The sequence below is a fragment of the Coregonus lavaretus genome (assembly GCF_964263955.1).
Source record: "Coregonus lavaretus genome assembly, chromosome: 8".
Lineage (NCBI taxonomy): Eukaryota > Metazoa > Chordata > Actinopteri > Salmoniformes > Salmonidae > Coregonus > Coregonus lavaretus.
Genome location: NC_139995.1, coordinates 18,914,217 through 18,986,305, shown reverse-complemented (window position 1 = coordinate 18,986,305; position 72,089 = coordinate 18,914,217). Strand labels below are relative to the sequence as shown.

General features: G+C 44.2%; 3 protein-coding genes across 3 annotated transcripts; all 3 read right to left on the bottom strand.

Moving 5' to 3' along the window:
- Window positions 1-2,594: 2,594 nt before the first annotated feature.
- LOC311133736 (G-protein coupled receptor 22-like) lies at window positions 2,595-17,470 on the bottom strand. Its single transcript, XM_084167285.1, has 3 exons — window positions 15,269-17,470; window positions 14,874-15,010; window positions 2,595-5,134 (listed from the first exon to the last, which is right to left on the bottom strand). The coding sequence occupies exon 3, from the start codon at window positions 5,050-5,052 to the stop codon at window positions 3,580-3,582; it is 1,473 nt and encodes a 490-aa protein (XP_084023411.1). The 5' UTR covers window positions 5,053-5,134; window positions 14,874-15,010; window positions 15,269-17,470; the 3' UTR covers window positions 2,595-3,579.
- An 89-nt stretch (window positions 17,471-17,559) lies between these two features.
- Window positions 17,560-24,426, bottom strand: LOC311133745 (lipid transferase CIDEC-like). The gene is made up of 6 exons (XM_084167296.1): window positions 24,281-24,426; window positions 23,687-23,764; window positions 23,347-23,485; window positions 21,542-21,691; window positions 20,501-20,688; window positions 17,560-18,337 (listed from the first exon to the last, which is right to left on the bottom strand). Exons 2-6 carry the CDS (start codon window positions 23,737-23,739, stop codon window positions 18,118-18,120), a joined length of 750 nt encoding a protein of 249 aa, XP_084023422.1. The 5' UTR covers window positions 23,740-23,764; window positions 24,281-24,426; the 3' UTR covers window positions 17,560-18,117.
- Window positions 24,427-39,858: 15,432 nt separating this feature from the next.
- Window positions 39,859-50,051, bottom strand: LOC311133737 (cytochrome b-c1 complex subunit 1, mitochondrial-like). The gene is made up of 12 exons (XM_084167286.1): window positions 49,929-50,051; window positions 48,809-48,949; window positions 48,571-48,657; window positions 48,299-48,428; window positions 47,016-47,214; window positions 46,773-46,852; window positions 46,521-46,636; window positions 45,666-45,970; window positions 45,444-45,529; window positions 41,554-41,642; window positions 41,319-41,394; window positions 39,859-40,434 (listed from the first exon to the last, which is right to left on the bottom strand). The coding sequence occupies exons 1-12, from the start codon at window positions 49,989-49,991 to the stop codon at window positions 40,370-40,372; spliced, it is 1,437 nt and encodes a 478-aa protein (XP_084023412.1). The 5' UTR covers window positions 49,992-50,051; the 3' UTR covers window positions 39,859-40,369.
- Window positions 50,052-72,089: the final 22,038 nt, after the last annotated feature.

Sequence of the window (72,089 nt, the reverse complement as noted above, 5' to 3'; positions counted from 1 at the left end):
ACCCACCACTGTGACCTGTACGCTCTTGTTGGCTGGTCCTCACTACATGTTCGTTGTCAAACCCACTGGCTCCAGGCCATCTATAAATCACTGCTAGGCAAATCCCCGCCTTATCTTAGCTCATTGGTCACCATAGCAGCACCCACCCGTAGTCTACGCTCCAGCAGGTATATCTCACTGGTCATTCCCAAAGCCAACACCTCCTTTGGCCGCCATTCCTTCCAGTTCTCTGCTGCCAATGACTGGAACGAATTGCAAAAATCTCTGAAGCTGGAGACTCTTATCTCCCTTAATAACTTTAAGCATCAGTTGTCAGAGCACCTTACCGATCACTGCACCTGTACACAGCCCATCCGAAATTAGCCCACCCAACTACCTCATCCCTATATTATTTATTTTGCTCTTTTGCACCCCAGTATCTCTATTTGCACATAATCTCTTGCACATCTAGCATTCCAGTGTTAATACTATTGTAATTATTCTGCACTATAGCCTATTTATTGCCTTACCTCCATAACTTGCTACATTTGCACACACTGTATATATATTTTCTGTTGTATTTTCTGACTTTATGTTTTTTTACCCCATATGTAACTCTGTTGTTTTTATTGCACTACTTTGCTTTATCTTGGCCAGGTCGCAGTTGTAAATGAGAACTTGTTCTCAACTGGCGTACCTGGTTAAATAAAGGTGAAATAAAATAAAATAAAATAAAAAGATGTCTTGTGATAGATTACATAAAATACTTGAAAGATACCAAAATTCTGATAGTTTGCTCGTGAACTTGGTTTCCAGTAATATACCCTCCCTTTGCAACCCTAATCAGAATCAACCAATTGGAAGCTCTACGCAAATAACTTAAGTTAATTTTAACTTGGGGGGTTTCGAGTTTGACTTGTCATGAATGCACCATTGGTCTCTAACCAAGCTTGTGTCCGAAGTCCACGGACAAGCTCTCGTTTCAAACGCATGGAAGCCAATGAGGGCAGTGGCAAAAACAGATAGATTTGATCACAAAATGAATTGTTTAAATGGCTAAATAATTTAACAGTGCGCTAGGAATACTTGTGACTGTGATTCCTGAAATGCAGAGCCTGTTGGAGTATTTTTCGAATCCAAAATTATACTTTTGTTGTATTGTTTGCTATCTTCGTAGCTAGCGCTCAGTCTCATTGGCCACCATTGAAAACGTTGCTAACACTAGCTAGCTAGACAGTTAATATTAACTTGTTTTCTCCAAATGCATGTCAGCTAGCTAAGTTAGCTATAGGCCTATTATGAATACAATTCTCATCTGCTGTTGACATCAGGTTACGATCGGGAGCAGTGGTGTAAAGTACTTAAGTAAAAATACTTAGAAATACTACTTAACAGTGGCGGCTCCTGAAAAAATTCTCAGGAGGGGCAATTTTTCTGATGATTTAGGTGACCTACACACATTTTAAAAAAGATATGTCCAGCAACAACATGAAGACAGGGGCAGCATATAAGTCAATACCAGAAGCATTTATTGACTGATCTGGGGAGATGGATTCCAGTTTCTGTGACAGATTATAAATAATCTCTGATGCCTTTGTTATATTAGCTTTTGGTTGAATGTACTGTCGTAGTAAATATATAATGTTATAGCTTGGTCTGACTAAAATCTTGTGCATGACCCATTTTGTGCACACAATGTTTTCGGGGCTCTCTTCAGATAGCTCCCTAAGAGTTTGACGAACGAGTCCGTGCACGCGATTCCAGATATCTTTACCTCTGAATAAACTGCCTTTATTATACCATATCCACCCTGTCCAAAGTCTCTACTTGGTCTCAGTTCTCCAGTAAACTTGTGATTATCAACAGTACACAACGGTAACAAACAATTGGGGGAACTCACGGGGCAGATAGTAAGGTCACAGTGACACAGAAAGCAGTTCAATGTCGGGGCTCGGGGGTACAGAGTCGCTCTCTTACCAGGATCGATTTTCCCTGTGACTGTCAGATCGAGGTCCGCTCCGACCAGGGTGAAGCCGGCCGGCTCCACTTCTCTGTCCGGGACTCTGTCATCCAGCCAAGTCTCCCAGCTGTATTGGATTCCGCTGCCAGCAACGTTTTCATTATTTAGTCAGTTCGTAGCGGGTATGTACACGATCAACAAGATCAGTCCAAAACCCACCACTCGAAATCCATGGTTGGCAGAATGTTTGTAAACTAAGTGTACAAATTAAAAACATAAAATAACGCCACTAAGTGTACAAATTAAAAACATAAAATAACGCCACACTGCAGGTCGCAAAGAGACGCTGCTAGCCGCTATTTGCTTAGTTACGTTCATGGTTACGTCACGTATGACGAAAGCGCGTAAGTGCAAGCCCACAGACACCCATAGAGAATGTATTGAAAGCTTTGAAATTTGAAAAAAATAGATTTTACATGACAGGCTATGAGAGACTTCTGGGCGATTTTCAACCTGACTGAAATCGCCCAAAAACGGGCGGGGCCATTTGAAGCACGACTTTAGCCTGATTTGACATTTAGTGGCAGTCAGATCAGATTACAACACTGATAACTACTGTTGCCGTGATATAATTGATTAGAAAAAAAATCCCTTCCTTTTCCCGTTTGGCAGTGCGTCGCCCATATCGCCCTATTGAACAGGCCGTCCCTGCTACTTAAGTAGTTTTTTTGGGGTATCTATACTTTACTATTTATATTTTTGACAACTTTTACTTTTACTACATTACATTCATAAAGAAAATAATGTACTTTTTACTGCATACATTTTCCCTGACACCCAAAAGTACTCGTTACATTTCGAATGCTTAACAGGACAGGAAAATGGTCCAATTCACGCACTTATCAAGAGAACATCCCATATTGCCTCTGATCTGACGGACTCACTAAACACAAATGCTTCGTTTGTAACGTATGTCTGCGTGTTGGAGTGTGCCCCTGGTTATCTGTAAATAAAATAAAAAAGAAAATTGTGCCGTCTGGTTTGCTTAATAAAAGGAATGTGAAATGATTTATACTTTTACTTTTGATACTTAAGTATATTTTAGGAATAACATTTACTTTTGATACTTAAGTATATTTAAAACCACATACTTTTGGACTTTTACTCAAGCAGTATTTTACTGGGTGAATTTCACTTGAGTCATTTTCTATTAAAGTATCTTTACTTTTACTCAAGTATGACAATTGGGTACTTTTTCCACCACTGTCCAAAAGTGGTAGCTGACTGCATGCTGAGTCATGGCAGTGGCTAGCCACGCTACAAGCTTCATTTTATCAGGTTTCCGTGAAGCGATTGTAGTCCACCATAACGTACCAGAGAGTCTCCTAATCAGCAAGGGGTAGTCTGTTTAATTTAATTGTATATTAAAAACACAGTTTGATATCATTGTGAGGGGTTTTCTCCAATTGAATGAGGAATTGGGCATCCTGGGAAAATCTTGACCGAGGTAGCAACAATAACTAAGGGGACGGGGCTTAGTGAAGGTTCAATTACCTTCACACAGACTTGTATAATGAGCAGGTGAATACACATGTTGTCTGGCTGTTAGTATTGTTATACACACTCAGTCTGTGCTGTTTTCACAGGGGCTCTGCCAGGCAACATCCAGTGGCGTCGCTGCCCTCCAGTCGTAACTGACATCCCTTCCTTGGCTTCACCCAGGAGTTGTGTATGACTGTCCCTCCTGGCGAGGGGTCCAACTGCAGCAGGGACACCACTCGCTTCTTTACCTTGGCCCTGAGGACACGCCGCAGCTTCTGCCTTGTGAAGGCATAGAGCAGTGGATGGGAGACGGTGGTGCCGTAGGCCAGGGCCAGGAACCACAGGCGCATGCTGACCAGGGTGTCGCTGGGGCCCAGGCCCAGGATCAGCACGTTGGCCATGGACAGAGGAGCCCAGCAGCCCAGGAAGGTGGAGATGATGAGGAGGGACATCCTGAAGACGCGCCGCTGGCGCTTCCGCCGGTCCCGGTGACGCCTCACGGCCCGCCGCAGTGCGATGATGGCCGACACAGATGCCTGGACAGTGGGACCGGGGACAGGGGCAGCAGTGGCAGGGCCTTCTAAGCTGACCAGAGGGGCTGAGGACAGGGCTGGGGGGGAGGTGGCTGTGGGCATGGGGGGGATGCGGGTAGGGTGAGAGAGGTGCTTGCTTGTGTCTGTACACTGCTCTCCTCCCTCTATCACTCCAAGCCCTGCCTTCTGCTTCTGTCTCTTACGGCGCCCCCTGCAGGGGGGGCGCCTGAAGCGCTGGCTGTTCTTAATATGGGAGCCGATGCGAATGTTCAAGGCCCGCAGGATCCGTGAGTATGTGAACAGCATGACTGCCACCGTGGTAAAGAAGATGGGCACCTGCAGCAGGAGGTGGTAGTAGAAGGCCAAGCTTGTGTGATAGCCCTGCCCGCCCACACACAGCAGCGTCCGGTTATGCCAGGCGGCGGAGGAGGAAGAGGCGGGGATGTGCTTCCCATTCTCCTCCCCTCCGGTCAGAAACTCCACCTCCAGGAAAGGGATGAAGAAGACGGCCAGAGACGTGGCCCAGACTGCAGTCAGCAGCAGCCCTGCCCTCCGTGGGGTGAGCAACCGGTTGGCAGGTCGGACGGAGATGTCGTAGCGGTCCACACTGATGACCAGCACATTGATGGCAGTAGCGATGGAGGCAAAGGTGACACAGGCCTCGTGGAAGCAGCAGAGCAGGGCCAGGTTGGGCCCTGGGGGTAGCAGCACCACCACCAGGGTCAAAGGCAGACACAGCACGCACAACACCACGTCCAGCACATGCAGGTTGACCGTGACCATGTTGCTGACCGAGTCGACCAGTTTGGACTGAGAGTAGTAGAGCACCAGTACCGTCATGTTGCTGCTGAAGCCCAGCACCAGCTCCAGCATAAGGAAGGCAGTCAGGGACACCTGGAATCCCAGGGAGTAGGGCATGTACCAGGCTGTGCTGGAGGAGACACTCCCCCCCGAGATCGCCTCCAGGGCCCCCACGCTCACCACCATCCCAGCCCAGTCGCTGGGGACCGGGGTCGGGGTGTAGCTGTCCGTCTCCATGGTGGTGACCTCTCAGCCGTGATGTGTTCTCATGCTGCAACTTGGCTCCCTGATGGTGATGGAGAACAGTTCAGTGACAGTCCTGCAGAGAAAGGGAGACGGGGGATGAATAGTGTCTGGCGGGGGTCTGGAAATTAAATGGTTAATTAAAGCTATAAAGTAATCAAACATAAATATCACAATCAGCAACTTGGTTATGATCTTTGGCCCGTTAGCTATAAACTCAGATCGCCTGCTATATTTTGCATAGACGTTATGTAATTTGTCAGAAGGAATTGCTCTTCAAATTAATTTCACAATATTAAAATCAATGTCAAATCATCTGAACCATGAATTCAGAGAAATGGCATTCGGTGGTCTAGAAGTGTCTGTATAATCCACTGGAGGTGAAACTACATCATGGCATTCTGACAGATACGGCCTCTCCTCAAGGAGATTTAACTAAATGTCAGCATCAGTCATGGTGGCTTTGGTTTAGAATGCAGAGATGATTTACAGTGCTACATCAGGACACGCATCAAAACAGACTAAACATGCATGAACTGCATGACACATGAGAATGTTTCATAATAAGATATAATTTGATATTTTGGGTCACAATAATTTCCTGACATTCACATGTGAAACTGATAAATGAACATGTTTGTGTGTAACAGGTGGTAGGAGGTATTAAATTTACATTAAATAAATGCAGTAAGAAATTGCTAGCTCTAAGATGGAGCCAACGCACCAATCCACTGCATAGTTAAGCATGGCCATGATGAATCACCACTATGCTGCAAAGCTGTAGTTCCATATACGCTGTGTATAATACACAATCAAAAACACAGTCAGCCAAACAAAGTACTGTGCTAAGCCTTGCGTGTCAGTGGAATGAAGACCTCAGAGAGAAAATGTATAATCGGTTTTCTAAACTGAGGTGCTCTGGGGTAATCAGATTAGTGTCTACAGGCCAGACTATAACCTACTGCTGTATTGACAACATACCAGTGGTGATGTCCTATGACACAATTCCTGAACAGTGATTAGAGTCCAGCTGCTGAGGGCAATCAATTAATCAAAATCACAATGTGTGCTCTAAAACAGGAAATGGAACCGATCAGTAAATTGTGCCAATGCCCGACACCTTCTGCACTACTTTAGAAATAACACATTTTGTTGAATGATGGACCAAATTTATTGTGTTGTCGTTGCCATAGCAACTGGGCTGTGAGGGTCTAGAATGGTTAATGAGGGCACACAGATGCTGTAGTACTACGGAGCTACTGTGTGACACCATGTTGGTGACAGTGAAAGTGTTAACCGACACTCGACACTTCCTTGTTGAGGTTTTAGAAAACAAGTTTATTCCAGCACTGGAAAATGCATGAGAACATTAAAACATTTCATGGATGATGAGACAAATGAATGCAGAGGAAGATACATTTGCCAGTTTATTCTAAGAGACAGAAAACAGTGGGCCTATAATGAAAATAGGTAAGGAAGGACCCTTAAGGAAGGAGAAAGAGGGGGAAAATGAGGTGAGAATTAACTGGGTAGGACAAGGGAGGGATGTGGACAGAGCATTGCAGTCCTACGCTCCACTTATCATAGAGATTTTCAGCTGGCTCGTTTCGTGATCAGACTGCCTGATCACCACTACGCTACGAGATGATAGAGAGATAAGAGGAGAGGAACAGAGTCCCTGAACACACATACAGTAAGAGGATAGAGTTGGTGGTAGATGTTGAACGAGACCCTCTTCAAACATGGGACCTACTGTAGACATCTCGGATCTCTCTATGTTTTTGTCTTCCTGCCTCTCTTTCTGATGGGAAAGGAGGGAAGGAGAAAGGAAGGGAAGTAGGGAGGGGAAAATTGCAATCTTGCTGCAAGGGTAAACAAGATGCCCCAGGGAGAGAGGATGGGATTGTGTTTTTTTCCACTCCAATCTCTCCCATCAGCCTAACCCTGTTCCTGCCTGGTCTCCTGCTCCCTCTACTCTGTGTTTTCCTCAAAGGGCTTACACACACATCATCCACCTTACACACACACACATCATCCACCTTACACACACACACACACACACACATCATCCACCTTACACAAATATCATCCACCTTACACACACACACACATCATCCACCCTGTGCGGAGAACTGCATGATATCTACAGGTGGGACACTTACAGTCTACTCTTGATAGGGGGAGACAACTTCATTCCTACCTGGGAACTGCACTCTCTGTGATGAGGCTGCTGTGCTGGTGGATCGATGTAGAGCGGAATCCTGTTGTACTCTATTAATCCTGGTCTCTATCTTGTTGCCCACCCCTACGTTGCGCAACAGACACTTGAATAAAACTAGGTTATGTCCCCCTAGGCTGTCCTTGTAAATAATAGGTTCAGGACCAAAAGCAATGAGGCTGGAGACACTCAAGAATGTGTTTGGATTTCTAAGGCTGCATTTAGACAGGCTGTCCAATTCAGAGGTGTGTTCAGTTCACTTGAACGTTAGCTACCTTGCGGAAACGTTTGTACTGAACAACACGTTTCTAAAAAAAGTTTTTGAACAGACAGGTACGTTTGCGCCCGTTTGGTTGGTGTGGCTTGAAGCAATGAGTGACGTATTTAAAGGCAGCCCTCCCCGTTTTTCAACTGGTCGTTCAGTACCGTTTCCGTTCAATTGAACGTTCCAGAACGTATAAATGTACTGAACGCAGCCCTGATCTTTTTTCCACTAATTGGTCTTTTGACCAACCACATCAGATCTTTTCACATTGAAAAAAAAAAAAAATGCAGAATTGGGCTGCCTATCTAAACGCAGCCCAAGATACAATCCATATGATCTTGGTTTGACCACGGACACATGGTTTTTGCTAAATGGTATGCTTGGGACGACCCAACTCTGACGTCACCCCATCAGAATATGTGAGCAGAGCGGAGCTGAAGCGGAGCATGCCCAATTTGACTGGAGCGAGATTCCCAAAGGCTGGAGCGTCTGCCTTCTCACCCGCTCCAATTTCGCTCCAGTAGCGCTCAGTTCACGAGCTCACGGCATGCCCGGCCCAGCATGTATTTGTAGTCTACTTGTGTGCTGCAATAGCCCCTCGCTTTAGATACTGTCATGGAGTTCGCTAAATATTTTCATAAAGAAACTGATAAAACCCACAGGTGCTAAATCAAGGTGACTTACAAAGATGAGGACCAAGAGCAAGAGAGGGAGTGTGGTGATGTAGTGTCCACAACTAAAGAATCATTGTGGAATCTGAAAAATGACATGTATCCCGAAAGCATGATGGTGTACTTACTACGTGCACAAAAAAAGGAATGAGGTGGGTAGATAACTAAGTGTGTCATTGTAGCAAAGTATTTATAAACTAAAAATCTGATCTCTTAAAAGTTTCATTCAGTTTGTTCTATTATATATACACACACACACACACACACACACACAATAGGCCATAATTGATTTTGGCCCAATAGGCCTGGCATATTCCCACGTTCAATGAGCTTTCCGTTTTGATTGGGTTATTTTGCCTAAAAAACTTTAGGCCTACTTATAGAAAAATAAAAAAACAATTTTGCATCTTTTCCCAGCCTGGCAAGAGTGGCCAAAAGGGTGTTTAGCATCCCCAGTGGCTCTGCAAGTGTGGAGAGGATATTCTCCGCTGCTGGTCTGCTCTCCCTGCACCATCACATGAGCCTGAAGCCACAAAAATTGGCCAAACTCGTAATTTTTCGTTTAATTTCTATTTAACTCTAAGTAAGTCACAGCCTATATGCACAATTTATAGACTATAATGATATATCAAATTTTTTTGTACTTTTACCCCTTTTCTCCCAAATTGGTAGTTACAGTCTTGTCCCATCGCTGCAACTCCCCTACGGACTCGGGAGAGGCGAAGGTTGAGAGCCATGCGTCCTCCAAAACACGACCCTGCCAAGCCACACCGCTCGCTTAATCCGGAAGCCAGCCGCTGTCGACAGAAGTCAGCTTGCAGGCACCCGGCCAGCCACAAGGAGTCGCTAGAGCACGATGGGACAAGGAAATCCCGGCAGGCCAAACCCTCCCCTAACCCGGACGACACTGGGCCAATTGTGTGCCGCCTCATGGGTCTCCCGGTCACGGCCGGCTGTGACACAGCCTGGGATCGAACCCGGGGCTGTAGTGACACCTAAAGCACTATGATGCAGTCCCTTAGACCGCTGCGCCACTCGGGAGGCTGACTATAATTATTTAATTAAATGAAATGTTGTTTAAATGCTGAGCGTTTTATGTCCCTACCAGCCTATTGTGTTGCACTCGCAAACGTTTCACAATGTATTTCTTTGTAGGCTATAGCCTTGAAATAATTGAAACAATAGCCTAAATAATTCATTTTCGTCCTTTAGGCCCCCTTGTCTGTCTCCTGACCTATTTATAGTGTTATAATGCTGTTTAATATGACATGTAGCCTATTTGAAATGATGTGCGCTTCTTACATTCACCTTTTCATGTTTATTCAAATACTTTTCATTCAAATCCATATGGCTTGGTTTCAATACTTCAAAACCAAATGGTAGGTCCAGGTAGTCACAAAAATAGATGGGTTTATTGTGATTTTAATGAATGGAGTGAAGGCAGTTTCTTTCCCTGTGAGTGCGGAGCGGTTTACCCCATTGAAGTTGAAATGTAAAATGTTTAAGGTAAAGTAAAGCTTAAGGTTAGGGTTTAGGGTAGGGACGTCCCAAGGATCCCAGATAGCACTAACCCAGGGTCACAGGGCCTTACAGCTGCATGTTTGATCACTAAACACAGCGAAGCCTCACCTCCTGCCTGTGGAAGACCTTGGTTACCATAGTGTCAAAGTGTTTTTCCCATCACAAGGGAAAGAGCTCAAGTCTGGCAGCGCAGAAGCGTGTTAACATAGTTCCCCTTGTTAGTTCAGTATCTAGACAGTCAGTGATAAAAGCACTGCGGTGAGCGCAACAAGAGCTCTAACAGCACCAGTTCAGCTACGAGCTGTCGATCCTGATCACGCAACAGTGAATCATCAGCATGCTCTGCAGAGTCTGTACCCTCAGTCAGCCCCAGGCAGGCCCTGATGATCAGCTCTGGATAGTGTGAAACCCAGGTGCAGCAGCTCTAAAGCTAACTTCCTAATTAAGTCCTTTGCTGCTTGCTATAGGAGGCCCACAGAGGAGCTCTGGGGCTCCAGGTAATTGTGTTTTCCACCTCCTACCAGCAGAAAGAGCAATGACTTCACTCCACGAAGGACAATTGAATTCATATGTAGCACTATCAGAGGAAGAGGTGAAGCAAGACAGTCCACTCCCATCAAACTCTGTCCACGTGGGAATACAGTGATTCTGCTTAATAAGCAGACCGATAAGCAGAACGCCTGCCTTCCCGCCTTTGGGACAATAACTCCCATTGTTAGGGGGAGACAAGACCATCACGTCATTATATACAGTATCTCTGGCACCATTCACATTTACAGGTATGGCATGGAGGTAATTTCCAGGTATAGCAGGATCTAATTAACACCCAACAGGGCACCTGTTGAGTCACCAGCCTGGATACAATAACTACTCCTTGCACTGCTGAGTTTTAATGAAGACTACTTACTAAGAGTATATGGAAGAGAGGGGGGATGGAAAAGAAAGTGTATGATATGGCCAGGGATGGAAAATTGCTGACCTAAGGGACAGAGGGAGATGGTGTTTGAATCATAAGGCCTGCGGTAGTCATGAAAGTGGGGTCTGTTTGGTGGAGAAAGCGGATTCTGCTCCATTGCTGTTTGGTGGAATGTATGTGTTCTTTACATATCTTTATCAACATGTACCTACAACATCTTTATATAGACCCATTTACCTGATTTAAATGCAGTTGAGCACATTATCTTGACACCTGTGTAAAATGATTTGATATTCATTGAATTTGCAGCATAATAGAAACTGTCTCCACAGAGCACCCTTGAGAGAGTGGCACTAAAAGCACTCACAACAAACACTGCAGATGATCAGGTAAAGTGCAAGCAGCTCAGTCTTGGAACAGTGTCTGGACCAAGTAATGTACCCCCGTCACTGCGGTAGGAAGTGTGAACAGTCATGCATCATTTTCTGCTTATTCTACTGTTCCCCCCACAGCACCTCCGCCTGGTCCTCCCCTACATCTATCTGCTGCCAGGTGGCAGACCCATCATCCTGATGTGACGCTGGCCTTTAGTGAGTTAAAGAGAAGGCTGGGCCAGCTCCCTAAGACAGACATGGAGGGAGATGGAGAGAGAGGAGGAAGGACACACACAGATCCCACACAGAGAATAGATGTTTCCTATAGAGAGGAGGAAGGACACACACAGATCCCACACAGAGAATAGACGTTTCCTATAGAGAGGAGGAAGGACACACAGAGATCCCACACAGAGAAGACATTTCCTATAAGGTTCTTAGTGATATTCTTTATCCTCTTATCATGCCAAAAAACAGTCACTAAAGATTGATGTAAACAATCTCATTCATCATACTGTTGTACTATTATCATATTACTATATATTTTCACACATACATGTGTGCCCTGCTGCACAAGCTGGTTAAGACAGAGTTAAAGATGAATTGCAGTGGAGCAGAATTATCATATTCCTTTGAGACTGCCTGATCTAACAGGTTGTTAAGATGAAAAAGTGAAAAGATGAGAGTGAAGGGAGGGAAACAGAGAGAGTGCATTGTGATGGTGTTAATATACGCCTGCACTGCTGTATGTATTGTGCAATATCTATAATTGTCCACTAAATCATAGTAATAACACTGCATCTTTCCTGTGGTTTATTGTTTTGTTTTTCTGCAAACACTGTCAACATTCTCTTGGCTCTTTGTCACAATCCACAGAGTTTGAATGTACTGAATAGGAATAATAAAGCAGGAGATAGAATGGGAAAACAAATGGAAGAAGAGATGATGGTCTGGGTAGGAAGAGCAGCACTAACAACCTCTGGCCCCTGTTCCTCCATCCATCCATCCATCCATCCATCCATCCCACATGTCAATCGCTTTCTCAATCATGTGCCATAAACAAACCAACCAATTACAATGTCACAGTAAAACACAGGACAACCCTCTATCTACTGTATCACTCACTCCAAGACAATATAATAGAACACATTACTAATAACGCAGCGAACCACAAAAATCCTGCTTTATGATCAAATATAATGACAACTTTCCAATATGAAGCCTCACAACATGACGAGGTGAATAACAACAACTAAATGGTGCTTTACTGCATGCAGTCCAGCCTCACAGAAATAAGTACATGGACTGGACACAACACAGAACAGCATGGGTTCAGATGGTGGGAGAGACTAACTGGCTAAACCTCCATTTGTGTGAGCACCCCACTGACAGCAGACCCCTATTTGAGTTCTCGCGCTGTATTCATCACCACATCCCGATTCGGGTGGGTTAAATATCACATTTACGAAAGCAAAACACAGGCCCCATCTTCAGCACAGTTCTTTGGGAGTGCAATACAAACACAGCATCGGTACCACACACACACACACACACAGTAAGCAGCACTGCAGGGCAATGGCTGAGGGTAAGTGGTCTTGTTGGTAAACGTGGAGAGGGAAATAGCTTTATCCCCAGCAGTGTTCCATTAGGGGAGATGGCAGAGAGAGATTGTTTGTTTCCAGAATGTATACATGCACAGTTAATGTACACAATGTGTTATATAAAGTGCCATATTGTGACGAGGTGTGAATGAAGAAGTCAGGCGCAGGAGGTAAAACACCAAAGTCAAGAGTTTATTCCGTTTACATAAATAAAACACACCCAGCATCAAAACTAAACTATCACAAGGGAAATATTCCACCTTGGCAATAACAAATGGAAGAGTAGCTCAACCGAGCTACATGCTCTCACAAGGAAACAAATCACTCACAAAGACAAGGGGAACAGAGGGAACACTTACACACATACTAATTAGGGGAATGAGCACCAGGAGTGTGTGATTGACAAGACAAGACATGACAAGTGGAGTGATGAGAATGGGATCGGCAGTAGCTAGTAAGCCGGTGACGACGAAACCTGCCTGAACAAGGAGGGGAGGCAGCCTCGGCGGAAGTCGTGACACATATAGCCCCTTGCACTTGTTTCAGCTTTCTTGGTCCCTACCAGTGCTTCCTTTTGGTACAAAATATTTCCATCCTGCAAACATAAGGATGTGGCTGAATATACAATATATAGTGAGGGACTGGTAAAGGTCTCTCCTAATTATAAAGAGCCATATTCTCAACTCATTATTTCCACGACTTGAAATTAGAATTATCTGTCCAATCCAGTGATCTGACCTTCACCAATAGCATAACACAACAGAGCCAATCGAGGGCCACGGGCCTGTTCAACTGTGATTGGCTTATTAACCATGTCTGGAATTTTAACAGCCACTGATTCTGTGTTACGGCCTCATCCTTTCTTTCCAGGTCCAAAATATTTTTGCTCATTTCTTAACAGCTCTAAAGAGCAGCAAGAGACGCAGCTATTCTGGTTGAGAGTGTGGTTGCATGAAATATGGAGAGAACACAGGGAGAGTCAAATGCAAGAGGATGAAAGCAGGAAAAGGGGAAGATGTTGGACTGTTGGTGTGACAGATGTGGAAGATAAGGCCTTCTGTGAGTCTAATTTAATATAGCTAGCTCCAAACAATCCATTAAAAGTTGTTGTATTTAGAGGCCTTATGGGGGTGTTATGTGAGGGCTATTTAAGGATGGAGAAAGTGAGTAGAATTATATTGACATAATATATTTTTGATATGTGATTTATCTTCATCAGATTCTTCTAGTTTAGGTTAATATTGTGAAGCTCCTTTATTTTGCAGGAAAACTGGCCAAACAGCAGAGACACTTGGCAACTATGGGGGTTTGTGTTGTCCTACTACATTAATAATTTATGGTTGGGCTTTTACATTAATATGGACCTGAAATAGCCAGACTGTGAAAACTTGAACAAGAAAAAGAGAAAGAAGAGAGAGAGAGAGAGAAAGAAGAGAAAGAGAGAGAGAAAGAAGAGAGAGAGAGAGAGAGAGAGAGAGAAGAGAGAGAAAGAAGAGGAGAGAGAGAGAGAAAGAAGAGAGAGAGCGAGAGAGAGAGAAGATAGAGAGAAAATGCAGAGGAAGAGGTTGAAGAGCCTTTTGATAGTATGTGTGCGTGCACTGTCTGTGTTTGTGCACGTGTGTACATGTGTCCTTGTGTGTGTAACTTTTGTGTGTAAATGTCTGTGTGTATTTGACTGTGACTGTGTGTTGATTGGATGGGAGGGGCAGAGGATCAGGGATGTGGACACAAGGCCGCTTTGCTAAAATTATGAGTTTACTTCCTGGCAATTCGCCTCCTGGCTGCAAGGTTGCCCTCTGTTCTCTGTCAAGTACTTCACTAGAGTACACACACACACACACACACACGGCAGGAGGTAGAGGAGAGTTCACATCCAAATCCTTTCATCAAGATCATACCCCTCTCTAATTACCTCCTTCCTCCCACCTTTCCCTCTACACCACCCCCCCCCCCCCCCCCCCCCCCCCATAGACACTATCTCCATTTCTCCTATCTCAATTTTTAATTTCATCCGCTGAAGCGGTCTGCTTTTAGTACCACTTTTCACTCCCTGTCAATAGTATCACTCTTTCTCTCTTAGTATCTTTATTATTTATCATGTAGTTACTTAAATTAGACTGCATAGATGTTTATTCTATTTATTCTGCCAGTTTGAATGAATCTGACGTTAATTAATGAAGACAACTTTCTGGCTAACCTTCTTTCCTTGGTCTTTGCTATTGGCTAACACCACACATACAGACACACACCTGGATAGACTGTATGTAGAGAGATGTTTTCCTAGTCAGACCTCTGAAGACTGCAGTGGAGGTGTTCCCAGAGGAGTGTGGGAGAAACACAGTCTCAAAGCCTGTATAGTGTCAAGCAGTTTCTCCCACAATAAAGCCTGGGGGGATGAAAACAGCTTTTGTATTTATTTTTTATTACAATGTTATCATACGGCAGATACAATTGTAAAGCAAAAGGTGTTATTGGACTACAAGAAAGTAGCCTGCCCTGTATGTAGGCTGTTATACTGAAAACTTTGCCAAATAATGTAGACACATATGTGGGCCACATACTTTTTAAAATGTATTAATTCATGCACTGTGCATTTTAGATACCATTTGAAGTTGTTCAGGTAAAATAGGGAAACAGGACTTACCTCGCCTCGTGCCAGTCCCGGAGATTCCCAGCTACATTCTTTAGCAGGTCTGTTTGTCGCTCTCGGTGTTCTGTTTCTTTGACAAATAATCAAAATATTGCAATGTATTTCATGTCATGTTTTATGGTTATATAATATGATTCTAATGATGCTGTTGTAGCCTTTAATCTCTGCATGTAAAAGCTGTGCTATTGCCTCTGTCGGAGATGATCATCCATCAGTTTTAGGTAGCCGACCGCGAAGAATCCCTACTCATCTCTCACGGTCATGTTGAGAATGTCTTCAGAGACCACATGCTCAGCGGAGAGTAAACTACGTTACCTCTGGTCAGATCAGAGGGAGAGCTGCTTTCCCTCCATCCAATACTGGGCTTGCACATACTGCACGGTGGCGGTGTAAAATTCAGTAATGACTATTTCGTGCCCTGGGTGACAGGAGGGAGGTGCTACATTTTACAAGCAAGGTCATCAGCATATGGCAAATCCTGGCTAGACAAGATTTCAGTGATTTCCAATAGTCTATAACGAAAGAAAAAAGCACCACCACGAACGCATGCACGTTGAAAGAGAAAAAGCAGGCTATCGGCTACTGTGACTAAACTAGATGTAGGCTAAAACAGGTGGGATTTTTACCCTCTCTGCCCTCTCCAATGTCAAGAAAGCATCATACAGAGGGCATGGTTCTGTTACAGGATAGGTTCTTCTGTTGACTGCTGCAGAATACACAGACAAAACATAGGTGCTCTTGGTTCCTCATATGGTGTGAAAACAGGGGCACCTTACCCCTTCCCAAGAGCGACATAACACACTACACAGCTATGTAAGGGCATCAAGTCAACCTGCTTGAAATAGCTATCCAACAACCCACTCACTTTAATGTTCTGCATATGAGCTGATAAATAGGCATACAGAAACCATCCATGTGGCCACATTATTGCATGGTTTATATTAAAACACACTCAAATGTTTCCATTAACCAAATCATATTAAAGACATGCCAGCTGGATGGAGATGGGGAAAGGTACTCTACATGTTATTTACTGCCTCATTTACATTTGTACATTTTTAGTCATTTAGCAGACGCTCTTATCCAGAGCGACTTACAGTTAGTGAGTGCGTAAAACATTTTCATACTGGCCCCCCGCGGGAAACGAACCCACAACCCTGGCGTTGCAAGCGCCATGTTCTACCAACTGAGCTACACGGGGCATTAGGTAAATGCTCAAGTGAAGGGGCCACATTCTAACAGCAGCAATCGTGTCCGTGTCTAGTGGTGTGAGATGAGGCTTTATCAATAGAACAAATAGTAAAAGGGTTATGAAAACGGAACTATAGTTGTGAGGAAGATAATCTATGCAGAGCAAACAAAATGATAAAGTAAATGTGATGACACTGAAGTGTGTGGGTGTGTAGTATTCGCTCCTGAGTCCCAATTGCCTTGCACTGCTGTCCTACAGTAATTTAAAGGGAAGTAGCTATATAGTGTAGCATCAGGCCAGGGTTACAGCTAAATCACATTTATTGCTTTTGTAGTCCGATAAAAACGGAATGATTCTGAACACTCCCAAGTCCCAACTTCAGCAGACAAGTTTCAAATTCTCACTGAAGTTTCTAACCACAAGCATAAACTATTGTAGCTAACTGGTGAGGGCACATTAGGACAACTGACTGAATTAACTGGACCGAATCCGTTCCTCCCCACTCAACTCTCGCTGCACGACATACGTCATCAATTTTGAGCACCAGGCATGTCTGTATACCCTCTCCCTTATTGACCACTATTCAATATTGTAGACAGGACAGCTGAAACATCCCAACATTTTTTGAGTAAATTACCAACATTTTCTCCGGACGCCATTTCACTTGAGATGAAAGGGAGAGTGAATCTATTGTTGATGCTGCTGCCAAAAGCGTCATCCTCTCTCCGGTCTGTCTGTATAATGGCTCATTTCCTTGGCCCTCCACTTCAGCCCCCTGCAGCTGTGTGCCATTCCCTGGCCCTGGCTTTCTCCCACCCCCTAGCAGGCCAAGGGAAGCTGGGCTCCAGCTGGCAGGACAGGACAGGGGGCAATTAGAGGAGTGTGGGAGAGACATCCAGACCTGCTGCCAATTACTGTGCACATGAGCCAGACTGACATGTCACCCATAATGACATCCAACACTGTGAAGCACAGCCCTGCCATGTGACAATGGTTGGACAACAAATGTACACTGGTCTCTGCTTTCAGGTGTGACTTCAAGTGTGTGCATGCGCGGATGTCTATGTTGCGGGGAAATAAAGTCTCTCAAAAGTTAATATTCTTGTGATTTATTCTTGCTTAATAATATGAAAAAAGCCAAGTGCCTTCTATCAGTTTAAGATACAGTCCAGCAGCAGTCACTGCAATAGAAAAGTGCATTTTCTTGTGGAGTGTTGCAAGCCACATAGACAGACAAAATGTAACAAAGTGCAAGTGATCGCAGCCAAAATGTAGGACAACACTGCATTTCCTGTCCCAAACGTCAACCGAGAGGAGTGACCTAACCAAAAGGTGTGTACCTGCCACAGTAACCATGACATCAGAGTGATGCAGCACTGTGCCATGGTATTGGTCATGCAGTTTGCCTGTACCCATTCCTTATAGCAAACAGTAAATTCCCTCTTTTAGAGTGTCTCTCTGAGCAGAGCCCTGTTCGAATATCCTGACAATCCATTCTTCCTTTCCATGAAGTGATCACTAATCAGCCATGACTGGATAGGTGCAAGCTATGTAGTGTAGCATTCCCTTTCACCTTTAAAATCGATTTAGATGGGTGATTACTTCAAGGAAGGGAGAAGGGAAGGATGTATGTTCATAGTATTGGGATAGGTCACACAACAGTTTTGCCCATCACAGCCATCTTGCCCATCACAGCAGTCTTGCCCATCAGGATGCTCTGTAGTTGTTTGATCTTGCCGTCCTGCGGCAGTGGGGGCAGGCTCCGGTCTGCCCGGTCATCCTCATCCAGGAGCTGCTCGATGTAGCAGGAGGAGCCCAGGAGGACGTGGCCTGTTGCCTGCATGGAGAACAGGGTCCATCTCAGAGCCTCCCTACAAGAACAGGGAAACAGATGTCAGACGAGAGTTGTAAAGGGAGGTTATGTATATATGAATACATTTTTCAAGTATAAATTACCAAAATTACCATAGATTATCTGTTAATCACCAAAATTACTGAAGATTCCGGTAACGTTTGTCAATTACCGGTACCTTTGCAACCCTATGTCAGACAGATACCTGTACTGTAGATAGTGATCAGACAGATGAGGCACAGAGACAAACAGATAGACATTATATAAACATATAGTCAGGAAGATAGGGAAACGCTGACAGTACAGGGCTGGAACCTGCATCTCCCTAATCTCTCTCTCCTAGTTGAGATACAGGTTTCATTCTCTCCAGTGACTTTTCAAAGAGCCTAGAAACCTGTTATTTGTTGATTCTGCACAATTTAATCCTCGTTGTCACAACCACTCAGCTAAAGCCGAAAATCAGCAGCTCTCAGCACGTATGCCATAACCTTCCTAAATTTATCTGAACATACAGTGCCTTCAGAAAGTATTCACACCCCTCAACTTTTTGCCACATTGTTGTTTTACAGCCTAAATTTAAGATTGATTAAATTGAGATTTTGTGTCACTTATCTACACACAATATCCCATAATGTCAAAGTGGAATTATGTTTTAGAAATGTTTACAAATTAAATACAAATGAAAAGCTAAAATGTCTTGGGTCAATAAGTATTCAACCCTTTTGAAATGTGCTTAACAAGTCACTTAAGTTGCATGGACACACTGTGTGTGCAATAATAGTGTTTAACATGATTTTTGAATGACTACCCCAACTCTGTACCCAACGCATTCAATTATCTGTAAGGTCCCTCAGTCGAACAGGGAATTTCAAGCATAGAGTCAACCACAAAGACTTGGGATGTTTTCCAATTGTTTGCAAAGAAGACTGAATATCCCTTTGAGCATGGTGAAGTTGTATCAATACACCCAGTCACTACAAAGATACAGGCGCCCTTTCTAACTCAGTTGCCAGAGAGGAAGGAAACCGCTCAGGGATTTCACCATGAGGCCAATGGTGATTTTAAAACAGAGTTTAATGGCTGTGACAGGAGAAAACTGAGGCTGTAGTTACTCCACAATACTAACATAAATGAAAGAGTGAAAAGAAGGAAGCCTGTACAGAATATAAATATTCCAAAACATGCATCCTGTTTGCAATAAGGCACTAAAGTAATACTGCAAAAAATGTGACAAAGAACATCACTTTTTGTTCTGAATACAAAGCGTTATGTTTGGGGCAAATCCAACAACAAATCACTGAGTACCACTCTTCATATTTTCAAGCATGGTGGTGGCTGCATCATGTTATGGGTATCCTTGTCATCGGCAAAGACTAGGGAGTCTTTTAGGATAAAAATTTACTGAATGAAGTTAAGCACAGGCAAAATCCTAGAGAAAAACTTGGTTCAGACACTGGGAGACAAATTCACCTTTCAGCAGGACAATTACCTAAAACACAAAGGCCAAATATACACTGGAGTTGCTTACCAGGATGACATTGACTTTTCCCGAGTGGCCTAGTTACAGTTTGGAATCAATCGGCTTGAAAATCTATGGTGAGACTTGAAAATGGCTGTCTAGCAATGATCAACATCCAACAGCACAGCACTTGAATAATTGTTTAAGGAATAATGGGCAAATATTGTATAATCCAGGTGTGCAAAGCACTTAGAGATTTAACCAAAAAGACTCACAGCTGTAATCGTTGCCAAAGGTGATTCTAACATGTATTGACTCCACAGGTTGTTGGTGGCACCTTAAGAACAGGCTCGTGGTAATGGCTGGAGCGGAATGGTATCAAATACATCAAACACATGGTTTACAGGTGTTTGATGCTATTCCATTTGCTCTGTTCCGGACATTATTATGAGCTGTTCTCCCCTCAGCAGCCTCCTGTGATTGACTCAGGGGGTTGAATACTTATCTAATTAAGCTATATTAGTGTTTTATTTTCCATACATTGTTGAAAAATAGTTGGGAAAAAAACGACAATTAAATCCAACAAAATGTGGTAAAGGTCAAGGGGTGTGAATACTTTCTGAAGGCACTGATTCAACTCAACCTCTTCCTAGACCTTACCTCCTCACCTTCAACTACCCACATAAACAGACAGTGACACACACACACACACAGATCACTCACTTCAGCATCTTCTTGGCAGCGTAGCAGCGCACATTGTAGGACACAGAGTAGGTGCCATACAGGGTGGCCTTCACATTCAGACAGCCAATGAAATCCTGAGGGTTGTTCTTGTATAGGTCAAAGGTTATTCTAGCCACATCTTTCCTGCACTGGTGTTTGAGCTCATTTTGCATTCGGGGATGAGTGTTCTGGGAGTAGAAAGGTGGAGACAGAGGGAGGGAGGGATATGAGATAGAGGAGAAACAAGAGCAAATCAATTTTCCCCAGTTAACACAAATTAAGTCTAGTCTCCAACAGCTTATTTGAGGGAAACGCAAATTGAGTGTGAAGGAAAACTGCATAGATAACCTCTGCCACTTAGTGTCTGTCAAACTAAGATGGATGAACGCAAGACTAGCTAGTTCCCCCCCACACAAACATTTTTCCTCCCCTCCACCCAAGAGCTCCAGTCATCTGCAAAGGAACGTAACAAACATTGGAATACAGATTAATTCATTCTGAACAGCAGAAGGACAACAGGTGAGGAAATTGTATTATGTTAATGTAACACGCTCAGCATGACATGACAGGAGCCAAGTAAACACACAGGGTGATGCCATTCAGGTGGCAGCACATCATTTAATGAAAATGGAAATTACCTACTTTGGAAAAGCAAACACCACTCAACTCTGACTCAAATGGTGCTTTAATTATGCCCAAAATTGTGAGGTAACTAATTAAGGGGTTATGATTTGCCATATATGTCACACATACTTTCACTCAACTCTTCACCCAGAATAAGAATGGTTTTGCATTTATCGGAATGGAATCATTTCTGAATAGGCATACTGTATATTAAATCCCAAAAGTTCAGGTCATTTATATACAATACGGGAGTAGTAGATTTTCTAGTTTGTCCCATTTTATCTAAACACATCGGCAATGATGATGATAATACACAGAAGTGAGTCCTCTTCACAATTCTATCAGAGTGACCCTGTGTAATGGCGCCACCTGGTGGACTCTGTGGTAAGATGGTCATGCATATGTCGCCCTACCAACCTGTGGAAGTGTCCACTTCTGCCCCTTCTCCAGGACCATGAGGACAGCGTTGTCTGGCAGGGTCAGGAAGAACTCCTCCGTATCTACCCCCGTCCCGTCTTCATCCAGCACCAGGGCACTGACGCAGGACACGTGCAGAGAGTCCATGGCCTGAGAGGGAACAAACTACCCCATTAGCCTGGAAGAGATATAGAACGAGTCCAGTCATACTACTGAATCATTCCCCCTCTCAAAAGTAGTTACAGTTGAAGTCGGAAGTTTACATACACCTTGGCCATATACATTTAAACTCAGTTTTTCACAATTCCTGACATTTAATCCAAGTGAAAATGCCCTGTCTTAGGTCAGTTAGGATCACCACTTTATTTTAAGAATGTGAAATGTCAGAATAATAGTAGAGAGAATTATTTATTTCAGCTTTTATTTCTTTCATCACATTCCCAGTGGGTCAGAAGTTTACATACACTCAATTAGTATTTGGTAACATTGCCTTTAAATTGTTTAACTTGGGTCAAACGTTTCGGGTAGACTTCCACAAGCTTCCCACAATAAGTTGGGTGAATTTTGGCCCATTCCCCCTGACAGAGCTGGTGTAACTGAGTCAGGTTTGTAGGCCTCCTTGCTCACACATGCTTTTTCAGTTCTGCCTACAAATGTTCTATAGGATTGAGGTCAGGGCTTTGTGATGGCCACTCCAGTACCTTGACTTTGTTGTCCTTAAGCCATTTGGCCACAACTTTGGAAGTATGCTTGGGGTCATTGTCCATTTGGAAGACGTGGTTCCACGGTGTTTATACTCGCATACTATTATTTGTACAGATGAATGTGGTACCTTCAGGCATTTGGAAATTGCTCCGAAGGATGAACCAGACATGTGGAGGTAATGCTAATATCTTTTGATTTTCCCATGATGTCAAGCAAAGAAGCACTGAGTTTGAAGGTAGGCCTTGAAATACATCCACAGGTACACCTCCAATAGGCTAATTGACATAATTTGAGTCTATCAGAAGCTTCTAAAGCCATGACATCATTTTCTGGAACTTTCCAAGCTGTTTAAAGGCACAGTCAACTTAGTGTATGTAAACTTCTGACCCACTGGAATTGTGATACAGTGAATTATAAGTGAAATAATATGTCTGTAAACAATTGTTGGAAAAATTACTTGTGTCATGCCGACTAACCGACTTGCCAAAACTATAGTTTGTAACAAGAAATTTGTGGAGTGGTTGAAAAACGAGTTTTAACGACTCCAACCTAAGTGTATGTAAACTTCCGACTTCAACTGTACTTAGCCACTCCATTCTCTTGCGCGTCATAGATTTATACAGTGAATAATGCAAATACCGAGTGTATGAATACATTTGCATGTCTCTGCTGAGTAGGTAGTTCCTGAAAAGCTTAATTAACATTTATTATCATTATCCGGATTAAGTTAAAGTTTTCAAAGATGTGCGTAAGACAGCAGTAGTGTCACAGTTGGAGACCAGAACAACAGAGACAATTGTCAGTATGTGCATGTGAGCACGTACTCCAGCATACAAGCCTTTGAGGAAAACCGTTAGTTCTTTCTGCTTCCCTTTGAAAGCCTCTGACTCACCCATCCTTTCATTCCTTTATCCATCTCTGAGTCACATTGCTCACTGGATTGAAATGATGATGCCATGACTAAGTAAAGAATAGGTAACCAGACTCCCTCTCCTCCCTCACTCATAAACTACTCTTCTCTCATTCAAACTTGTAGTCCTCACTCAAACACCCTCTTCCTTCTCCTTCATCCCTCCCTTTTCCTCCACCGTTCTCCTCACCTTGTTGAGTAGGTCTCGTAGCCCATCAGCCATGATTCCCTTCTTAACGCTGCGGTCAGCACTGGTGACCCGGAAGGGCTTAGGCCGAGGAGTCCCGACGAGGAGCTGCTGGGTCATGGAGGCACTGGCTGTCACACACCTGATGGAGACACATATGCAAGCACACAGAGTCAAATGATGTAAAATCTATTGGAAAACGATGCTAATTTTGACTATGACTTATGTCCTACAATGTCAAAATCAACAAACATTAAACATTACTGAACGCAGTCTTATAATGACCAATAGTAGTGCTACCAATAGGGCACATCCCCTTAGTGGTGTGGCATCAGGCTCTTACTTGGAGAGTGAGGCAGGGGACAGGAGACTGAGGGACTTCATGGCATAATCCATCCTTTGGGTCCTCGGCTAACAGCACCTGGGGATTCACCAATGTAGTCTTTACACTGCAGTTACAACATATCACCAGCAGGTGAGGCTATCACCACACTGACTGAACACAGCACTGGTGGAAATCTTTTTACCCAAAAGTAATTCGAATGAGAGAAACATGACCTACATAAACACATAAGCAAGCCATGAATACAGCTCCAAACAGTAATATTGCTGGAGAGAAAAGGCAACCCTTGACAGCCCACTAACAGACAGAATATGTTGTGTCACATGTGTAGGCTACAACAGACACTCGAGATGTCAACTACCATAATGTAGCTTACCACAGCTAGCACTTCATAATACTGTAATGGTCTCTTGTGACTATTACCTATCTGTCCAAAATGAAGACAGTTTTACAAAAATAAAGTAATTCTACAAAAGAAAAACACTTTGCTAATGAAATCATCTTGAAACATTCCTTCCTTCCTGGCTAAAGTAATATAAAACAGAGAGGACAATTGTGTCACTAAATCTCTGGTCTGTATTGAGTTTTGGTTACCTTCTTTGGCTTGCTCTCCCGTCTCTGTGAAACAAAGGTCCAATTTCTAAATCGAAGGATCCTTGAATTCTCACTGTCGTCTCTTTTTGCTCCCTCTCTTACTTGCATCACTTGTTCTTTCACCTTTGTTCTAATTTGTCGACTGTATGCAGTCAGTTATATTGAGCAACTCTCTGCACCCTCCCACTATTCCGCCCCTTGCCCCTATACTGTAATGCCCTGCAATCTGATGTGTGTCACTCCTATTCTTTATTCTGTCTTTCTAATTTATGTTTGATGTGAATGAGTGAATTTCCATGTAGTTAAGCCCAGGGCAGATATGGCTGGCCTTGCCAGTAAAAAGAGCAGAAGCCACTTCTTAAATTGACACACTGTGGGTCTGTCCTCTGATATAGCCCCAAGGCATAGTGTCTGACCAAACTTGATTACCACAGTCTAAGACACACAGTTACACTATAGAGTTTCAAAAAATAGAAACGTGACAAATCCCAGTGCTGTAAATCAAGATGGCAATATTAGTGGGCCTACTGATGTGAGTCCATCAGTAGGACCACAACCTTGTTGTTGTTGTTATCTGACCAATGTATCTCACACGTCACTCATTGTCTCACGTCAGATGGCCGTCTGCACGGACTCCTGGCAACGGCGTGTCACCTTAGAATGACGCCATCTGACGGAACACAATGACATCACTTTAATTATACATCATAGGGAGTGCCCTGCACTTTCAACTTTATCACACCATCCACATTGCAAAACAAAGGTCAGATTTAGCTTTAGATGGTAGTGTGTAGATTCTATGGCTTACATAATGTGGGTCATAATTCAACTGTGGTAAATCAAAAAGATGCAAAGTATCAAAATACAAAACTGCTGGTGTAGACAGGATTCATCTGACTAAAACCGAGGTGTGACAAAAAAATAACATCAATTCAATCACAGATTATATGCAAAACGCTCATCATTGAGTCTGATCAGATCTGAGCTAAAAATGGGTAATCTCCAACCGAGAATAGCAGCACACACCAGCAGTGGCATTTTTTGGGCAGCAAAACCACTGATGTACACACTTGTCCTTTGACCTCATGTCTGGTGTGGTCCAATGAAACCTCAGGCTCACTGGGGATGGAGCGACCGCCTTGGCTTTCACGTGTTGAGGGACTGAAAGGACATTTTACAGAACACAGTGTCAAGACCTCCTGCAGTCCTTTAGTTTGGTGAGAAATTACTGGACTCTTTCACAATTTACTCTCTGTTGCCAGTTATTTCACACACTGTCTGTGACCCTCTAGCTTTTACACACAGACATTCCCCACAACAATACAGAGCATTCACAAGCTCACTGGACCACAGGAACATTTAGAACAAACATACACACTCAAATGAAAACAATTCAACTGCATCTCAAATCTAAAAAAACAAGCACACACATACACCTGGCTGTGTTCGCTCAGCCAAAAAATGAAAGTACACAAACGGATTAGGGACAGAGAGAAGTGCAGGAGAGTGTGATAAAATGCTTAAGTTTATTGAGATGACAATGTCCTGCTGTTTATGCTGATGTGCTGTTACAACACACACCTCGTTACACAAGCCAGAGGCACATTTTTAAACACAGTGGCATTACAGGATCATCTTCACTATAAACCCTGACTCAGTAATACAGCTAGGGTAACTCGGGTCACAACCGCACAGTACCAAGTTACCACTTACCACCTCAGCCTTCTTGCACTGGGTCAAAATAGGTGCCAGAGTCAGGACTAGCCCTTGATCATGACTCTTAGTTACATTACATTACACATAAGAGTCATTGGACGAAAACGTGTTGTCACTGAAAAATACTGTCGGCTGCAACTGTTTTAAAGCCGGTTAAAACAGTGTACAGTAAGTGTGTATTCTGCATTTGTGAAATTATTTAGATGTGATATGAAAGTAAAGGGCTTTATGTTTCTAGAACCGTATTGCAATTGAGATTCAATTCACGTTTAGATGGAGTATTTGGTTGCCAGAGCCAGTCTACCTCTGAAAAGAACACAAGGTCCTTGGACCTTAAGGAGTAACGGTAACCTTGGGCTCCTTAAGAGTACATCTTGGGCTAGGTTAGGAATAGTCAGAGCTCAACAACCTAGGCTACAGTACATTAGAATGTGTGCAATGTGCATTATGGTTGTGTGCATATTTAATCTGCACAATAAGACACATTTAATGATATACAATGTCAAACTCAGGACCATGTCCATTCTAGTCATGTTTCAACACATCAGTGCACACAGAGTCCCTGCTACATTAGGCCTACTATTGAGAAGTCTTCAATGAATTCCTTGAATGTCAGGGGAAGATGTAAATCAAACTTACTTTTTGGTATTCCTTTAAGTCAAAAAGCATCTCCTTATGGCTGTCTGCAGAGTGTCATCAACCTGGCCATTATTGGCAGCACCTGTTTTAATCACATGATAAAACATAATTAGGCCTACTGTGCTGAACATAGGCTATAAACACTGAAATACATTAAATGTGTTCTTAATAAGTTTGACAGGACCAGAGGGAGTAACCCTAAAAATGAACGTGAAAATAATTATGGCATTTTAATGCATGGTTTATAAATTGCTTCGTCCAACTTTGTGTGAATAACGACATCATGTGGACAAATGACAAATTACCTTCCAACACCTGTGAGGCTGCTGTCGGTCGAGGCACTGAATGGCATCTCGTCTGCAAATGATTCCCGAGTCCGTCGACGCTATCAGAAAGGTATGTACTTAATTCACTACCGCTGTAACCACTCTGATGCATCTCAGACCGCTTGGGGGTAGTAAACAATGGGCCACAATAAACTGTCAACTGCGGTCTCGGTTACGCAGGAAAGTGACCAAAAATTAGGCCCCAGGGTTCAGTGACTCATCTGTATTTTCTTTTCGAATATCCGTTTCTATTTCTAAAAATAGCTCTAAACTTATTTTGTCAATGTTGGTAGTGTAGTAGTAGACTACACATGACAACAGAAACCAAAAGGGGAGTGATAGCCTACATTTGGGCTAGGACAGTTGGCTCATTATAGGCATTTATTTTATTTTTCAAAAATGTATGGTAGAATATAGAAATCATACAGATTGTGCCTTTTAATTGATGATAAAATGCTGCTCATAATGAACATCCTATATGGAAAGAAAACATTACACATAGGCTATACAGAAGTAGGGTATAGTACAATGGTAGGCTATATATATATATATACAGTACCAGTCAAAAGTTTGGACACACCTACTCATTCCAGGGTTTTCTTTATTTTTACTATTCTCTAAATTGTAGAATAATAGTGAAGACATCAAAACTATGAAATAACACATATGGAATCATGTAGTAACCAAAAAGTGTAAAACAAATCAAAATATATTTTATATTTGAGATTCTTCAAAGTAGCCTTGACAGCTTTGCACACTCTTGGCATTCTCTAAACCAGCTTCATGAGGTAGTCACCTGGAATGCATTTCAATTAACAGGTGTGCCTTCTTAAAAGTTAATTTGTGGAATTTATTTCCTTCTTAATGCGTTTGAGCCAATCAGTTGTGTTGTGACAAGGTAGGGGTGGTATACAGAAGATAGCCCTATTTGGTAAAAGACCAAGTCCATATTATGGCAAGAACAGCTCAAATAAGCAAAGAGAAAAGACAGTTCATCATTACTTTAAGAATTGAAGGTCAGTCAATCCAGAAAATTTCAAGAACTTTGAACGTTTCTTCAAGTGCAGTCGCAAAAACCATCAAGCGCTGTGATGAAACTGTCTCTCATGAGGACCTCCACAGGAATGGAAGACCCAGAGTTACCTCTGCTGCAGAGGATAAGTTCATTAGAGTTACCAGCCTCAGAAATTGCAGCCCAAATAAATGCTTCACAGAGTTCAAGTAACAGACACATCTCAACATCAACTGTTCAGAGGAGACTGCGTGAATCAGGCCTTCATGGTCGAATTGCTGCAAAGAAACCACTACTAAAGGACACCAATAATAAGAAGAGAATTGCTTGGGCCAAGAAACACGAGCAATGGACATTAGACCATTGGGAATCTGTCCTTGGTCTGATGAGTCCAAATTTGAGATTTTTGGTTCCAACCGTCGTGTCTTTGTGAGACGTGGTGTGGGTGAACGGATGATCTCTGCATGTGTGGTTCCCACCGTGAAGCATGGAGGAGGTGTGATGGTGTGGGGGTGCTTTGCTTGTGACACTGTCAGTGATTTATTTAGAATTCAAGGCACACTTAACCAGCATGGTTTGCACTTAGTAGGACTATAATTAGTTTTTCAACAGGACAATGACCCAACACACCTCCAGGCTGTGTAAGGGCTATTTGACCAAGAAGGAGAGTGATGGAGTGCTGCATCAGATGACCTGGCCTCCACAATCACCCGACCTCAACCCAATTGAGATGGTTTGGGATGAGTTGGACCGCAGAGTGAAGGAAAAGCAGCCAACAATTGCTCAGCATATGTGGGAACTCCTTCAAGATTCTAATAATATCCACAACATTTTAAGAAGTTATAAGCTCATTTACTGCATTTCTATACAATTAAAAAACGAAGAAATGCTATTTTGAGAACAGCAAAAACAAGCAAAAATGAACCCAGCCATTATCACATTGCTATACAATTAGCCGCTACACATTAACTTTCATTAACTCAGCACCGGGATTAAAGACTATAATTGAATACTTACAGAGGGATCTGTTAGCAGAAAAATTATTTTATGAACAAAAGGTTAACAAATACGTTTGCTTTACATTACTTTTTGTGGTTGTTACAGTTTTACTGCTAATTTCCTGCATTCTACACATTTTGCCATGACTTATGCCATGTTAATATATCGGAGTGAGGGTGACTAACAAAGTCAATGGGGGCTGCCTGGAGGTCGGGGCCCCTGGGCACGTGCCCTGCGTGCCCGGTCGGTAATTTAGCCACTGAGTTCCTAATTATTTATTTTTTACATTAGAATAAATGACAGAGGTCCCGACCTCAGTGTTCTCATATGTAGCTACTGCCCTGCTTGGGATCAAGTATAAATCAACTAGATGGATGATCTCTAAAACAGGGGCCTCTGCTTGTCTCTGAGGTCAATTTCCTCCCGATGCCATTGTCCTGTTATCAAAGACCCGTTGGGAATGACGCAGGGTGATATTGCTTATTCCTTAGTGCTTTATTGGTTACTGATGCTTGAAATTAAGAAACACCTCTGACGTCAGTGCAGAGTAAGCAAGCAGGACACAGACACTAGGTTATATTATCTGATTTTATTTTGCAACCTTTCCTTACATTGTTACACATACAAACACAATAAACAGACTCCAAATGGTTCCCTATCTATTACAATTTCTGCCTATAAATTATTATTTATGCTCACTGTAGCGGAGACAAAAGACCAGCTTCATCTTATATTTGATCAGTGACATTTAACTGGCAAAATGTGTCATTCTTTTTACATAATGTTTTTGTACAGACAGTCAGTGGAACTTTTTGGCATAAAATGAGGTAAGAATTATGCAATAGAAATATAAAACAGATAAAGGAATAAACTTATTCAAGACTTCAAGATGTCTTTTCCTCTAATAACAACCCTTCCTTCCTCCCCATAACCTATCCATCCCTCAACCTGGTTTTGAAAAGCCACACCCCCGGTGAGGTGAGAATTGCCCCCCAAGCCTTTGCCCATGTGACCCCAGCTCTTATTTCCTTTTGCCGATGCGTGCCATCAGCTCTGCATTGGCAGCAGCCTTGGCTCTCATGTCGTGGTTCTTGGCCAGGTCTATGAGGACACTGAGGATGCTGGTGGGCACATCCAGGGACAGGGCAAAGCGGGACCCTTGCTGAGCTCTCTTGGGGACCTGGGAGGCCGGACGTGGGGCTCTGGTGTGCCGGATGGTTGGGTGGAACTCTGGGGGGAGCAGGGAGCCCAGGATGCTACTGCGGTTTACGATGTTGACAGCCAACAGGTCACTTTCTGTGTCTTCTTCTCCTAGCTTGGCACTGGCAGAGCCCATCCTTTGGCACTGGCTGCACAATGGCAGCAACAGAGCCAGGCTCAGACACAGACGCATTCCTCGCATGGTAAGCACAGTTGATCTGAAGTAGGAAAGGTGGAGAGAAAGGCAGTCAATAACTCAAAATCTCAAGCTTTAGAGTGAGAATCGTACTACAATTTTGAGGCATTCGTTAATTTGTTCTAAATATAGCATGGTCCTTGTAATGATGGTATCGCACACCATGAATGTTTTTTCCATGGTGTGTAATTATCACGAATAATGGTTACCCACTGTGATGTATTTACATATCAGTGATTCTAACGGACGTGTAAACTTCCAAACATGGTTGACTTAGTACATCAGTGTAGACATGTAGCTTTGGTCTTCAAACTCTATTTCTGAGTACATCAGACCATTCAACACTTGTCCAATTGATAATTAAAGACATTTTGGTTCCTTAGAGTTAGTTTTACCATCACATTTACTATGAAAGTTGTGGCTCTTCCATGGAAAGTATAAAACACAATGTAAGCATCATTAATAGGGACTTACCCAATGTCCCGGTTTAGGAGTAGTAAGGTCCCCAAAAGCCACTTCTTAGATGCAGGATGGTGGCAAAGTATTGTTCTTCTGTTTCTCTCTGTCCTCTTCTGGTTCTGTCTATCTCTGTCCTCTTCTGGTTCTGTCTATCTCTGTCAGTCTTTGCCCAGCAAGTAGAGGAGTGACCACTGTAATGCAAGCACAGATGTTCAACTGGACTTTTCTCTTGTTACCCAAGACTCTATCTTCCTCCCTCTCTATCGTCCACGTGTTACTTCACCGTCACATCCAGCTCTCCCCCTACTCTCTGTTTATCTTGTACATCTCTCCGTCCCTTGCCCTCCCTTCTCATCTTGTCTCATTTCCTTTTCTGCCACTGTTTGCTATCACCATCTTAGTCTAACAATAACGTGATGGTAAAAGCTTTTTTTTTTTGCTCTGTCTTGATTGGATATCACCCCCACCACCACTCTAAAAATACTGTATATTCATCTCTCACAAAGAGATAGTAAACACGTTTTCTTATGCTTCAGACAGATGCTAGATTATTAATAATAATAATAATTTGGTGGGTGCTTATATTTGTCCTATTTCACACATGTACAGATGTGTATTATATGCATGTTAAAATACCATCATCATTTTCGTGTTCATTTTTAGGGTTACTCCCTCTGGTCCTGTAAAAACTACTAAGAACACAAATGCGTTTTTTGCTTTTCCCAACTCCCTCTGAGACACCCTCAGAGAGTGGGGTCAGCCATCAACGGCGACCCTGGAGCAATTAGAGTCTTGCTCAATGGCACATCCACATACTTTTCACCTTGTCGGTTCAGGGATTCAAACTAGTGACCTTTCAGTTACTGATCCAACGCTCTAACCACTAGACTACCTGCCACCCACATATATATTTGGAGTTTTCTTTATCAGTATGACAAAATAAAAAGTGTATGCTTTTAAATTTTTTGCAAAGCCTTTTTGAAGACTCTGGATATGTTACCCAAGAATAGACTGGAAAAAATGCTTTGTACACTTTTAGGGGGACAGTGTTTTTTCTTTACGATACAACATTTCACCATCCTCAAACATTAGGTCCACGGCTATCAAGTAAAAACACTATGGAACCCTGACCTGTTCACCGGACGTGCTACCTTGTCCCGGACCTGCTGTTTTCGACTCTCTCTCTCTCTCACTCCTGTCTCTCTCTCTCTCCCTGCTGTCTCGGCCTCTGAATGCTAGGTTATGAAAAGTCAACTGACATTTACTCCTGAGGTGCTGACTTGTTGCACCCTCTACAACCACTGTGATTATTATTTGACTCTGCCGGTCATCTGTGAACATTTGAACATCTTGAAGAACGATCTGGCCTTAATGGCCATGTACTTTTATAATCTCCACCCAGCAAAGCCAGAAGAAGCCTGGCCAACCCTCAGAGCCTGGTTCCTGTCTAGGTTTCTTCCTAGGTTCCTGCCTTTCTAGGGAGTTTTTCCTAGCCACGTGCTTCTACATCTGCATTTCTTGCTCTTTGGGGTTTTAGGCTGGGTTTCTGTATAAGCACTTTGTGACATCTGCTGATGTAAATAGGGCTTTATAAATACATTTGATTGATTTAACTATGGTATTTGAAAAGAGAATTAAACACTGAAAGAAGTATGCAGATCTCTATCTCTGTTATATATATCTATTTTGAAGTTATCGTGATTAACTTTTTACATATGTGATGATCTTCTTTTCAGAGTGGAAGAAGTGAAAGTGTAAGTTCCACTACTCAGATCAGATTGACTTCACATAAAGGGCCATTCGACTGTCACAGCACTCAAGATCATCGTATCCTTGAGTACTGTGACAGCAAAGCCATTCTACTGTCAGATTCCTTCTGTCAATCCTGCCAACAGTAAACTGGTTGGTGTATGCAACTAGGGTTTCACGGTAGCTGAGTTAATCAATCCAACAATAAGATCAACTGATCAAGGCTGTAATGTAACAAAATCTGGAAAAAGGGAAGGGGTCTGAATACTTTCCGAATGTACTGTATAGTCACATCCGAAATGATTGGCATCCTTGTTAAAGATGAGCAAAAATGACTATAAATGATACAAATACAGGTAGATATATTGTATGCAATAGTATTTTATACTACAATAATGGCTCAGATAAATACTTTTTGTTTAACATGTAAAAAAACAAACTCAAAGATAGGTGTCATAATTAATGTCACCCGTAATAATTATTATGAGTGAAATCAAACACAATTTTATCTGCATTAATATTCTACTTTTTAAGTTAATCTCAGTTTAAGGAACTGTATTGTGAACATTCATGGCTTCCTGTTTCACTGAGGTATAAAAATGAGGTAACACGCATGTAAAATCCATCTACCATCCATCACTATGGAGAAAGGCAAAGAACTCACAGATGAAAAGAGGTAATGGCTGTTGACTTTCAGAAATCAGGTAATGGGTACAAAAACTTAAAATACAACTAATACCACTTACCACTATTAGGGCAACAATTTAAGAAGTTTAAAACCACTGATACAGTGAGAAAGAAGCTTCAGGGGGCTAATAAAAGTCCAAGGGCCACAGTTAGAGAATTACAGAACTTAGGGGTCTCCAAATTTACAATTAGCCTATTGGCATGGAGGTGGCGTCTATTTGGAAGGGTTGCCATAAAAAGCCTTTATTGAGCAACCAACAAATTAAATGCCTGGACTTTGTTAAACAGCATTGGCACCATTGCTATGGTCAGATGAGAAGAAAAAATAGCTCTTTGGCCACACAAACCAGTGGTGGGTTTGGCGTCGAAAGAAGGATGAATGCAGAAAATAACCTAATACTGTACCTACTGTAAAACATGGTGGTGGATATTTGATGTTATGGGGCTGTTTTGCTTCCACTGGTCTTGCGGCCCTTGTTAAGGTCAATGGCATCATGAACACCACCAAGTACCAGGATATTTTTGACAAAAACCTGGTTGCCTCTGCTAAGAGGCTGAAACTTGGCCGCAAGTGAATCTTTCAGCAAGACAATGACCCCAAGCACACTCAAAATCCACAAAGAAATTGTTAATTGACAACTAAATCAATCTTTTGCAATGGCCATCTCTTTGAATTAATTAGAGGGCAGTCCATATGCTCAGACCGAAGGATATCAAGGATCTGGAAAGATTCTGTATGGAGAAATGGTCTGAGATCCCTCCCAATGTGTTGTCCAATATCATAAAACATTATAGAGTCTAAGTGCCGTTATCCTCCCACAAAGTATCAAAACCGGGATGTACATTTTTTTGACCACTATCTGAGACTTAAATATTTTTCTCTGAACAATTGTATTAGTATACAATAATATTATTATTTGGAGCATACAATATATGTATTTTTTTAGCATACAATATACACTGAGTACACGGAACATTAGGAACATCTTCCTAATACTGAGTTACACAAAAAAGCATTCCACAGGGATGCTGGCCCATGCTGACTCCAATGCTTCTCACAGTTGTGTCAAGTTGGCTGGATGTCCTTTGGGTGGTGGACCATTCTTGATACACACAGGAAAATGTTGAGCGTGAACCCAGCAGCGTTGCAATTCTTGACACAAACCAGTGCGCATGGCACCTACTACCATACCCTGTTCGAGGCACTTAAATCTTGCCCATTCACCCTCTGAATGGCACACATACACAATTGTCTCTATACTTAAAAATCCTTCTTTAACCTGTCTCATCCCCTTCATCTACACTGATTGAACTGGATCTAACCAGATCAGTCTATGCCATCGAAAGTGTTCTTAATGTTTTCTATACTCAGTGTAGCTCTGTATTTGTATTATTTATTTATTTGATAGTCTTTTTTGTTTATCTTTATCAAGGGTGCCAACCATTTTGGATGTGACTGTATGTCTTGGGTGTGTGTTCAGTACGCATTGACCCATTTATCATTGTTGTCTTGAACTGCACCATTGCCGATAGCCAGGGCCTTAGCTACATAGCATACTTTCTGAATGCACTGTAAGTCACTCAATTAACCCATGTCATTATCAGTAAATTAGTCTAGTTAATCTAGCCAGCTATCTAAAAATGTGGTAATCATGTCCGAATTACCAACCGGACACGCAGGGCACGTGCCCAGGGGCCCTGACCTCCAGGGGAACACCATTGACTTTGTTAGTCACCCTCACTCAGATATCATATTAACATGGCATAAGTCATGGCAAAATGTGTAGAATTGTAGGAAATGTGCTTTAAAACTCCAAAAATGTATCCCTAAACCATGGCAAAATGTGTAGAATTGCAGGAAATGTGCTTTAAAACTCCAAAAATGTATCCCTAAACCATGGCAAAATGTGTAGAATTACAAGAAATTAGCTGTAAAACTGGCCCCAAGAAGATCTGTAAGTCAAACTTATTTGTTCACCTATTGTTAATAAAATAGTGTTTCTGCTAACAGATCCCTCTGTGTATTAAATTATAGTTTTTAATCCCGATGCTGAGTTAACGTGTAGTGGCTAATTGTATAGCTAATAGGCTTTTTGTTTGTAGATTGATAATGGCTGGGTTCATTTCAGCTTATTTTGCTTTTTTTTGAGTTTTTCAATTGCATAGAAATGCAGTAAATGAGCTTCAACTTTCTTAAAATGTATTGGATGGGGCTGTCAACCTCGAAAGGAGGAGAAAGGAAGATGAGCCTCTTTCGTTTCCTGTGTCACATCTAGCCCATCAAGACATTATCTTCATCTGACTAATGATAACCATGGTCTTACTTACACAGCCTGAGCCAAGGGACTGGACCCTGAGGGCCACAGAGAGAAGTGACCCTGTATGTAAACACAGAGTTGGGGGTCATGTACACATCATTCACCGTAGTCAGATCAGTGGGGGTGGGGGCGATACATAAGCTATCCTCTCTGTACCTACAGAAAGGAACAGCTTGAAATAGAGACAGCTTGAATGGCTGAAGGAATATCCAGTCTCACCAGCAGACCCAGAATCATAGATAGAGCATAGATGATTAAGATCACTTTATTCATCAATTGTACACAAGGTCTAACTGAAATTTGACTTCCGCTTTATCCCAACCCCTCTGAAAGACACGCGTCCTGGTTGGAGAGGTTGGAGCAGGGGGCTGCCACACCGGGGTCCCGTGGAGCAGTTGTTTTGGGGGTCACCTTGCTCAAGGGCACAACGGCAGTCAATGGCATTTAGGATTTGATACCAGCAACCTCCAGTTGCCAGCTCACCTATTCATAGATATGCCAAACAAGATAACCCCAATGAGCTGTCTCTCTGCCATTTGTCCATAACTCATCTGTAATTAATTCATATTTTTCTGACTAAGCATTGAGACATGAATTAAACTGTGTTCTGTTCCTGGAGATGACTGATTGGAAGAACATATTCACAGATTACATGTTGATATTGGTTGTTTCAGGCATGGAATGGTTAGGTTGAGGGAAGGGTTCAGGTTTGGTTTAGCCATACAGCCAGTCATGTCTGGACAGTGAGAACAGGCAGATCAGTGACGTAACACACGCGCCCACAAGTAGGGTGGGGTCCACAGGCTCCAGTTGAATCCAGGTGAAAGCTATGATCCCTTATTGATGTCACATGTTAAATCCACTTCAATCAGTTTAGATAAAGAGGAGACAGGTTAAAGAAGGATTTTTAGGCCTTGAGAAAATTGAGACATGGATTGTGTAAATTGCAGGCAATTTGCTTTTAAACAGCAACATTTCTTCTCAGCCTAATGGCAAAATGTGTAGAATAGCATTGAGATTAGCTTTAAAACTGCATATTTTTCTCTTTCCCCTATGGCAAAATGTGTAGAATTGTAGGAAGTTAGCCGTTTCCCTGCCCTTGTTCAGACCGCGAAACTGCAGTACACCATTGAGGCAGATAGTAGATTTACTATCTTGAGAACAGGAAAATAGTCAAATATTATTATTATTACTATTATTGGTATGTTTAAGGGAAGGGGGGATAAGGGAGATGCATTTAGAGGGGGGGGAGTTGAAGCACAAATAAAGGGAGAGGAGATGTGGTTTGTGCCGTCAGTAAAAAAAAAAACATTTTTTACTGCATCGGGACATACAGTATCAAGGGACGTAGGCATAGTCAACTCTGGTATCATCATAAAATAACATCTGGACCAAACATTCATTAGTGAGTCAGTCCTTCACTGAAGTGTAAATGAGGGGGACCTAGTGAATGACCTGCAGAGAGCTGGGACCAAAGTAACAAAGCCTACCATCAGTAACACACTACGCCGCCAGGGACTCAAATCCTGCAGTGCCAGACGTGTCCCCCTGCTTAAGCCAGTACATGTCCAGGCCCGTCTGAAGTTTGCTACAGTGCATTTGGATGATCCAGAAGAGGATTGGGAGAATGTCAGATGAAACCATAATATAACTTTTTGGTAAAAACTCAACTCGTCGTGTTTGGAGGACAAAGAATGCTGAGTTGCATCCAAAGAACACCATACCTACTGTGAAGCATGGGGGTGGAAACATCATGCTTTGGGGCTGTTTTTCTGCAAAGGGACCAGGACGACTGATCTGTGTAAAGGAAAAAATGAATGGGGCCATGTATCGTGAGATTTTGAGTGAAAACCTCCTTCCATCAGCAAGGGCATTGAAGATGAAACGTGGCTGGGTCTTTCAGCATGACAATGATCCCAAACACACCGCCCGGGCAACGAAGGAGTGGCTTCGTAAGAAGCATTTCAAGGTCCTGGAGTGGCCTAGCCAGTCTCCAGATCTCAACCCCATAGAAAATCTTTGGAGGGAGTTAAGTCTGTGTTGCCCAGCGACAGCCCCAAAACATCACTGCTCTAGAGGAGATCTGCATGGAGGAATGGGCCAAAATACCAGCAACAGTGTGAAAACCTTGTGAAGACTTACAGAAAACGTTTGACCTGTGTCATTGCCAACAAAGGGTATATAACAAAGTATTGAGAAACTTTTGTTGACCAAATACTTATTTTCCACCATAATTTGCAAATAAATTCATTACAAATCCTACAATGTGATTTTCTGGATTTTTTTCCCCTCATTTTGTCTGTCATAGTTGACGTGTACCTATGATGAAAATTACAGGCCTCTCTCATATTTTTAAGTGGGAGAACTTGCACAATTGGTGGCTGACTAAATACTTTTCCCCCCCACTGTATATATATATATATTTACATAACGCAACATGTAAAGTGTTGGTCCATTGTTTCATTTCGCTATTTTTTTTTGCAAAAATGTCTTTACATCCCTGTTAGTGATAATTTCTCCTTTGCCAAGATAATCCACCCACCTGACAGGTGTGGCATATCAAGAAGCTGATTAAACAGCATGATCATTACACAGGTGCACCTTGTGCTGGGGACAATAAAAGGTCACTAAAATGAGAAGTTTTGTCACACAATGCCAGAGATTTGAGGGAGCGTGCAATTGGCACACTAACTGCAGGAATGTCCACGAGCTGTTGCCAGAGAATGTAATGCCACCTCCAATGTCGTTTTAGAGAATTTGTCAGTACGTCCAACCGGCCCCACAACCGCAGCCCAGGACCTCCACATCCGGCTCGTATCCTGCGGGATCGTCTGAGACAGCTGATGAAACTGTGGGTTTGCACAACCGAATAATTTCTGCACAAACTGTCAGAAACCATCTCAGGGAAGCTCATCTGTGTGCTCGTCGTCCTCACTAGGGTCTTGACCTGACTGCAGTTCGGCGTCGTAACCGACTTCAGTGGGCAAATGCTCACCTTCGATGGCCACTGGCACGCTCGAGAAGTGTGCTCTTCACAGATGAATCCCGGGTTTCAACTGTAACTGGCAGACGTGTATGGCGTCGTGTGGGCGAGCTATTTGCTGAAGTCAATGTTGTGAACAGACTGCCCCATGGAGACGGTGGGGTTATGGTATGGGCAGGCATAAGCTAGACAACGAACACAATTGCATTTTATCGCTGGCAATTTTGAATGCACAGAGATACCGTGACGAGATCCTGAGGCCGGCCCATTGTCGTGCCATTCATCCGCCGCCATCCCCCTCATGTTTCAGCATGATAATGCACGGCCCCATGTCGCAAGAATCTATACACAATTCCTGGAAGCTGAACATTTCCCACTTCTTCCATGGCCTGCATACTCACCAGACATGTCACCCCATTGAGCATGTTTGGGATGCTCTGGATCGACGTCCCGCCAATATCCAGCAACTTCGCACAGCCAGTGAAGAGGAGTGGGACAACATTGCACAGGCCACAATCAACAGCCTTCTATGCGAAGGAGATGTCGAGCTGCATGAGGCAAATGGTCACACCAGATACTGTTTTTTTTATCCACGCCCCAACTTTCTTTTAAGGCATCTGTATTCCCAGTCATGTGAAATCCATAGATTAGGGACTAATGCATTCATTTTAATTGACTCATTTCCTTATGAACTGTAACTCAGTAAAATCTTTTACATTGTTGCATTTATATTTTTGTTCAGTGTAGTTACTTATCGCTTGGGTTTACTCTTCCTCAGTGATAGATGGGGTGTCACGTCACTCGTGCCTCAGTCATAGCAATGTTATCATTTTATCTAACTGATCATGCGTAATCTGTGGGAAGGAGCGGTAATGCTCGTGGGTGGGCATCCAGGCAATTACAGATATTCTATCAGCCACAATGGGAGATCTGTAATCTACTTTACATTTGATATTCATAGGTCAAAGATTTCATACATTGGAAGATGTCACATTAGCATATTTCATATCATGACTGGTAATCTCCTCCCTCTTCAATAAAGCATGTTCATACCATTGACAGTATTAGAATATCAGTTCATACTGGAGTCATCTTGTCCCTCTGGTGGATAGAAGTGGTCCCTGCAGCTCAACTCTTAGAGGAACATGAGTTTTAACCCAACTATTGTGGCTGAAGTTGAACAAAGACTAACTAAATACTGGAATTATGGCCAGCCTTTCATAGATGGCTATTGATCCCAAAACAAGGATAGATCATAAAATGTTAATTCTTACTAATCTAATTCTGTATGGGACACTGTTACAATGTTTTATTTTAATATGTCAGAATGAGCTTCTGTTATGTACAATAGGACATAAACAAAACATTACATCAATTCATAAATACTTCTCCACAACTGATTGTACAGTGCCATGATTTTACAGTATATGCATCACTGGATGTGTTCAGGTGTCCCCCTCTCTCCCCTCCCCAGAACAGAACCAAGTGCATGAAAAGGCTCAGTGATATTAACAAGAATCTTCTGTATTACAATCTTTCTCAAGATCATCAGTGAAAATTACAAGGAAATTGAACACTCAACTTATGCACACCCTCAACACCGCGGTTCTCTCATAACCAACTAGAACTAATGTAGTGAGAGGAGAGAGATGGGGAGGAGGCCTGGAGTCGATACCGGTCTGTGCTAATGAGCTGAGGCAGTCCTTGGTTCTTTACTCTTGCAGTGATGGGAGGAGTATGGGAATGGAGGAGCATGGAAGGAAGAGAAGACGTCGGACACTCAGAGAGCAACACTATGGGGAACCTTAGAAGCGGAGCCAGTACATGGCACTGCGCATTCTGTTGTAGTCAGGCAGCTGCTCAATGGGGCCTGTAGAACAGAGAGAAAGACAGAGAGAGAGATGAGAGAAGGGTTGAGGAATAAGAACATTACAAAGCTAGGTTGCCACTAGCTGGACTTCCAGACTATCCTGGACAAGAGGATTAAGGTGCAAAGGCTGCTTGGAAGGAATAATGATGATGTGTGGTAACTAGGGATGCAAATTTCGGTCAATTTTGCTGGGTTACCGTATGACCAAAAAACTATTATGCATGCATAAAAGGAAGTGCCATTTTTCATTAAGCGCTTAATGGAAACATGCAACAATAGCAAGCCTATCGTCTTACAGTCAAAAGGCTATTATTTAACATGCAAAGTTGATATGAAAACCAATAGAACAGGAGAGAAATGCTGGTTAATGTCAAGAGAAAGTCTTTATAAAATAATTGCCTCCACGTTTCTATGGTTGGATTTTGGCAAGGCTACTTTGAAGCAAGGTAAGAATTGCCTCTATTTGAAGTAAAGTAAAACGTTCAGGTTTCAAACAATTATACTGCAAGGTCACATTGCAAAGTGGTGGGTGACTCGCTGATAGCCTACCGTTGACTAGTGTCTATGCACGCTAATGGGAGGTGCGCTTTAATTATGTGTTGAAAAATAAAGAAGTAGCTCTTTAAATCATGGCCATCAACTGTTATACACGCAATTGCACTTAGAATTGTTATTTGTTGCGCAACGACTGGGCTTACAAAAGCACGTTTCACACCAGTACCAGCTTTTTCAGGAGCTGCTCTTGCGCTGTCTGACATGTGATAGGCTATTCAGTTTCTCAAACTAGGCTCTGTATGCTGAGCGCATGTGATAAGATACATGACGACTACGAAAAAACACGGCAGCTAACCGATTAACCGTCAAAATCCCTAGTGGTAACTTACCAACAGCAGACACAGCGGGACACTTGTCATAGATGTATTTGGAGCAGACGTCACGCACCATCCTGGGAGTCACAGCCTGCGGGGGGGGACAAAGGTGGTAGGAAGAACGTGGGTGAATGCAGTGGGGGTTGGGGGAAGAATTCAGAGGGAAAGAAAGACAGAGAAATAGCACCCTCTAGGTGGTAGGAGGGTGTAACAGCTGTATGTATGGCGCAGGGAAGGGGGTTGTACTCACGTCGATGCGGGCGTCCCACTCAGCCAGAGGGACACGGCGGCCATAGTTCAGGACATGCCTGCCGATGTCATCACATATCGGTGTCGTTCCTACAGGAGAGCAGTAAGGCAGTGTTAGTGGTGACCAGGGAGTAGTACAATTTTTTCATCATCTCCAGCACCATCAACATATGTGAAAAAGGCACGTTTCTTTGTTTTGTAGTAAAAGAGGAAGATGAGTGTTTCCCATGACATCAACCAATTAGTAGGCAACAAACCAAATTGTATTTGTCACACGCGCCGAATACAACAGGTGCAGACCTTAGTGAAACACTTACTTACAAGCCCTTTAACTCATCCAGAATGCCGCAGCCCGTCTGGTGTTCAACCTTCCCAAGTTCTCTCACGTCACCCCGCTCCTCCGCACACTCCACTGGCTTCCAGTTGAAGCTCGCATCTGCTACAAGACCATGGTGCTTGCCTACGGAGCTGTGAGGGGAACGGCACCTCCGTACCTCCAGGCACTGATCAGTCCCTACACCCAAACGAGGGCACTGCGTTCATCCACCTCTGGCCTGCTGGCTCCCCTACCTCTGCGGAAGCATAGTTCCCGCTCAGCCCAGTCAAAACTGTTCGCTGCCCTGGCACCCCAATGGTGGAACAAGCTCCCTCACGACGCCAGGACAGCGGAGTCACTCACCACCTTCCGGAGACATTTGAAACCCCACCTCTTTAAGGAATACCTGGGATAGGATAAAGTAATCCTTCTACCCCCCCTTACCCCACCCCCAAAAAATAAAAAAATAAAAATATATATATTGTAAAGTGGTTGTTCCTCATAAGGTGAATGCACCAATTTGTAAGTCGCTCTGGATAAGAGCGTCTGCTAAATGACGAAAATGTAAATGTAAAAAATTTATAATACAGTATTAGCACACAAAGAGATAGAAATGCAAATAGTCCGGGTAGCCATGATTAGCTGTTCAGGAGTCTTATGGCTTGGGGTTTAGAAGCTGTTAAGAAGCCTTTTGGACCTAGACTTGGCACTCCGGTACCGCTTGCCATGCGGTAGCAGAGAGAAAAGTCTATGACTAGGGTGGCTGGAGTCTTTGATAATTTTTAGGGCCTTCCTCTGACACCGCCTGGTATAGAGGTCCTGGATGGCAGGAAGCTTGGCCCCAGTGATGTACTGGGCTGTACGCACTACCCTCTGTAGTGCCTTGCGGTCGGAGGCAGAGCAGTTGCCATACCAGGCGGTGATGCAACCAGTCAGGATGCAGCTGTATAATTCTTTGAGGATCTGAGGACCTATGCCAAATCTTTTCAGTTTCCTGAAGGGGAATAGGCTTTGTCGTGCCCTCTTCACGACTGTCTTGGTGTGTTTGGACCATGACAGTTTGTTGGTGATGCCTGGCCATGCAGTCATGAGTGAACAGGGAGTACAGGAGGGGACTGAGCACGCACCCCAGAGGGGCCCCCGTGTTGAGGATCAGCGTGGCAGATGTGTTGTTACCTACCCTTACCACCTGGGGGCGGCCCGTCAGGAAGTCCAGGATCCAGTTGCAGAGAGAGGTGTTTAGTCCCAGGGCCCTTAGCTTAGTGATGAGCTTTGAGGGCACTATGGTGTTGAACGCTGAGCTGTAGTTAATGAATAGCATTCTCACATAGGTGTTCCTTTTGTCCAGGTGGGAAAGGTACAGTGTGGAGAGCAATAGAGATTGCATCATCTGTGGATCTGTTGGGGCGGTATGCAAATTGGAGTGGGTCTAGGGTTTCTGGGATAATGGTATTGATGTGAGCCATGACCAGCCGTTCAAAGCACTTCATGGCTACAGACGTGAGTGCTATGGGTCGGTAAGTCATTTAGGCAGGTTACCTTAGTGTTCTTGGGCACAGGGACTATGGTGGTCTGCTTGAAACTTGTTGGTATTACAGACTCAGACAGGGAGAGGTTGAAAATGTCAGTGAAGACACTTGCCAGTTGGTCAGCGCATGCTCGGAGTACACGTCCTGGTAATCCGTCTGGCACTGCGGCCTTGTGAACGTTGACCTGTTTAAAAGGTCTTACTCACATCGGCTACGGAGAGCGTGATCACACAGTCTTCCGGAACAGCTGATGCTCTCATGCATGTTTCAGTGTTACTTGCCTCGAAGCAAGCATAGAAGTAATTTAGCTCGTCTGGTAGGCTTGTGTCACTGGGCAGCTTGCAGCTGTGCTTCCCTTTGTAGTCTGTAATAGTTTGCAAGCCCTGCCACATCAGACGAGCGTCGGAGCTGGTGTAATACGATTCGATCTTAGTCCTGTATTGACGCTTTGCCTGTTTGATGGTTCGTCGGAGGGCATAGCGGGATTTCTTATAAACTCCTTGAAAGCGGCAGCTCTACCCTTTAGCTCAGTGCGGATGTTGCCTGTAATCCATGGCTTCTGGTTGGGGTATGTACGTACAGTCACTGTGGGGATGACGTCATCGATGCACTTAATGATGAAGCCAGTAACTGATGTGGTGTACTCCTCAATGCAATCGGAAGAATCCCGGAACATATTCCAGTCTGTGCTAGCAAAACAGTAGCTTAGCATATGCTTCACCTGACCACTTTTTTTATTGACAGAGTCACTGGTGCTTCCTGCTTTAGTTTTTGCTTGTAAGCGGGAATCAGGAGGATAGAATTATGGTCAGATTTGCCAAATGGAGGGCGAGGGAGAGCTTTGTACGCGTCTCTGTGTGTGGAGTAAAGGTGGTCTAGAGTTGTTTTTTTACCCCTCTGGTTGCACATTTAACATGCTGTTAGAAATGAGGTAAAACGGATGTAAGTTTCCCTGCATTAAAGTCCCCGGCTACTAGGAGCGCCGCCTCTGGATGAGCGTTTTCCTGTTTACTTATGGCCGTATACAGTTCATTGAGTGCGGTCTTAGTGCCAGCATCGGTTTGTGGTGGTAAATAGACAGCTACGAAGAATATAGATCAACTCTGTTGGTAGATGGTGTGGTCTACAGCTTATCATGAGAAACTCTACCTCAGGCGAGCAAAACCTTGAGACTTCCTTAGATATCGTGCACCAGCTGTTGTTTACAAATATACATATTTGTATATAATATACTGTAAGTCGCTCTGGATAAGAGCGTCTGCTAAATGACCAATTTATTTATTTATTTATTTTACATAGACCGCCACCCCTTGTCTTACCAGAGGCTGCTGTTCTATCCTGCCGATACAGTGTATAACCCGCCAGCTGTATGTTATTCATGTCGTCGTTCAGCCACGACTTGTTGAAACATAAGATATTACCGTTTTTAATGTCCCGTTGGTAGAATATACATGCTTGTAGTTTGTCCACTTTATTATCAAGCGATTGTATGTTGGCCAATGGTATCGATGGCAAAGGCAGATTAACCACTCGTCGCCGGCTCCTTACCAGGCACCCCGATCTCCTTCCGCGATGTCTCTTTCTACTGTGAATGACGGGGATGAGGGCCCTGTCGGGTGTCTGCAGCAAATTCCTCTCGTCCGACTCATTAAAGAAAAATTATTTGTCCAGTTCAAGGTGAGTAATCACTGTTCTGATGTCCAGAAGCTATTTTTCGGTCATAAGAGACGGTAGCAGCAACATTATATACAAAATAAGTTACAAACAATGCAAAAAAACTAACAAAATTGCAGAGTTGGTTAAGAGCCCATAAAATTGAAGCCATCCCCTAAGGCGCCACACCTACTCATAATTGGTTAAAATCACATCATGCATACCGATGTCATTGGAAACACTTATCTTCCTCTTTTACTACAAAACATAGAAAAGTGCCATTTTCACATGTTGATGTTGGGGTGGTGCTGGAGATGATGAATATGAAGTAGACATTTTTTGACATTTCCATTTAAGTTTCTGATAGGCTACATGAGTAGGTAGAGATCTTACCGTTGAGCTGTCCCACCAGGCTGGCCTTGAGGACATTCTTGGCTCTGGCAATGTCACTCTCAGTCACTGTGGTGCACATGTTCATCCTTCAGGGAGAGCGAAAGAAAAAGGAGGGTCAATACCATCAAATTGAATATGTAAAAGTACACAGGCTGAGGACAAGTGTTGGACCAGGAGTGTATCCATGTATAGCGTTTGAGTGTATGTAAAATCACAACTAACCATGCGTTCTGTGACCAGTGCATCATGTCATCGATGTGGTGTTTGTCGGTGACAAAATAGATGCCCAGCAGACCAGTGTCGCTGTAGGAGGAGTGGAAGGCCTGGAAGCTGTGGCACAGACTCTCCTCTGAGGCTAGACGAGCCAGGCGGCTGCTCAGGTGCTTTCCACCACCGAAAGTGATGTCATAACTGCCAATGATAGAGTTGGCCACCATGAGGGGCACTATGTCTGGGCTGGCAGCACTGGCACCCTCCACAGCGATGGCAATGTGTGCCAGGGGCATATCGTCATCGCGCATGCGGATCTACAAAGAGGGAGACAACGCAGGGTTAACAATATGAACATTCCAAATAGAACAAAGAAGAAAAGCTCTGGGCCTCCCGAGTAGCGTAGCGGTCGAAGGCACTGCATCGCAGTGTTGCGGTGTCACTACAGGCTGTGTCATTACCGGCTGTGACCGGGAGTCCCATAGGGCAGCGCACAATTGGCCCAGCGTCGTCCGGGTTAGGGGAGGCTTTACTTTGCTCATCGCGCTCTAGCGACTCCTTGTGGCAGGCCGGGCGCCTGCAGGCTGACTTCGGTCGTCAGCTGAACAGTGTTTCCTCAGACACATTGGTGCAGCTGGCTTCCGGGTTAAGCGAGTGGGTGTTAAGAAGCACGGTTTGGCAGGTCATGTTTCGGAGGACGCATGACTCAACCTTCGCCTCTCCCGAGCCCATTGGGGAGTTGCAGCGATGAGACAAGATCGTAATCACGAAATTGGGGAGAAAAAGGGGGGGGGGGGGAAAGCTCTGATGGGATACTTGCTCCCTGTTCAGACATCTGTCAATTCAGACACACACAGGAGCGCTCACCTCGCTGCCAGAGAAGCGGCAGGGGGACAGAACAGGAACAGCATCATCCTCGTACTCAAAGGAAACGCCACTGAAGTGCTGCTTGGCCAACCCAACCAGCTCCTCGTGAGTCACACCTATACAGGAGGCAGGCAGTGAGCCATTACAAACAAGGACGACATTACACACAATCAATCAGGGCCGGTTTGTATTGGCATTTAATACCTCTCTAAACAGCCTTAAGATGGCAGTGTTAATGTATGGGAGACATACCTCCAGCAGCTGCCAGCACCATGCGGGGGGCCTTGTAGTGGCTGCTGATGAAATCTACCAGATCCTGTCGACTCAAAGTCCTGAAGGGAAGAGACAGATCGATACTACTAAACTAACTGGGAGTGCTGTGAAATGTAACAGGATGCTGTAAAGTGTATGTGGGAGTTTCCCTAGTGTTCTGGCTTGGCCCTAGCATGCTCTGACCCAATAAGATTCCCTGGTAGGCTCTGTGTGTGTGTGTACCTGGCATTTTGGGATGGCCCCAGAACACTGTGTCCAAGGGGGGTGCCCTGGAAAGCTGTAGCGTGCAGCAGGTCCAGACACACGTCCTGCAGACTGCCCTCCACCTCCTCCAGCTCTCTCAGCACCACACTCCTCTGCTGCTCAATGTCAGCCTCGCTCAGGGCATTGCTCTGCAGCACCTCGGATAACAGCGCCACCGCTGGGGAGAGAGGACTACTTCAGTACACACATACATAGCCACGAAAAGAACTACTAGAGGACATGCACGGTAAACTATCCTGAACCAAAATAAACACAACATGTAAAGTGTTGGTCCCATGTTTCATCAGCTGAAATAAGTCCCAGAAATTTTCCATATGCACAAAAAGCTTATTTCTCTCATATTTTGCACAAATTTGTTTACATCCCTATTAGTGAGCATTTCCCTTTTGCCAATATAATCCATCCACCTGACAGGTGTGACATATCAAGCCGATTAAACAGTATGATCATTACTCAGGTGCACCTTGTGCTGGCGACAATAAAAGGCCACTTTAAAATGTGCAGTTTTGTCACACAACACAATGCCACAAACGTCTCAAGTTTTGTTGGAGCGTGAAATTTGCATGCTGACTGCAGGAATGTCCACTAGAGCTGTTGCCAGATAAATTAATTTCTCTACCATAAGCTGCCTCCAACGTAGTTTTAGAGAATTTGGAAGTACGGCCAACCGGCCTCACAACCGCAGACCATGTGTAACCACGTCAGACCAGGACCTCCACATCCAGCTTCTTCACATGCGGGATTGTCTGAGGTGGGGTGGGGAGTATTTCTGTCTGTAATAATGCCCTTTTGTGGAGAAAAATCATTCTAATTGGCTGGGCCTGGCTCCCCAGTGGATGGGCCTGGCTGCTAAGTGGGTGGGCCTATGCCCTCCCAGGCCCACCCATGGCTGCACCCCTGCCCAGTCATGTGTAATCCATATATTAGGGCCTAATGAATTTATTTCAATTAACTGATTTCCTTATATGAACTAACTCAGTCAAATCTTTGAAATTGTTGTATGTTGCGTTTATTTTTGTTCAGTATAATTTACCAAAAGGCAACAGTAGCTTTACAACTATATAAACAAACACACTCAATCTCTATGACTAGAGGGGCTTATAAGAACCCCACCCCACATACACACAATTGAATTCTCACATCTTATAAAACGGTCTCCATTCCTTATTCCTGTCTCATTGAAGTGTCTGCTATGCAGGGTAGTAGGTATGTCTGTAGTGTAGGGTATCTGGTTGGCTCACCTTTGGGCAGGTCTTTGGCCAGGGTCTTCATGTAGTAGGCAGTGTGCTCCCGGGAAGTGTATGCACTAAGGTGAGCGCCCATGGACTCCACCTGCTGCTCCAGGGCCATCTGGGGGTGCTTCTTTGTCCCCTGGGGAAAATAAACAAAGGGAAAAGGGGGGAGAACAGAAAAGTGTAAGAAACCGTTTTGGGCCAGTCTGGTGCAGTAGTTGAGTATGAAATCCCTTATGAGACTCAAGGTAGATTGCACAGATGTCACAGCGGTTGTGTACCTTGAAAGCCATATGCTCCAGGAAGAACCCAGCTCCATTGTTCTTCTCAGTCTCATAGCGACTTCCACAGCTGATCCACAGCCCAACCTGAGAGAGAGTAGAGGTGGAACTTATGCCATGCCACGCCAACAAATAGACAGTCAGGTTAATCTGAAATGTGATTATTATGCAATGTTTCCCAAAACCATCAAGAACAGTACTTAGATTGTATGATCAATGACACAGCGGAGGTCCTTACAGTGCATGTGCCGTGTCCAGTCTCCTCAGATGCAATCCTCAGGCCATTGTCCAGGGCACTGAGGCGGGTCTCCGGAGCTCCTAGAAGGCTCTGGGCATAGGTCACAGTCGCCTGGCCACGCCGTAGAGACAGCAGGATGGGCTAGAGGGAGAGGATAGTTAGCCTACAACACCGTGTGGCTGTGACAAGATTTTTCAGCAAATAGTACGTTGATTTGGTTGTGTTGATAAAGACTACAGCTGGTGTACGAATAACATGTATGAAATTGCTGAAATCATCAGTAGTAATGGGATGAAGAGACAGCAAAATGATGCATTTTTTACCAACTCCCTATCACCTCAATGTCATCATGGCCAATAAAAAGGTTAAAAGGACAAGAGAAAGTGCTTGTGGGGTGATCTGCTGACTTGATCCCACAATAACAGTGAGTCACCAATTTACACGTACAGCCTGTCGACCTTAGCTAGCTAAATTGGAGGTAACGTTAAGGAGGGGCTATTTTAATCTTGAGTGAGGGTCCTTCAAGAAAACACTTAACCAGTTAGCGAGCCTAGCAGCACTCTACAGTTTGAAGTCAAAAGAAACAAACTTCCTAGTTAGCTAAGATCACATAATGACCATCTTGCGAGTTCAATTTAACATATGGCCAGTGGAATTTGATTACCAGTCAGCAACCCAACTGGTCGACTACTGTCAGCATTTAGCTGGACGAGAGGTAGTTGACGTGCTAGCTAACTGGTTAACGATTGGGCAAATAGCTAAGGACAACGCTGAAGATGGTGAAAATGACATTGTGTTAGTTCTTAAAAGCGAATAAAGTAACGCAGGTATAGGTTAACTAACATGGATGTCAAGGTTTCCACTCATATGACGTCATCTACAGTGAATTATTGCCCCTTTCCTGACAGTTGACCTTGCGCTAACTCCAAGATAATGCTAACCGGCTAGCTATCCCTTTGCCAGGATAGCTAGCTAACGAGCTTCAGCCAGAGACATACTTCTGCTACAGCCTACACAGGGGCCTACTTTTTTCACTGTAGTGAATGAAATGCAGATCCCAACAAACAACGTTATTTTCCTTACAGACCCCTCAAATGCCAAGATGTTCCTAAATACTTACGCTACGGGCTTTGCCGAGGGCTCGACCCACGGTGCTCCCGACTCGGCACACGGACGCTGCCATCTTTTCCTGGCAAATAAAGAAAGATCAGCTGCGCGCATGTTCCCCAACGTGGACGCCCGTGAAGTCTTGTATAGAACTGTGACGTCAGCGTTTAACACCGTTCACTCAAGCAGCAGCGTCAACAAGTTGGACAAAGGCTACACTAAATAATAATAATAATAATAATAATATGCCATTTAGCAGACGCTTTTATCCAAAGCGACTTACAGTCATGCGTGCATACATTTTTGTGTATGGGTGGTCCCAGGGATCGAACCCACTACCTTGGCGTTACAAGCGCCGTGCTCTACCAGCTGAGCTACAGTGGCAGCACACAGTTATCTAAATTACAGTATTATACAGAAATGCAAAACAATCTAGCTAAGTGGATTCAATACTGACTTTATTATGATGAGTTAGGCCTACAATGGCTGAGTGCAAAAAAACTACTTTTTATTTTGTATTTTATTTATTTATTTATTTCACCTTTATTTAACCAGGTAAATCAAATCAAATCAAATGTTATTGGTCACATGCGCCGAATACAACAGGTGCAGACGTTACAGTGAAATGCTTACTTACAGCCCTTAACCAACAGTGCATTTTATTTATTTTTTTAAAGTAAAAGTAAAACAACAACAAAAAAAGTGTTGAGAGAAAAAAGAGCAGAAGTAAAATAAAGTGACAGTAGGGAGGCTATATATACAGGAGGGTACCGTTGCAGAGTCAATGTGCGGGGGCACCGGCTAGTTGAGGTAGTTGAGGTAATATGTACATGTGGGTAGAGTTAAAGTGACTATGCATAAATAATTAACAGAGTAGCAGCAGCGTAAAAAGGATGGGGTGGGGGGGCAGTGCAAATAGTCCGGGTAGCCATGATTAGCTGTTCAGGAGTCTTATGGCTTGGGGGTAGTGTAGTGTATTAAGATTATGACTTTGTTAATGGTTTTAAGTGGAACCTGAGAGGATGTTTATTTAGGTTCAAAGAGAGCCGTTTTTAGGGTGACGCCCCATACAAGACAGGGGATTGGACAGTAGAGGGAACCACCCATATTTTGGGGAATATTATATATACTGGGTTTAAACGAAGAAGAACAGAGCAGACATTGCAATTTGGGAACCACTGCTCTCCGGGTGGTCATGACATCCGTAAACTTATGCTGAAATCTTGTGATATGAATAAACCTTATGATCAAAGTTCAGTATGAGCGGACTCCTTTGTTACAGCAATAACTAGCGACTTTGACTCGACACTACAGTAGAAGCTGTTGAGAAGTCTTTTGGACCTAGACTTGGCACTCCGGTACCGCTTGCCGTGCGGTAGCAGAGAGAACAGTCTATGACTAGGGTGGCTGGAGTCTTTGACAATTTTGAGGGCCTTCCTCTGACACCGCCTGGTATAGAGGTCCTGGATGGCAGGAAGCTTGGCCCCAGTGATGTACTGGGCCGTACGCACTACCCTCTGTAGTGCTTTAGGTCGGAGGCCAAGCAGTTGCCATACCAGGCGGTGATGCAACCAGTCAGGATGCTCTCGATGGTGCAGCTGTATAATTTTTTGAGGATCTGAGGACCCATGCCAAATCTTTTCAGTCTCCTGAGGGGGAATAGGCTTTGTCGTGCCCTCTTCACGACTGTCTTGGTGTGTTTGGACCATGATAGTTCGTTGGTGATGTGGACACCAAGGAACTTGAAGCTCTCAACCTGTTCCACTACAGCCCCGTCGATGAGAATGGGGGCGTGCTCAGTCCTCTTTTTTTTCCTGTAGTCCACAATCATCTCCTTTGTCTTGGTCACGTTGAGGGAGAGGTTGTTGTCCTGGCACCACACGGCCAGGTCTCTGACCTCCTCCCTATAGGCTGTCTCATCGTTGTCGGTGATCAGGCCTACCACTGTTGTGTCGTCGGCAAACTTAATGATGGTGTTGGAGTCGTGCCTGGCCATGCAGTCATGGGTGAACAGAGAGTACAGGAGGGGACTGAGCACGCACCCCTGAGGGGCCCCCGTGTTGAGGATCAATGTGGCAGATGTGTTGTTACCTACCCTTACCACCTGGGGGCGGCCCGTCAGGAAGTCCAGGATCCAGTTGCAGAGGGAGGTGTTTAGTCCCAGGATCCTTAGCTTAGTGATGAACAAGCCAGTTGAGAACAAGTTCTCATTTACAACTGTGACCTGGCCAAGATAAAGCAAAGCAGTGCGATAAAAACAACAACACAGAGTTACATATGGGGTAAAACAAAACATAAAGTCAAAAATACAACAGAAAATATACATACACTGTGTGCAAATGTAGCAAGTTATGGAGGTAAGGCAATAAATAGGCCATAGTGCAAAATAATTACAATTAGTATTAACACTGGAATGATAGATGTGCAAGAGATGATGTGCAAATAGAGATACTGGGGTGCAAATGAGCAAAATAAATAACAATATGGGGATGAGGTAGTTGGGTGGGCTAATTTCAGATGGGCTGTGTACAGGTGCAGTGATCGGTAAGGTGCTCTGACAACTGATGCTTAAAGTTAGTGAGGGAGATAAGAGTCTCCAGCTTCAGAGATTTTTGCAATTCGTTCCAGTCATTGGCAGCAGAGAACTGGAAGGAATGGCGGCCAAAGGAGGTGTTGGCTTTGGGGATGACCAGTGAGATATACCTGCTGGAGCGCATACTACGGATGGGTGTTGCTATGGTGACCAATGAGCTAAGATAAGGCGGGGATTTGCCTAGCAGTTATTTATATATGGCCTGGAGTCAGTGGGTTTGGCGACAAATATGTAGTGAGGACCAGCCAACAAGAGCGTACAGGTCACAGTGGTGGGTAGTATATGGGGCTTTGGTGACAAAACGGATGGCACTGTGATAGACTACATCCAATTTGCTGAGTAGAGTGTTGGAGGCTATTTTGTAAATGACATCGCCGAAGTCAAGGATCGGTAGGACAGTAAGTTTTACGAGAGCATGTTTAGCAGCATGAGTGAAGGAGGCTTTGTTGTGAAATAGGAAGCCGATTCTAGATTTAACTTTGGATTGGAGATGCTTAATGTGAGTCTGGAAGGAGAGTTTACAGTCTAACCAGACACCTAGGTATTTGTAGTTGTCCACATACTCTAGGTCAGACCCGTCGAGAGTAGTAATTCTAGTCGGGTGGGCGGGTGCCAGCAGCGTTCGATTGAAGAGCATGCATTTAGTTTTACTAGTGTTTAAGTGCAGTTGGAGGCTACTGAAGGAGTGTTGTATGGCATTGAAGCTTGTTTGGAGGTTTGTTAACACAGTGTCCAATGAAGCGCCAGATGTATACAAAATGGTGTCGTCTGCATAGAGGTGGATCTGAGAGTCACCAGCAGCAAGAGCGACATCATTGATATACACAGAGAAAAGACTCGGCCCAAATATTGAACCCTGTGGCACCCCCATAGAGACTGCCATAGGTCCAGACAACAGGCCCTCCGATTTGAAACATTGAACTCTATCTGAGAAGTAGTTGGTGAACCAGGCGAGGCAGTCATTTGAGAAACCAAGGCTATTTAGTCTGCCAATAAGAATGCGGTGGTTGACAGAGTTGAAAGCCTTGGCCAGGTCGATGAAGACAGCTGCACAGTACTGTCTATTATCGATCGCAGTTATAATATCATTTAGGACCTTGAGCATGGCTGAGGTGCACCCATGACCAGCTCGGAAACTGGATTGCATAGCGGAGAAGGTACGGTGGGATTCGAAATGGTCGGTGATCTGTTTGTTAACTTGGCTTTCAAAAACTTTCGAAAGGCAGGCCAGGATGGATAGAGGTCTGTAACAGTTTTGATCTAGAGTGTCACCCCCTTTGAAGAGGGGGATGACCGCGGCAGCTTTCCAATCTCTGGGGATCTCAGACATTACGAAAGAGAGGTTGAACAGTCTAGTAATAGGGGTTGCGACAATTTCGGTGGCTAATTTGAGAAAGAAAGGGTCCAGATTGGCTAGCCCAGATGATTTGTAGGGGTCCAGATTTTGCAGCTCTTTCAGAACATCAGCTGTCTGAATTTGTGTGTGAAGGAGAGGGGGGGGGGGGGCATGGGTAAGTTGCAGTGGAGGGTGCAGACCTGGAGGCCAGGGTAGTGGTAGCCAGGTGGAAAGCATGGCCAGCCGTAGCAAAATGCTTGTTGAAATTCTCAATTATTGTAGATTTATCGGTGGTGATAGTGTTTCCTAGCCTCAGTGCAGTGGGCAGCTGCTCATATTCTCCATGGACTTTACAGTGTCCCAAACCGTTTTGGAGTTAGTGCTACAGGATGCAAATTTCTGTTTGAAAAAGCTAGCCTTTGCTTTCCTAACTGCTTGTGTATATTGGTTCCTAACTTCCCTGAAAAGTTGCATATCGCAGGGGCTATTCGATGCTAATGCAGTACGCCACAGGATGTTTTTGTGCTGGTCAAGGGCAGTCAAGTCTGAGGAGAACCAGGGGCTATATCTGTTCTTAGTTCTGTATTTTTTGAATGGGGCATGCTTATTTAATATTGAGAGGAAATTACTTTTAAAGAACAACCAGGCATCCTCTACTGACGGAATGAGATCGATATCCATCCAGGATACCTGGGCCAGGTCAATTAGGAAGGCCTGTTCGCTAAAGTGTTTTAGGGAGCATTTGACAGTGATGAAAAGTTGAAAATTAGGCAGCCATAGTCGGTGAATGGTCCAATACCCTCATGTCAAGAGCTCTTGTAAGTTCCCCTCCCTACACATGTGGTACTGATCACCCTATGGTTGAGGTTCTGGTGCCTGGAGAAGTTTTGGAACCTGATCCCAGCATTGAGTACCAGAGGAGTGGGCACAAGCAGGGCAGGGGGCTCCTTGTCTGGTTCTTGAAGGCTGATAATCACCAGGGGAAGGAAATTGCTTTTGTAACTATCGGGCAGCATGGGGGCGTGCTCGCCCTGACCGGGGCCTTATAACCTGGGGTCTCCGCCAGCAGTCCATGGAACGGGACTGGGTGGCAGCTGGAGGGAGTTGACAAGGCCCAGGCCCAGACGCTGCAACCTCCAGGACTCCCCGGCCAGGGGCCTCTCAGGAGACATTGGGGACTGGACTCTGATGCCAGAGAAGGTGAGGTGTCGTACCACAGCCATCAGCCACCTCTTAGAGGAGGCTGGCTTGGGTTTCTCTGCCACAGCCGCGTTCTCCTTGCTTTGCGGATGCCAATGGGCGCTGGTTGGTTTGTTCGAGGCTCTGAGGAATTGGATGTTCTTTGAGGACGATGGCAGGGCCATTTGATCCAAGAGCCCTCAACAACGAGGTTGACCCCCACATACAGAGGTACCTCCACTGCTGCCTATAGACAGAGAGCGAGAGAGAACATCTGTATAACCTCTTATTCAGGGCAGGGGTAGTCTGGCTAAAATCTAACTCTCAAAGTCCTCCTGACTTCAGAGTCTGGAATGGATCTTTGGTGTCGGCACAATGAGTCGATAATGAATGGGGTTGTGCTTTTACTGGTTGGCTCTCCTCTGTGTTTTTCTCACTCAAACACCCACACACACATCCACACACAGCCAATGGTTGAATTTTCAAATCCAAACAGCGAGAGGTCTCAACCCCAGAGGAAGAAAAATAACATTTGAGAGAACCAATCAAACCTGTCGCACAATTTCTGAGTGAATATTGCATTAACAAACGGCCTCCTTCCCAGATCAGTGTGTCACAGATCTCCCCATGCTGTGACTCACGTGGGTCGCGTCCAATGATATATACAGTGCAGTCGGAAAGTATTCAGACCCCTTGACCTTTTCCACATTTTGTTACGTTACAGCCTTATTCTAATATTGATAAAATTACACAATACCCCATAATGACAAAGCGAAAACAGGTTTTTAGAATAAATAAAAAAATGTATTAAAAATTAAAAACAGAAATACCTTATTTACATAAGTATTCAGACCCTTTGCTATGAGACTCGAAATTGAGCTCAGGTGCATCCTGTTTCCATTGACCATCCTTGAGATGTTTCTATAACTTGGAGTCCATCTGTGGTAAAATCAATTGATTGGACATGATTCGGAAAGGCACACACCTGTCTATATAAGGTCCCACAGTTGACAGTGCATGTCAGAGCAAAAACCAAGCCATGAGGTCGAAGGAATTGTCTGCAGTATTGAAGGTCCCCAAGAACACAGTGGCCTTCATCATTCTTAAATGGAAGAAGTTTGGAACCACCAAGATTCTTCCTAGAGCTGGCCGCCCGGCCAAAATGAGCAATAGGGGGAGAAGGGCCTTGGTCAGGTAGGTGACCAAGAACCCGATGGTCACTCTAACAGAGCTCCAGAGTTCCTCTGTGGAGATGGGAGAACCTTCCAGAAGGACAACCATCTCTGCAGCACCTCACCAATCAGGCCTTTACGGTAGAGTGGCCAGACGGAAGCCATTCCTCATTAAAACGCACATGACAGCCCGCTTGGAGTTTGCCAAAAGGCACCTAAAGACTCTCAGACCATGAGAAACAGGATTCTCTAGTTTGATGAAACCAAGATTGAACTCTTTGGCCTGAATGCCAAACGTCACGTCTGGAGGAAACCTGTCATCCCCCATCCCTAAGTATGGTGGTGTCAGTCAGGATCGAGGGAAAGATGAACAGAGCAAAGTACAGAGAGATCCTTGATGAAAACCTGCTCCGACTGGCCTACCACGCCCCCCGCCACACAAGCCCCTTTTTGATCCAGAAAAAAACCCACAGCTTTCCAAGATAACATATTTCTAGAGCTCCAACTCTCTGACCCGAAGAGCTCTGACCTCATGATTTGGCCTAGTTTTCTTTTCCCAGAGTTCCCAGTCTTGAAAGTACCAATAAACCCTTGATTGCTGATGCTATGTATTGGTCAATGAGAGGCTTTGAAACCACTGGTCGGCCATATTGGTAGTCCCCAGAAAAAACAGTCCTTCATAGGAATGATTAAAATTCTACAATATTTCAAGTAAATGTTTCAAGGACAAAATGACATGTATTTAAGTATTTTTTGTTGTTGTAGTGGGGACAATAACATTAGAACTTTACTTTTTCCTTTTCTTTTATGTTTAGCTTACATAATATCATAAAAAAGTATGCATTAAGGTGTATGTAATAGAATAAACGTGGCAAAAACAATTGACATTAATAAATGCATTTCTATAGCCTCCAAAATATATTTTACAACGGTGGGGGACTGCCAAGATGGAGGCGCGGTGGCTTCAAAACAGTGCCCCCTGTCAGTCATCTAGTGTATAAATAAATCATTGGTAGCGTCAGCCAGGCTAATTCAGGGGTACATTAAACTTCCCTTTCCTCACTAAAAAGTACATACGTCACCTTTTTGTATGTAAGCTGAAAGCCCCCAGTATGTGCCCCTCGGTCCAGCCAGCGGTCCAGGACCACCCGGAGAGTGTCCCCCTGCACGGCAGCACACAGGCGTGTTGTCACTGTTGTAGAGGGGGCCATGGTGGGGCTGGGGTTGATCTCTATCAGCCAGGGCCTCGACCTATGGAACAATATATGTTTAGCTATCTACCTTTTCACGTTTCACTGGCAATAACAACAAATACTTATGTAACTAGGTGACATCCATAGAAATCCTATTAAATTACTAGAGGGGATATGTCATAAACCTTAAGTTCCAGAATGGTCCGAAAATGGCATCTACAGTGAGGGAAAAAAGTATTTGATCCCCTGCTGATTTTGTACGTTTGCCCACTGACAAAGAAATGATCAGTCTATAATTTTAAATGGTAGGTTTATTTGAACAGTGAGAGACAGAATAACAAGAAAAAAATCCAGAAAAACGCATGTCAAAAATGTTATAAATTGATTTGCTTTTTAATGAGGGAAATAAGTATTTGACCCCCTATCAATCAGAAAGATTTCTGGCTCCCAGGTGTCTTTTATACAGGTAACAAACTGAGATTAGGAGCACACTGTGCTCCTAATCTCAGCTTGTTACCTGTATAAAAGTCACCTGTCCACAGAAGCAATCAATCAATCAGATTCTCTCCACCATGGCCAAGACCAAAGAGCTCTCCAAGGATGTCAGGTACAAGATTGTAGACTGGAATGGGCTACAGGACCATCGCCAAGCAGCTTGGTGAGAAGGTGACAACAGTTGGTGCGATTATTCGCAAATGGAAGAAACACAAAATAACTGTCAATCTCCCTCAGCCTGGGGCTCCATTCAAGATCTCACCTCGTGGAGTTGCAATGATCATGAGAACGGTGAGGAATCAGCCCAGAACTACACGGGAGGATCTTGTCAATGATCTCAAGGCAGCTAGGACCATAGTCACCAAGAAAACAATTGGTAACACACTACGCCGTGAAGGACTGAAATCCTGCAGCGCCCGCAAGGTCCCCCTGCTCAAGAAAGCACATATACAGGCCCGTCTGAAGTTTGCCAATGAACATCTGAATGATTCAGAGGAGAACTGGGTGAAAGTGTTGTGGTCAGATGAGACCAAAATCGAGCTCTTTGGCATCAACTCAACTCGCCGTGTTTGGAGGAGGAGGAATGCTGCCTATGACCCCAAGAACACCATCCCCACCGTCAAACATGGAGGTGGAAACATTATGCTTTGGGGGTGTTTTTCTGCTAAGGGGACAGGACAACTTCACCGCATCAAAGGGACGATGTACCATCAAATCTTGGGTGAGAACCTCCTTCCCTCATCCAGGGCATTCAAAATGGGTTGTGGATGGGTATTCCAGCATGACAATGACCCAAAACACACGGCCAAGGCAACAAAGGAGTGGCTCAAGAAGAAGCACATTAAGGTCCTGGAGTGGCCTAGCCAGTCTCCAGACCTTAATCCCATAGAAAATCTGTGGAGGGAACTGAAGGTTCGAGTTGCCAAACGTCAGCCTCGAAACCTTAATGACTTGGAGAAGATCTGCAAAGAGGAGTGGGACAAAATCCCTCCTGAGATGTGTGCAAACCTGGTGGCCAACTACAAGAAACGTCTGACCTCTGTGATTGCCAACAAGGTTTTGCCACCAAGTACTAAGTCATGTTTTGCAGAGGGGTCAAATACTTATTTCCCTCATTAAAATGCAAATCAATTTATAACATTTTTGACATGCGTTTTTCTGGATATTTTTGTTGTTATTCTGTCTCTCACTGTTCAAATAAACATGCTATTAAAATTATAGACTGATCATGTCTTTGTCAGTGGTCAAACGTACAAAATCAGCAGGGGATGAAATACTTTTTTCCCTCACTGTATTCTCACAGTCAGTATGGGCGAGTTCGTTTTGCATGGGTAGGCGGAGTTTGTATGCCGTGCCATGGAAAACGAACTCGCCCTATGATAGAATGTCACGGCCAACCCCTCCTTGGGGGAAAACAACCCATGGTTACCCCATTGGCTCACAGCAAAAAGTTGACCTTTTTCCAAAGGAGTTGTAAGCCAGTCGGTGCGCCTGAATTTTTGAGAACATTTTCTGAAATTTCTCCATGGAGTTATGAGAAAGTTTAGCAGTTTTAAGCAAATTTCTTGCAATTTTGCAAATTTTGCCATGCAGCTGAGAGGAAATGTTGCAATTTTAAAGCGAATTTCATGCAATTCTACATATTCTGCCATGGAGCTGAGAGAACATTTTGCAGTTTTAAAGCAAATTTCCTGCAATTCAATGCGTTTTGCCATGGCTAATCCTGTGTTCTTTTGCTCAAACATAATAGCAAAATATATACTGCTAAATTAATTGTTTTGGGAATTTTCAATTCTCCCTGCAAATTGTCCGGGTAGCCATGATTAGCTGTTCAGGAGTCTTATGGCTTGGGGGTAGAAGCTGGTAAGAAGCCTTTTGGACCGTGCGGTAGCAGAGAGAACAGTCTATGACTAGGGTGGCTGGAGTCTTTGATAATTTTTCCTCTGACACCGCCTGGTATAGAGGTCCTGGATGGCAGGAAGCTTGGCCCCAGTGATGTACTGGGCTGTACGCACTACCCTCTGTAGTGCCTTGCGGTCGGAGGCCGAGCAGTTGCTATAACAGGCGGTGATGCAACCAGTCAGGATGCTCTCGATGGTGCAGCTGTATAACTTTTTGAGGATCTGAGGACCCATGCCAAATCTTTTCAGTCTCCCCAGGCGGAATAGGCTTTGTCGTGCCCTCTTCACGACTGTCTTGGTGTGTTTGGACCATGATAGTTGATGATGTGGACACCAAGGAAATGAAGCTCTTAACCTGTTCCACTACAGCCTCGTCAATGAGAATGGGGGCGTAATCAGTCCACTTTTTTTCCTGTAGTCCACAATCATCTCCTTTGTCTTGATCACGTTGAGGGAGAGGTTGTTATCCTGGCACCACACGGACAGATCTCTGACCTCCTCCCTATAGGCTGTCTCATCATTGTCGGTGATCAGGCCTACCACTGTTGTGTCATCGGCAAACTTAATGATGATGTTGGAGCCGTGACTGGCCGTGACTGCAGTCATGGGTGAACAGGGAGTACAGGAGGGGACTGAGCATGCACCCCTGAGGGGCCCCTGTGTTGAGGATCAGCGTGGCATATGTGTTGTTACCTACCCTTACCACCTGGGGGCGGCCCGTCAGGAAGTCCAGGATCCAGTTGCAGAGGGAGGTGTTTAGTCCCAGGGTCCTTAGCTTAGTGATGAGCTTTGAGGGCACTATGGTGTTGAACGCTGAGCTGTAGTCAATGCATAGCATTCTTACATAGGTGTTTCTCTTGTCCAGGTGGGAAAGGGCAGTGTGGAGTGCAATAGAGATTGCATCATCTGTGGATCTGTTGGGGCGGTATGCAAATTGCCGTGGGTCTAGGCTTTCTGGGATAATGGTGTTGATGTGAGCAGTCACTGGGCAGCTCGCGGCTGTGCTTCCCTTTGTAGTCTGTAATAGTTTTCAAGCCCTGCCACATCTGACGAGCGTCAGAGCTGGTGTAGTACGATTCAATCTTAGTCCTCCATTGACTCTTTGCCTGTTTGATGGTTTGTCGGAGGGCATAGCGGGATTTCTTATAAGCTTCCGGGTTAGAGTCCCGCTCCTTGAAAGCGGCAGCTCTACCCTTTAGCTCAGTGCGGATGTTGCCTGTAATCCATGGCTTCTGGTTGGGGTATGTACGTACGGTCACAGTGGGGACAACGTCATCGATGCACTTATTGATGAAGCCAGTGACTGATGTGGTATCGGAAGAATCCCGGAACATATTCCAGTCTGTGCTAGCAAACAGTCCTGTAGCTTAGCATCTGCGTTATCTGACCACTTCCTTATTAACCGAGTCACTGGTGCTTCCTGCTTTAGTTTTTGCTTATAAGCAGGAATCAGGAGGATAGAGTTATGGTCAGATTTGCCAAATGGAGGGCGAGGGAGAGCTTTGTACGCATCTCTGTGTGTGGAGTAAAGGTGGTCTAGTTTTTTTTTCTCCTCTGGTTGCACATTTAAAATGCTGGTAGAAATTAGGTAGAACGGATTTATGTTTTCCTGCATTAAAGTCCCCGGCCACTAGGAACGCTGCCTCTGGATGAGCGTTTTCCTGTTTATTTATGGCCTTATACAGCTCAGTGAGTGCAATCTTAGTGCCAGCATCGGTTTGTGATGGTAAATAGACAGCTATGAAAAATATAGATGAAAACTCTCTTGGTAAATAGTGTGGTGTACAGCTTATCATGAGATACTCTACCTCAAGAGAGCAAAACCTCGAGACCTCCTTAGTATTAGATTTTATGCACCAGTTGTTGTTTACAAATATACACAGACCGCCACCCCTTGTCTTACCGGAGTCAGCCGTTCTATCCTGCCGATGTAGCGTATATCCCCCCAGCTGTATGTTATCCATGTCGTCGTTCAGCCACGACTCGTGAAACATAAGATATTACAGTTTTGTCCCGTTGGTAGGATTACCTTAATCTTAGGTCGTCCAATTTATTTTCAAATGATTGAACATTGGCTAATAGGATTGATGGAAGAGGCAGTTTACTCGCTCGCAGTCGGATGCTTACAAGGCTCCCTGACCTACGTCCACGATATCTCTGTCTCTTTCTCATGCGAATGACAAGGATTTGGGCCTGGTTGGGTGTCTGTAGGATATCCTTCGCGTCCGACTCATTGAAGAGAAGATCTTCGTCCAATACGAGGTGAGTAATCACTGTCCTGATATCCAGAAGCTCGTTTTGGTCATAAGAGACGGTAGCAGAAACATTATGTACAGAATAAATTACAAATAACACGAAAAAAAACACACATGATAGTACAATTGGTTAGAGGTTTGTAAAACGGCAGCCATCTTCTCCGGCGCCAAATATGAACATCAAAGAAAGAGGGTTTGGGATGGAGATCGGTGAGGATTCTGACCGATAAAGTCATGTTTCTCATCCTCTGCCCCCAGCCTGTAGCAGCGTGGGTAGAAGGAGTCAGGGTCTGCATCATCAAACCAAATGATCCCAGTGAAAAGGTAACGACTTTATTATTTTCAGGGTCCCCCCTGTGAAAGCCATCAAACCTTGGTGGTGAAGGTGCCTACTTTGGCATGGTAATCTGCTCCTATCACAATGAGCAGTTGTCGATTGTCTCTCAATGTGTCGCCCAATAGAAATATGACGTTTCGTCCTCACCATGCGAGACTGTAAAAAAGATGAGAAGGGAAAAGCCACAAAAAACTGTGTGCTTGATCATATGAAAATATAAGCCACACACACACACACACACACACACACACACACACACACACACACACACACACACACACACACACACACACACACACACACACACACACACACACACACACACACACACACACACACACACACACACACACACACACACACACACACACACACACACACACACACACACACACACACACACACACACACACGGTAGCCTAGCGGTTAAGCGCATTGGGCCGGTAACCGAAAGATCGCTGGTTCGATTCCCAGAGCCGGCAAGGTGGAAAAATCTGTCCTTGAGCAAGGCAGTTAACCCCCAACAACAACTGCTCCCCGGGCGCCAATGACATCCATGAAGGCAGCCCCCCACACCTCTCTGATTCAGAGGGGTTGGGTTAAATGCAGAAGACACATTTCAGTTGAATGCATTCAGTTGTGCAACTGACTAGGTATCCCCTTTCCCTTTATTACCATGAAGTCATCTGGGTCTTGCTGTCTAAGCAGAGCATACAGGGAGATTCAAATCTAGTCTTCAGGCTAATGGTCAATGATGATTAACAAACTGGTGAGAATAAATTACTACAATTTAAAGTGGCCCTCCTGCCTCACCATTGTCATCATAACTTGTCGTCAGCGTCATCCTCCTCATCTCCACGGCGACTGCTCCAGTACTGGTTTGGACGTGGTAGACAACGCTCTACCCATCCCCTCGCCCTCAGGGCAGCCCGAATCACAGGGTATGGACCCTGTATGGAGAACACCTTACGCATCTGAGAGAGAGAGAGCGATGCGATAAGGCCATGTAGATAGATACCATTTATATCTTAAGCATCATATACAGTATATGGACAGAAGGGTTGTGCTATTTTAGATTCTTACCTTTACAGCTTTGTCCACCAGTACTTCGCCTGTCCGCAGTCTCGCTGGGTTGATGATGGGCAGGTTGCGCAAGCTGCGCCTCACTCTTCCCTCACCAGGTGGCACTGATACACACACGATCATAAACACACAGTCAGATACAATGGCTGTAAAAACCACTTACTTTATAAACTGTTTAAGTGTTACTGTAGGCCACATCTGTGTTTAGTATGAATGGCTAGTCAGAGTGTTAAGTGTCTGAGGGTTCTGCGTGTAGGCCTACATGGTATTTGCTGTTGGCCCTTTTCTGTGGTGAGGTTCAGGAGCATTTGAGTGCGTCGCTGGCACAGGGCTCTGCTCTGCCGGTGTTTACGGGGGTCTCTCTCTCCTAGAGGGTCTGAATCTGAGGAGGGAAAACACAACTCCATCCATCTACATGGGGTTTAGGGTACATGTAGCAATACAGTGTTCTAACCAAGTTGTGCAAAGTACTGTATTCAGTCACAACAAAACACATTGCTGTGACAATGACGCTGAACAATTACCAGAGTACTAACAAGTAAATAACATGACATGCTGCTAGACACTCTAAGGGAAAAATATAACATCATTACATCTTCATGTAGGCCTAATGTGCACAGCAGATAAATATGTCATGAAGTTCACAAACCCTTGGGAGTGTAACTGAAGCCTCTACCTTGACCACTTCAGCCCAGGACCAAAAGAGCAAACATGAAATGTTAATGCCTAGCCTCAGTATTCAAATATTCGACCATCTGACATTTTCAAGTGTGACCTCATGACTTTTTCAGCACACTTTATACATACATACAGTATACACACAAAGGCTGAATCTACTGGGAGTGCAAGCTATACAGTACACCCATAGCCTATATTATATCTGCTGCTGAGTCCAGTGGAAAATAAATGCTGCACTCATAAGTGTAGCAGAAATGCAAGAAACCTCTATTAGTTGAAATGTGGCTGTGTATATTTTCCTTATCTTTGACAGACCGATGATTACAGCTGGTTTCCCTCACCACTGTCAATGCATTGTGTTGGGCTTCCATCAGCGCGCTGATCTCACTCCTCCCTCTGCCCCAGATGGACACACTTTCTGGGCTTGGGGGCCTCCATAGAGACACTGGCCCAGGGTCCCCTGGTCTCTACTCCCTATATCATGTTGTCTCCAGCTTGTACTCTTCTTTTAAGTCTCTGTTTGGCTTGATCAGTTTGCCATAGTAACTGTACAAATCATTCACAAGTTATTGTGAGGTTTCAATTATGGAAACTATAATACCTAATGCATAATTACAAACATGTCATATCCATTCAAAGGTTTGCACTCACTGTTTATCTAAAGCTAGACAGTTGATTGTTGCATGCAATGTGTCTTTACTAGGTGCAGTGGACTATTAAGTGGGTCAAATTGCTGAGTGGAGACAGCTTGGCTACACCTGTCATGTTTCTTACAGCCTGAACAGGGCAGTGTTACACCCTTCACTGTCACCTACTACTTCAGACAGTGGAGCACTCACAGAGCAACACAGAAGGAGGACTAACCAAAAATCATAAATGACAAAAATAAACCTAGTCATTGATAGACAGACACAAAAATCAACTACCTCTTTTTCATACTGGCACTTCTGTATTCGTGATTTAGCTGTTCTTTTACAAGACACCCACGCTTGTAAAGACCCCAGCAAATAGTCCGGGTAGTCATGATTAGCTGTTCAGGAGTCTTATGGCTTGGGGTTTAGAAGCTGTTAAGAAGCCTTTTGGACCTAGACTTGGCACTCCGGTACCGCTTGCCATGCGGTAGCAGAGAGAAAAGTCTATGACTAGGGTGGCTGGAGTCTTTGATAATTTTTAGGGCCTTCCTCTGACACCGCCTGGTATAGAGGTCCTGGGTGGCAGGAAGCTTGGCCCCAGTGATGTACTGGGCTGTACGCACTACCCTCTGTAGTGCCTTGCGGTCGGAGGCAGAGCAGTTGCCATACCAGGCGGTGATGCAACCAGTCAGGATGCAGCTGTATAATTCTTTGAGGATCTGAGGACCTATGCCAAATCTTTTCAGTTTCCTGAAGGGGAATAGGCTTTGTCGTGCCCTCTTCACGACTGTCTTGGTGTGTTTGGACCATGACAGTTTGTTGGTGATGCCTGGCCATGCAGTCATGAGTGAACAGGGAGTACAGGAGGGGACTGAGCACGCACCCCAGAGGGGCCCCCGTGTTGAGGATCAGCGTGGCAGATGTGTTGTTACCTACCCTTACCACCTGGGGGCGGCCCGTCAGGAAGTCCAGGATCCAGTTGCAGAGAGAGGTGTTTAGTCCCAGGGCCCTTAGCTTAGTGATGAGCTTTGAGGGCACTATGGTGTTGAACGCTGACCTGTAGTCAATGATTAGCATTCTCACATAGGTGTTCCACTTGTCCAGGTGGGAAAGGGCAGTGTGGAGTGCAATAGAGATTGCACCATATGTGGATCTGTTGGAGCAGTATGCAAATTGGAGTGGGTCTAGGGTTTCTGGGATAATGGTGTTGATGTGAGCCATGACCAGCCTTTCAATGCACTTCATGGCTACAGACGTGAGTGCTATGGGTCTGTAGTCATTTAGGCAGGTTATCTTAGTGTTCTTGGGCACAGGGACTATGGTGGTCTGCTTGAAACATGTTGGTATTAAAGACTCAGTCAGGGACATGTTGAAAATGTCAGTGAAGACACTTGCCAGTTGGTCAGTGCATGCTCGGAGTACACGTCCTGGTAATCCGACTGGCCCTGCGGCCTTGTGAATGTTAACCTGTTTAAAGGTCTTACTCACATCGGCTACGGAGAGCGTGATCACACAGTCGTCCGGAACAGCTGATGCTCTCATGCATCCTTCAGTGTTGCTTGCCTCGAAGCGAGCATAGAAGTGATCTAGCTCGTCTGTTAGGCTTGTGTCACTGGGCAGCTCGCGGCTGTGCTTCCCTTTGTAGTCTGTAATAGTTTTCAAGCCCTGCCACATCCGACGAGCGTTGGAGTCGGTGTAGTATGATTCAATCTTAGTCCTATGTTGACTCTTTGCCTGTTTGATGGTTCGTTGGAGGGCATAGCGGGATTTCCTATAAGCGTCCGGTTTAGAGTCCTTCTCCTTGAAAGCGGCAACTCTACCCTTTAGCTCAGTGCGGATGTTGCCTGTAATCCATGGCTTCAGGCTGGGGTATGTTCGTACGGTCAGTGTTGGGACGACGTCATCGATGCACTTATTGATGAAGCCAGTGACTGATGTGGTGTACTCCTCAATGCTATCAGCAGAATCCCGGAACATATTCCAGTCTGTGCTAGCAAAACAGTCTTGTAGCTTAGCATATGTGTCATCTGACCACTTCCTTATTAACCGAGTCACTGGTGCTTCCTGCTTTAGTTTTTGCTTATAAGCAGGATTAGAGGATAGAGTTATGGTCAGATTTGCCAAATGGAGGGCGAGGGAGAGCTTTGTACGCGTCTCTGTGTGTGGAGTAAAGGTGGTCTAGAGTATTTTTTCTTCTCTGGTTGCACATTTAAAATGCTGGTAAAAATTAGGTAGAACGGATTTAAGTTTCCCTGCATTAAAGTCCCCGGCCACTAGGAGAGCTGCCTCTGGATGAGCGTTTTCCTGTTTGCTTATGGCCTTATACAGCTCAATGAGTGCAGTCTTAGTGCCAGCATCGGTTTGTGGTGGTAAATAGACAGCTACAAAAAATATAGATTAAAACTCTCTTGGTAAATAGTGTGGTCAACAGCTTATCATGAGATATTCTACCTCAGGCAAGCAAAACCTTGAGACTTCCTCAGTATTAGATTTTATGCACCAGCTGTTGTTTACAAGTATACACAGACCGCCACCCCTTGTCTTACCAGAGTCAGCCGTTCTATCCTGCCGATGTAGCGTATATCCCGCCAGCTGAATGTTGTCCATGTCGTCGTTCAGCCACGACTCGGTGAAACATAAGATATTACAGTTTTTAATTTCCCGTTGGTAGGATAACCTTGATCTTAGGTCTTCCAATTTATTTTCAAATGATTGAACATTCACTAATAAGATTGATGGAAGAGGCAGTTTACTCGCTCGCCATTGGATCCTTACAAGGCACCCGACCTACGTCCACGATTTCTCAGTCTCTTTCTCATGCGAATTACGGGGATTTTGGCCTTGTAGCTACTGGTATATGAGGCAGCCCTCATGGTAGACTATCTGGAGACCTGGGGCTCATTTATAAACGTTGCATAACCACAAAATATGTCCTAAAACATGCGTGCACCAGTTTGCAAAAGTTGGCTTTTATAAAAACTGAACTTGATGTGAGAATGTGCTTATCCTCCCCCAAACTTTAGACCATGCTTGTGCACAGTTTCTAGTGGTTGAAGTATTGCATTGCAAGAAGGCAAAAGTAGCCTACTAGTAGCCTTGTGCAAATGGGGAATATATGATGACACTTTTATTAATAACAAAAAAACAGGGAGGCCTAGCTAAAGATAATAGCATTAGGGGAAGGGTTAGCTAAAAGGGTTAAGGTTAGGGGAAAGGTTAGCTAAAAGCAAGTTGCAAAGTATCTAAAAAGTAGTAAATAGTTGAAATGTTGCTAATTAGCTAAAATGCTAAAGTTGTTAATGATGAGATTCGAACTTGCAACCTTTGGGTCGCTAGACCTTCGCGTTATACGCCCACCCTCCCTACTTTTGTTTTTGCCTTAAGTAACCATATGTCTTATGTAACCATACCCAAAACGTAACATATCATACTAATTTGAGTGTCCCGGATTTACTTTAATATGTTACGTTTAGTCTATGAGACCAGGCTGGTAAAGCTTGTAAAGCTGCTACCTGAGTAGTCCTGTGTCCTCCAAAACAAATTCATAATACTAATGACTATCATTTAAGCTTTAAAAACAGATGGAGCTATTGAAACCTATTCAAAGAGTGTGTGTAGGTGAATGAGATAAAATGTAAATGACTAAAATGTAATGAAATGCTGAAAAGATGTTGGAGGCCCTAAGGTTGGATGTGTTGTATCATGTGCTTTTGGTCCGTTCTGTACTCATAAACTGAAGGGCAGGAGGGCTTTTTGTTGATTCAGAGCTCATACACACTCAATGATGCTCATCCACTATTTGCACAACCACTTATTGCATTGGCTTTAAATGCCAGTAGGACTCATTTTACTACACAGGTGGTTCTACCCTGTCATGAATCTTCATGGCCTTCCCCCTGCCTCACACCGGAGCTCTACTCAGTCACAGATTACCTCCTCGTTCTCAATGTGTTTGTGAAATTGAGCTCAGTAGTGAGTGTATTCGCTCCTCTCTGTTATGGCCAGTAAACCTTTATGGGTGTTTGAAGAGGATGGCACTCCATTTGGAGGGTCTGGTAAACACTACTCTAACTCAGATCAGCTCCACTGGCACAAGGTATATGGCAAGGAAGGGAAGGATGCAAACACTGTGTACCGTGTGTGAGGGTAGTGGGAGTGTTGAGGAGAGGCTGAGTATATTGTGTTTATGTGTGTGTCAACGTGTGTGTGTGCATGCCTGCATGTGTCCTACAGAGAGAGGGCCTCTCTGTCCATTGGACCTTTGTCTTTCAGTCTGTGCAAGCCATCTCTTTCTCTCTGTATCTCCTCCTACTCCACCTCCATCCCTACGTTCCAGCGTTTGAGGCGAACAGAGAGCGGGAGTGGGGCGAAGGCAGGGAGACACACAGTGGTTCAGACAGCTGCTGTGGTCCTTCCAGTGTGAGGAGCCTCTGTCCAGATAGGCCACACCCCGGCTCCTTTGCTTCACAGAGCTCCATTGTCCACACCATGACTGCCTCTACTATTGTGATGTCACAGTTTGTCATTCCCAGAGCTGTGCGGCTGCTTTTGCTAGGGTAAACTGACATTCACATTTTATTCAGGAGAGAATAATCACTAATACACATGTTGACCCGACATGCACACGCACTTGTTTTATTGTCTTTCTCGCTAACCAAGAGGAAGAGATCCAGCTTCCCATATTAACCAGTACTCTCTGGTTCAGGCTCTTCTCATGTGGATGTAACTGTGACTCATATATCATGACAGATGTAAACATACTGTCTGTAACCCTCACCCTTTGACCCGCTCTTTATCATCCCTCATTTGAATCTATTTGCATCTCATTTGCATGGCAGTTGGAAGTCACTTTTTTACCACTGCTGAGGCTGACAGCACATGCAAATCAAACTTTTTCTTTCTCATCCAGCTCAGATGACTCTGGCCTATTTGAACCTCCCCCACTTCCCCCTCATTTCCCCTCAGGGCTAGGTAGCACCAGAGGCTATTCACTCTCAGAGGATCAGCACAGGAAACAGCAGTTGACATGTGAACAGGACTACACACTCCTGTTTACTTTGTAGGCTGTTGTTGGTGCTTATATCAACAGCAACTAAGACTGGTTTTTGAACTGTCTGATATACAGTAGATATGGATAGAATCAACAGTGTCTAGACCAACAAGATAATATTATATTTGATTTTGCTGCACTATACGTTCAATAGGGATCTTACATCATATCATAATTCATGGTGACTCATCTGATATTTGACACACCTTGAGAATACATGGAGGTTGCTCTGGTAACCGATACAAGAGATAGAATCTATGATGCAGCAATAACGACCAGACGCTGAATTATCAGTTAGTTCATATTTACTTTCTGTATCTTTTCATTGTTGTTCTTCCTGAGTCTCACCCACTGTTAAACTCTCCTAGCTCACTATGTGTCCTTGTCAGCACATGATCATAATTAAATCCCTCCCGCCTTATGCTCTGGACCTATGAGAGAGCCCCCTAAGCTGACAGGGTGTCCCTCATTGGTAGGCTACTGTTTCCACCACACAGAGCAGAAGTTTGTTAGAATCACTAAGGGATTACATGGGAGATAAGAGAAATAGGTATCCTGAGGGCGCCACATTAGAGCACTGTTTGTCTTTCACTGTATTTCGACAGCAATGGTCAAAGCTTTTGAGTGGCGATGAAGAATAGGCCTGATACAAGATGTATGTGGAGAGCAACTTTAAGTTTAATGGCATCAAAATGCACTGAGAAGCAGGCTAGGAAAGTCATACACACAGCGATGTGTGCGCACAAACAAACATATTTTAGCATATAATTGAAATAATTATAGTCACCCCAGGATACCTAAACAATCCAAGAAGTGGAACAGAGCAGAGATGCCTGTCAAGGGGGCAGTAGAAGGACCCATTAGGGGCTGATAATACGTGCCATGTACTGACTTCCTCCATCCCACCAAGCCACTAGCAGACACAGAACACTGATGGGGATTTAGATGACAGCCTTTGAAGAGCGCTCAATATGTGAGGCACAGTGACACCCACAGTGACTCTTTCTCTCTCCTCCTCCTCTTTCTCTCTCACACTGTCGTTCTGCTGTGTTATTATCCAGATCATTATTATTCTCTCTCTCCCCCTGTTCTCTGGGAGAGAAAGGCCTGCCCGCCCGCCCACATGGCTTTGGTGAGATTCCTGACAGCAGCAGAGGGGGAAAAGAGGCCCAATAAAGTCTGTCTAAATATAGAGGCTACAGGCCTTTTTTCCCTCTGTCCTTATAAAGAGCTGTGGTGAATCCGTGTGGAGTATCCTCCTCACTCCCAAGAGAGCAGAGCTGTGTGCTCCCCCTCAGACTGGGAACACTGCCACACTACCGCTGTACTGTTTTTAAAAAATCTTTTCATCTTTACACGAGAGAAGGGAAATAACATTAAGCGGAACATACTAAAATAGGAGAGGTTCAAGGGAGACTTAAGGAAAATCAGGGAGAGAGGGAGTGTGAGGAGTTATGCTTCACAGAGGAAGATACTGTGGCAGATTAGGAGGTGGCCTTCAGATGAACTGCTGTCCATGAATACTGCCCAAGTATCTTTTATTCTATAGTCATATTCAATATAATTCCTTCCTAATTTAATTTCTATGACCAAAATACCTTTGACACCCTTTCTCCTGATCGGTTTCTCTCTCCCTCCCTTAGTTGAGTTCACTTTGTCTTTCCCCTAGTATATTCTCTTGAGATTTAATCTAAATTTAAGGAGAAATCTCTGTTAAAGCACACAGAGTTCTCGAAATTGTTGCACAAGACAGGCAGGGGCGGACTGGGACCAGAAATCAGCCCTGGCATTTCTAACACACCAGCATTTTTCTTCCCTTAAGGCCCCCATTATTAGCCAGATAATTATAATTTAGCGCAAAAGAAAAACCAAGTTACACAGGCCCACTGTGCTAAAAATGGACCAGCCAGTCCGCCCATGAAGACAGGTGAGAGAGACTTGAATCTAGTCTTTGTCTATGACCCCCTCCCATCTTCAGACTGTTCCTGTCTGTCTCTGTCCCTTTTATCAGTAATTGACTGCACTGTTTTCCTCAGCCAGCTGTAGCATGGTGCCGCTGTCAGCATCCAGCTGCTCTGTCGCAGCAGAGAGTGTTATCTCAATCATCATTAACAACACAAGTGACCCCTCGCTTATCAGCAGATTGAAAGAAACACACACACACAAACATATTGACACGTACACAGTAAAACACATATATTCATACATGCATTTACACATACACGAACAGAGACACAATATCATGAATAGGTACCAACCTAACTCACAAA

Bases quoted from the DNA above. Each gene is read 5' to 3' on its own strand.
- LOC311133736 (XM_084167285.1), bottom strand. From the start codon at position 5,052: ATGGAGACGGACAGCTACACCCCGACCCCGGTCCCCAGCGACTGGGCT.
- LOC311133745 (XM_084167296.1), bottom strand. From the start codon at position 23,739: ATGGATTATGCCATGAAGTCCCTCAGTCTCCTGTCCCCTGCCTCACTC. The intron at 21,692-23,346 runs GTGAGGAGAACG...GTTCCCTCTCAG, and splicing joins TACGAGACCTACTCAACAAG to GCCATGGACTCTCTGCACGT. The intron at 18,338-20,500 runs GTGAGTGATCTG...CTGTTCTTGTAG, and splicing joins GCTGCCAAGAAGATGCTGAA to GGAGGCTCTGAGATGGACCC.
- LOC311133737 (XM_084167286.1), bottom strand. From the start codon at position 49,991: ATGGCAGCGTCCGTGTGCCGAGTCGGGAGCACCGTGGGTCGAGCCCTC. The intron at 48,429-48,570 runs GTACACAACCGC...TATTTTCCCCAG, and splicing joins TGGAGCATATGGCTTTCAAG to GGGACAAAGAAGCACCCCCA. The intron at 41,643-45,443 runs GTAAGATCTCTA...GCTCTCCTGTAG, and splicing joins CCTGGTGGGACAGCTCAACG to GAACGACACCGATATGTGAT.